We start from the raw sequence: 70,846 nt of genomic DNA on the forward strand, positions 1-70,846 counted from the left end.
AAGACCACAAGATATAGGAGCAGAATTCAGCCATTTAGGCCATCGAGCCCGCTCTGCCATTTCATCATCACTGATCAATTTATCCTCTTACCTCTTATCTTCCCTTCTATCCCTTTATGCCCTGACCACTAAAGAAACTATGAATCTCTGCCTATACCCAGTGACTTGGCCTCTCCTGCTGCCTGTGGCAAAAAATTCCACAGATTCACCACTCTCTGGCTGAAGGAAGTCCTCCTCCTCTCCATTCTGAAAGGATATTTTATTTTGAAGCTGTGTGGTCTGGCTTTAGACACATCCACTCAATCAAGCCCTTCCACTATTTGATAGGTTTCAATTCGGTAACCCTTCTTTCTTCAATGTCACGGGGAAGAGAGGCCCAGAGCTATGAAACGCTTTTCATATGACAAGCCATTTAATCCTGGTAAAATTCACCATTTGTGACGTCATGTCAGCAGAAAAAGTTCTGGATTTCAGAGATTTTTGTATTTTGGAATTATGGACAAATCTGCAAACCTCAATCATTAACCCATGCAATCCCACGCACACAGATGCAAAATAAAAACTGATGTAAATTTAAAGCAGGAAAGTTGAACCTTACGAGGAGGTAAAGCCTGATTACAAGGCCTCAGAACATTGTACTCTCCAAATGGTCAAAATACAGCCAAGTAACAAGGTCTAAAATACACACAACATGCAGAATTACAGTGCCTCTCATTATCTTGGTCCATGGGATAAACACAAGCTGGGTCTGATCAACCCTGGCTCGGTCACCTGGGCAAGAGAGTCTCATGATTAATGACCCGAAACCCCCAATGACCCCAGGTTGCAGTACTGATGATGTGTCCCTTTGCACACCCGGTTCTTTAAGCCAAGTGGGAGTCAGGCCACGTTAATGAAAGGCATCGGCTAGATTAAAGTGGCTCCACTACACTACCCTATCCACCATACTCCCACATATCTCACCATACTAAACTTCACAGCTTTATCTCTTCCAGCCTCACATATACATCCACCAGCCCTACCCTCAAACCCAATCCTAAGAAGGGGCACCCACCCCTTCTAACCCTGGCCACACACCCACAAACCCGAAGCCGAGTGTAAGGAGGAGTAAGATCCAACAAAGACAAGTGTTGGACCTGGTGGATGAAAGCATGGGCCGGATCAATGTGGCAGCGTTGCGTGACACTGAATCGAGAGTGACGAGATGAAGAAGCACAAGAGGGGTGATTCTCCGACTGCCCGCATAATCTCTTTGTTATTTTGATTTTGTTCTGATAGTCCTCTGTCTATTTGAATATGTTGGTATAATTCATGTTTAATTCCAGTGTTTCTTGTCAATGTTGTGTCTGATGAAATGTGTCTGTGATGCTGCTACAAATCCGTTGTTCCTTTCACCTGTGTGCATAAATAAACTCGATTTGAACTTTACTTTGAAATGTCCAAATCTCTCCTTCGCTCTCCTGCTGCCCTGTGTCATGAACTGAACGTCTTCGTGTTTAATTTTACAATATTTCATCTAATTTTATTTTCGTACTGCTTTTAAATTTGCGTTTCCCTTTTCAATTGCAGCCCGCACCCCCGCCTGTCTCTGCCCTCTGTCCTTCCTCCTGTATTAAACGCAGCGCGAACCGTCACACATTGGTGCCGCTTCCCATCCCCCAGCGTTCCGCTTGGTGATTCCTTTCTCCAAGCAGCCAATCGGAATGCTCAGCGTCGCCATTCTAATTAACATACCATTTTGTGCGCTGCCCATTTAGTCCGAGCTCCGAACAGTTTCTGATTATTATTGTGTTTGAAACCGACGGGGAAGTGCCTGATCCACCGAAACCCGCTCCCAAGAAGGGCGCCAAGAAAGCTCTGTCCAAACCGGCGAGCAAGTCTGGCAAGAAGCGCAAGAGGTCGAGGAAGGAGAGTTACAAAGTGATGAAGCAGGTTCACCCCGACACCGGCATCTCCTCCAAGGCCATGAGCATCATGAATTCATTCGTGAACGATATCTTCGAGGGCATCGCGGGTGAGGCTTACCGCCTGGCCCATTACAACAAGCGGTCCACCATCAGCTCCCGGGAGATCCAGACAGCCGTGCGCCTGCTGCTGCCCGGGGAGCTGGCCAAGCACGCCGTTTCCGAAGGGAAAATGGCGATGACCAAGTACACCAGCTCCAACTGAAGACAAGTTTACTGACAAAACAAACGGGAAAATCAAAGGATCTTTTAAGAGCCACTCACGGTTTCATAAAAAGAGTTACAAAATATTGAGACATGGACTTGAGGTAAGTTTGAAAATTGCTTTTTGATGCGCTCATTCAGAATCTTATCTCCGTGACTCAGAAATTGCTGTCCACTATTCAGCAGAATCCCGATTTCTCGGTTGCATTCCTGCGTACTGCACAGGCACGGAATCGTGACGCACCCCTCGGTCATTTCCTCTCGGTCATCAGGTTTCTCTGAAGAAGACACTAATTGTTGCTTCTGTTTTAATTACCGTGGAGAATGCGGTTCTTTGAGTTTTGTCCCATTTTGGTTACTTCTCTTAACCCCATTCCAACACGAGAGCTGAACACTCACGGTTTGTTCACACTGTATTTGTTAAAGCTCCACTTTCTGAAGGGCCATCCGTTGGTAAACTGACTTGAGTTTACACAATGACCGTCCGCTAACATTTATCAATTGAAAGAAATCGGTGAACTAAATCTCCAGACACCGTGGCAATATTAACTACACTTAGTTTAAATCTGTTTCACCAATCATAAACGTCCCGCTACATTTCTCCAGACTGTATATGAAGGGAGAATACGCATATTTCCGGAAGCCAGAATCTTTCACGGTCAGGACTCCATGTTTATTTCTGATTTATCAAATCTATCTGACGTTGTATGTATTCCGGAAACCTGGTTTCCCACATTTAAATTCTTCCTTCCAGGATTATATTGTAATTAGGCGTGATAGATTATTTGGTAGAGAAGGTGCTATTGCAAATTTTATACAGAAAGGGAGAAGGCATACAGTTGTGGATGTGAATGAAATGTATGAGACACTTGTAGAAGTATTTGATTCAACAGGGAGCGACATTAAATAGGTATATTATTATAACCATGGTGGAAAGCTTTCAATTTATGTGTTGGGGAGTATATGTAGCTCCAGCTCACTAAGGGTTGAATGGTTGGGGATTTTAATGCATAGACTTCACTGTGGGCTTGTTCTGAGAATGATAGTGCTGGTTTGATTGCAGAAGAGTTTTAGATATGTCACTGTGTCTAACTGGTGGGAGAGTAATGAGATTTAATGTTCATAGTAGTTCTGAAATTGCTGTAAATTTAACTTTGGTTTCAAACATTCATGCTGCACTGAGTGAGTGGTATGTCATGGGAGATGAAACATTGGGGAGTGATCATTTTCCTCTATTTATAAGCCTGGGTTTAGACCAGGATGCAACTTTGAGGAGGTGGAATTTCGGTAAAGCAAATTGGAGAAGTTTTAATGTTTTATGTGATGAATGGAACATCTGTGTGGATGGAATGGAGAGCATGATGTCGATTTCTGCAAAGAAAAGTTGTCACGTTATTCCTCAAATTTGCTGGAAGAGACTCATATTAAAAAGTGCATTAATAGGAGAAAAGCTGTACCATGGTGGACGGAGGAGTGTGCAGAGGCAATTATTGAGAAAAATGTGGCATTTTGGAAAGTTAAGAAGTATCACTGTCCGCGTGATCTTATTAAGTGTAACAGGTCACAGGCCGTGGTGAGGAAAGTAATGAAGGTTGTGAAAAATATTTACTAGAGGTCATATTGTGCTAGAATTGGAAGGACTATTAAACTTGGAGGTGTTAGGGGAATGATTAAGAAAATGGGGGTGAGGGATTCATAGGGTTCCCAGTATTGATTAAAGAAGGTGATACAATTGTGACTGAAACAGAGAGGGTTTAGTTACTGGCTTGGTCATTTGCTGTAACTCATAATCAAAATAATGAAGAGACTAAACAATGTAGGGATAAGCTGTTAAGTGAATACCCAGAAGTGTTGGAAACCTGCTGTAGCAATGACAGTGATGTAGAGTTTTCTTTGTGTGAATTTAGGAAAACTATTATTAATTCAGGGCTGACGGCTCCAGGAAAGGATGATATATGTTATTGCATGTTTAAACGTATGGCCACAGCTCTCTTGAGATAATATTACATTTTTGAATCCTAATTGGCATTCAGGCCATCTTCCCTCCTCATGGAAAATTGCAATTGTAGTGTCTATTCAGGATCCTGGTAAACCACTGTTGGATCCTCCAAGTTATAGATCAATATTCCTGATGTCCCATTTGTGTAAACATATGGGATATATGGTATTAGAGTGGGTGAATTATATTTTGGAAAAGGGAGGGGACATGTTGTTGTTAATATACTGGATTAGTTTGAGGGGACAAGTGCTGGTTCAACAGCACATGTCCCAAAAGCAGTCAATGTTTTTATGCAGAAATCTCAGCATCTACTTCAACACAGCAAGCTTCCAGAAACAATATAGTCAGTGGAAATGTCAATCCATCGCCTCCTATACTGTCGCGATGAGGCCACACTCAGGTAGGAGGAACAACACCTTGTATTCTTGCTGGTCAGCCTCCAATCTGATGGCATGAACATCGATTTCTTGATCTTCCGGTCATGCCTCCCCTCCTTCATCATTCCCCATCCACTTTTCCCTCTTGTTGCCTGCCCATCACCTCCCTCGGGTGTTTCTCCCCCCACTTTTCTTTCTTCCACGGCCTTCTGTTCTCTCCTATCAGACTCGCCCTTCTCCAGCCCTGTAGCTCTTTCACCAATCAACTTCCCAGCTCCTTACTTCATCTCTCCCTCTCCCAGTTCCAGTTATCACGTTGTGTTTCTCTCTCCCCTCCCCCACCTTTAAATGTACTCCTCATTGTTTGTTCCCCAGTCCTACTGAAGAATCTTGGCCCAAAATGTAAACTGTTCTTTATCCACAGACGCTGCCTGGCCTGCAGAGTTTCTCTAGCATTTTGTGTGTTCTCCTTGGATTTCAATAACTGCAGATTTTCTCCTCTTTATTACTAAAATGTCAACAGGCATTCTGTATGACAACTGTCAAAGTCCCACTGCAGATATGAAACTCGAGGTTCGGCAGATGCTGAGAATAAACTGCAAAGTAACACACAAAGTACTGCAGGAGCTCAGCAAGTCGGGCAGCATCTCAGCAGAGAAATAAACAGTCTCGGTAGGATGAACTGTTTGGGCCCATAATATTCACGGTTTATTCCTCTGCATAGATGCTGCTGGGGCTACTGAGACCCGCCAGCATTTTGCAAACATAAACCTCTTTTTTTCAGTCAATCAGTTTCCAGATGTTGCTGAACTTTCATTTGTAGCCTCATCCTCCTGCTCTGGTTCCCTCTTTCTACTCCCCATCAACTCGAGCCTCCATCACATCTAGAGCCTCCTTTTTGCTGACCCCACTTGTTTCTGCTCCATCGAATATTTACCCATTATTCTGCTCATACCTTAGAGGAGAGCATTGTATTGCAACAGTCTGACTGTGCGAGGCACGGCCCTTCAAAATTAGTGAAAATCACCCAAAACAGTGAATGGAGAAGGGCAGAGCCTATATTACCAGCAATATCGAGGAGCATATAGGGAAACAGATTCCGGAAAGGTGTAAGAATAACAGAGTTGTCATGATGGGAAATTTTAATTTGCCAAGTATAGATTAGCATCTCTCTAGAGCAAGGGTTTTTATGTGGTGGAGTTGGTTTATGAGGTGTGTTCAGGAAGTCTTCTTCACACAATACGTAGTTAAGCCTACAAGAGGAGAGGCTGCACTTGATTTGGTATTGGGAAATGAACTTGATCTCTCAGTAGGAGAGCATTTTGGAGATAGTGAATATAATCCTATCTCCTTTACAATATCATTGGAGAGATATTCGGAGCAGACAAGTTAGAAAAGAATTTAATTGGAATAAGGGGAATTATGAGGCTATCAGGCAGGAATTTGGAAACAAATGCTCTCAAGGAAAAGTACGGTAGTGTGGCAAATGTTCAGGGAGTACTTGAGTGAAGTTCTGCAATAGTTACGTTCCCATGAGACACGGAAGTGATGGTAGTGTGCAGAAACTCTGGTGTACAAAGGCTGGTCAAGAAGAAAAGAAAACATTACTTCTTACTTCTCCTGACAGTAAGAGTGTTCACTTTGATTTGTAAATATGTGGATTTCATTTCCAGGCACAGTGAGGATATAAAATCCCCATTTGAATACACTCAGATATGAACTGATTGTTCATAGTCACAGTGCATTGATTACTCTTCACAAACATGTCTATCCAAATAGAAACTATTTGCGCCATTGCAAAATACTCCACTTGAGGTTCCTACCCTCCCTGAATCACAATATATAGGGGACAACCACCTAAATCTGATACAGCAGCTCAAAGAAAGCAACTTCCATTTCTTTGTTACAGGTACATCTGATTTTTCTGAGTCTTTCTGAAATAATTATTGTCAAGCATTAAATGTAGATGGCTTCATTGGTAAATTGGAAGATGAAGAAACAATTTGATGGAGCTGTGGATAGTGTGGAGGCAATAAATACAGCAAAATGTAGATCAATTGCAGATATAGGCTGGGGAATGGCGAATGGAATTTGACCCAGATAAATGTGACGAATTGCACCTCAGTAAGGCAAATGCAAGACAGAACACTGTTATGGGCAAGGTCCTTTGGTGTTGCTGAGCAGAGAGATCACGGCATCCTAGTTCATTGCTAGTTGTAAGTAGCTACACAAGTTGGTATGTTGTTTAGAAATAGGCTTACAACATGCTTGCATTTATTATTCAAAGCATTTAGCTCAATAGTCATGTTCCTAATTTGTAAGATTCTCGTTGGGCCACATCTGGATGACTGCATACAGTACTGGTCGCCCCACACTTAGAAGGATGTGGAGGCTTTGGAGAGGGCGAAGAATATGTTTACCAGGATGCTGCTTCATTTAGAGGGTGTGTGCTATCACAGGAGGCGTAATAAAATGTTGTTTCCACTGGAGCTCCAAAGGCTGAGGGGTGATCTGATAGAGGATTGCAGGAAGATGGAGGGTATGGACATGGTATAGGCAGGAAGGATTAGTGTTTGGGTGTTTTTGATTTGCTTTATAGCTAGTTCATCACAACATTGTGGCCCTAATGGCCTGCTGTTGTGCTGTACTCTTCATTGTTCTATGTTCTCCTTAGTTCTCAAAGCATTTTCATAGCAATCTGACCCATTTGACAGTTACCTTGTAGCTGTTGGTTAAATCCTTTGCGATTTACAATTTGCTATTTCTAAACTCAAGGTAAAGATTCCATTTAGTATTTTAAATCTCTCACAATATCATTAGACATTTTGGCTCTTAAACCACACAAGCAGCAATGACGTTAAATTAGTTTCGTCATTCCCTGTTCATGAGATGTTCTTCTGCACACCATTGATTTAACATGTGGTAATTTAATAGCACCTTTCTGTCAGCTTAAACAGTCTGACATATCACAGAAACAAACGTTTTCACCGATAGAACTGCCAATGATCAAATGACTTATCTTTAAACGCTTTAAACTCTTGTAGATGAAAGTCGCTGAAGGCTCTGATATTCTCAATCCACCTTGCCTGGTACAAATGATCAATCCATGGTCAAAGTCACTAAGATCTCATTTCTCTCCTATGGTGATGTTTGGTCTCAACAACAAATGAATCTCTTGACCATTCTTGCATGCTTTTATGCATTAAGTTTCATCGACAATATTGGATGATGAGATATCGGCACTAACAAGTGTAATGGGATGTACGGGTGTTCCTAATAAAGTGGCCACTGAATGTACTATGCTCTGCTTGGGCTGTCCTGAACCATTTCTCTGTCATTGAGGTATTTTAGAAGTAGAGTTTCTGATAAATTGGAAACACAGCAACCAACCTCACACATGCAGCAATGTTATGCCCTGATAGAATGGAAAATGACTCAAAACCAGGGAGATCTTGCCCATCTTTTCCAAGGTATATGGAAATCACTCAAGAGGCTTTAACATCTCTGCCTGGATTCCTTCAGGATGGCATTGAAATAGCATCCTAGAATTTGAACTGTTCACTCGATTGGACCTCAAACCCACGCTATAGCCTCAAGGAAATAATCACACCACCTGGTCACACTTGACACTGTTAAGAACTCAGCATAGAAACAACTTTAGGGAAATGGAAGACAATCAGCTCAGCAAAGGCAGCAGTACAGGAACTTGCAGCTCATACTGAATGGAATCTAAATTCATACTCTCTGTGATTAAAGAAGAGATTAGTAATTTTAATATTATTCTATCTACAATTGAAAGGTGTCCTAAAGTTGTCTTCAAGGCTACCAGATTCTGTACTTCTGCAGATAATCTATTACCTTCAGTGACAGTGTCTGATTGTACAAGACGATATGTGGGAACTGAATTCAGCACAGATATACTATAGCCCATTGTTGAATACACACAACTTAAACTAGAAAAATACAGTATTGCCTTTAAAACTGATCTGATTTACTGTCCCAGCTATCCAAAGATAAGTCATTCTTGTCATATAGTAGTATGTCTGTATTCATTTTACCTGTATTCTCAGTTTTCTGAAATATCCTCCCTCTCAATTTGTAGTTTCCAAAAGTCATTGGAGCAGAATTAGGCCATTTAGAACCAACGGGTCTGCCCACCATTCCATTTTGGATGATTTATTATCCCTCACAACCCCATTTGCTTCCCCTGCTCCGGAACCTATCACAAACATATTAATGAATAATCTGTCAACCTCCGCTTTACCCATCCCCAATTACATAGCTTCACAGCTGTCTGTGGCAAGCAATTCCACAGATTCACCACCTTCTGGCTCGCGAAATTCCTCCTCATCCCTGTTGTAAAGGGACATACTTCTACTCCAAGGCTGTACCGTCTGGTCCCAAACTCCCCCACTTCAAAATACATCCTCTCTACTTCAACTCTATCTAGGTCTTCCAATATCCATAAGCTTTCAATGTCCTTCTTTTCTCTTTAGCAGAGCTATCAAAAGTGAGATTTCTTCCTCCAGATAATTGCCTTCCAAAAAACTCTTGTCGTCCTGGTGTTTCTACTGCTGCTTGTTAACACTGAGTTTTCCTAAGCCCGAGGGGTCAGACGACTTGATATCAGATTCAACAGTAATGCAGAGGGAATTTCTTCACAGGTAGGATTGTCTTAGCTCCACTTCCTTAACATTGTTTATTGTTGAAATTGCCTGCAATCCCAAAAAATGAACAGGTTCAGGAACTCAAGTTCAAATTCAATTTTCTTTACAGATATAACACCAAACGAAACAACATTCCTCTGCAACTTGCTCCAACCACAGATCATTGATCGCACAAAGCACATAAAACTAAATATTGTCAAAAATAAGTGAATAAAATATAATTCACAATGCATGCAGTGTGCAGCACATTAAAAAAACAACTAACAGTAAAGAGCTCACTGTCTTGTGATGAGAGGTCGGGAGTGGCAGGGCATTCATTGGTTTTGAAACCTAATGGAAGAAACTATTACCCAGTCTAGCAGTCGTAGACTTCAAGCTGCAATGCCTCCTTCCCGATGATTATAGGTCAAAGAGATTGGGAGATATGTGCCAGGGATCCTCAATGATGCTTTGGGCTTTGACTAAATCAAATGTGTCAGATCATTAATATTCCAAACAACATTTTATTTAAAGTCAAACATCTATTTTTTGATATAATGAACATACTGAAATGCAATATAAAACATTAATTTTTCCAAGTCAAATTGAGTTTATTCTTATTATCATAAGTTCAGTGAGGTACGGATTCAGTACCAAGGAAAATTTGCATGCAGCAACATCACAAAGATGAAGGGACAGACAGCACACAGAATATAGATTATGCATTAGCTCTTCCTTAAGTCATGCCATATGCAATAAAGTCGATTTGCCATCATGAGTATATATTTTCAGAAGTTAATTGGCTGGAATAGTAATGAATGGGAGATTGGTTTGACTAGACAAAATAGATGAATGTCACTTGAGGCAGGCATCCCCAAGAGTGCTGAAAACATTGTCAATTACAATTTCCCACGAGACGTTACTCACGGATAGTTATACAAAATCGTGTTGGTCTTGCAATGGAAATGTTCCCATGATACTTCAGGGTTTATTCATCGAGAAGATACTTTGATTGATGCACCAGTTGGGTGGGAGGTGGTCGGGGTAATATTTTGGTAATATTTTCTGAGGAGCTGACTGGTCAAACTAAATAGTGAGAACTGGTGCCGAATACTTCCCTGTGTTCAATGGTGGGTGAGGTTCACCAATGACGGACTTGGCCATATTTAGTACTTATTACAGGCTTTTCCGTACAATGGCATTGATGCTTCCATATCAGGCCAAGATGAAACTAGTCAATAAACTCTCTAACAGACACCTGTAGAAATTAATCAACGTTTCAGATAATAATTCAAATTTTGTCAAGCTTCCAAGAAAGCATAGCGTTTTTGGTGACATTCCAAATCTCCTCAAATTCCTATTGAAATATAGCCACCGTCACACCTTCTTTACAGCTGTATCAATATTTTGGGTCCAGGTTAGTTCCTCGGACATACTGGCACCCAGGATCTTAAAATAGCTCCCTCACTGCATTTCTGATCCCTCCATGAGGATCAGTGTGTGTCATTCACTCAACTATTATGTGTCATCTGTCCTCATACCCGAACTCCGGAAAACACGTTGAGGAATTCTTCCATGGGCAACAAAGTCAATGGTCTGAGATAACTGAGCAGCAAGTTGACTTCACAATTCTTTGTTAATTGTCAATTCAAATATGAGCGAAAGTCTGAGAATCAGATTCCCACGACACAATAGGTGACTTTGTGGTTTGTTAGAAGTAAAGGTCTGTTAAGATCTATTAAGAACTGTGCATTCCAGTGATCCACTACTCTCTGAATAAATAAAACCCTACCCATCAAATGCCCTTTGAACACACGCCTTCTCACTTTAAATGCCTGCCCTTTGGTATTTGACATTTCAACCCCGGGAATCAGATACTCCCTGTCTACTCTATCTATGCCTCTTATAAACCTTCATCGGAATTCCCCTCAGGCTCTGGTGCTCCAGAGGAAACAACTCACCGTCCTTTCCAATTGTATGCAGTCTCAATTGTAAGCCAGACTGACGCTGTGGAAATACAGCTCCAGAAATATGATTTTTATTTCTGCAAGGAGCATGTGTGTGTGTGTGGCAAATATCCGTCGACATTTCCTGGTACATGCTTCAGAGCATCAACTGATGATAAGAGGATGCTCACCATGACACTGGAGTAAACTCCAGATGTCTCCTTCTCATGTGTAGTAAAGGACATCAATTTGCTGCATCCTACTACAGGTTCTGAGTTATCATAATTCGAAAATGAGCAATGCTAAAAGTTCAGGTGCAACTGTTCTATTTAAATTTTCTGCCCATTACACTACTGGTGTTTTGGCAGCAATAAAGGTCTTCCTTCTTTGGCTGTGTTCAGGGCTTCCTTCATCATGTCAGTGTTACGCCTGTGACAATAGACAATAGGTGCAGAAGTAGACCATTCAGCCCTTCGAGCCTGCACCGCCATTTTGAGATCATGCCTGATCAATTACTATCAATACCCTGTTCCTGCCTTGTCCCCTAATCCCTTGATTCCCCTATCCATAAGATACCTATTTAGCTCCTTGAAAGCATCCAGAGAATTGGCCTCCACTACCTTCCGAGGCAGTGCATTCCAGACCCCCACAACTCTCTTGGAGAAGAAGTTTTTCCATAACTCTGTACTAAATGACCTTATTTAATGATCCTCTTTTTAAAACGTTTTTTATTGCGTTTTCAAATAATTACAGAAAGAAAAACAAATTTCCCCTTAGCCCCTCCCCTCTAACAATCCTACAGAAAAAAAGAAAATGAAAAAAAAAGAAAGAAAGCGAGAGTGCCTGTATATCTGAAGATCCCCACATGCTCCACGGAGTTCGTAATAACTTTATTATATATACTTATTTCTTTCCCCAAATAACCAATTATTTTATCTTCGGAGCAGTCATTTGAGATCTTAAGCTGTGTTGCCTTTAAGGCATTTGTTTAGTTTATTAAACTTTTGCTTTAGTAATTTGTTTGTTATCATTTTCTAGTTAAAGTTAAGGTTGTTTAAAGTAAATTCGTTTTCTGTGATATATAGCGGCATGCGATGACGTCACTCCCGTTTCGCCGTGTGTTGTGGGAGAATACCAGTTTGGAGAAACAGGAAGGAGGGGGCTTATGTGTACAGTATCAGCGCGAGAAAAGTTTTCTTTCTACGCACGAGAAACATTAGTGAATCAACGCCCTAAGTTCATGAGATAATCGATATGTTGAATTAAAAATGTTAACGCTGATTCTGTTAAAAGTAATGATGATTGATAAAGTTTATGTTTTTCGTTATTTAAAGAGTTGCGGATAGTTTGTTTTGAAGTGTATTTAAAGCCAGTCGATGGCGTGGGTAGATTCTGACTGTATGTTGCACTTTAATGTAAGATTGTTGTTGTCGTTTTACTTTTGCAAGTGTTTATGATGTAAATGTGATGTCAAGAAGGAAACAAATACAGTATATTTTTTGTATTGTTTTATCAACAGTTTTCACCATACCTTAATGTGGAAGAGTGAACAGTAAATGGTTAATCTTACTGGGACCGCCTCATTGATTGGTTTATGCTTGGTGTTTATTTCAGAGTTATTTTACAGCTGTGCGTGAACACTACATAAGCATTTACGAGAATGACACCATCTGATTTCAAATCCCAGAAAATCCTGCAGTCTCGTTCCTGCAGTTCTTCCATTGGAGTGAAAATCATATAGTTATTGGAGATGATGTATGTTGCCGTATGTCGATTACCATAATGACATTTGTGCTGTTCATTTTTTTTCAGACAGCTGCACCATAGACCCTGAAAGTGACATCAGGAATATCTTCTCCGCAAGTTACAGTGAGTATCTGGGTTAAATCTGATCAACAGCACAAGGTCAGAAACTTAGTGTCACTACCAAAAGTTCCAGCCAATAGAAGTTCAACACTGTATAATGTGTGTTAAAGAAATGTGAAATAGTGCAACACTTGTAATAATAATTAACAATCAATGAAACATACAAACAATGTGTTCTTCATTAGCATTTATTGTAAGACTGGAAGTGGTTACTACTGATATTGGCAACATTTATTCACCGTACCTAATATCTGTGCTCTTGAGATTGTCCCCATTAAACACAAAATTATTATAAATAATTAATTTTAGACGTACTTGTTTAAGACCATATGACATAAGAGCAGAATGAGATAATCTGGCCCATTGAATCAGCTCTGCCATTCAATCACTGATGATCCTTTGTTTTATCTCCTCCTCAACCCCATGAGAAAGTAAGGATACATGGGATCCAAGGAGACATTGCTTTGTGGATCCTGAACTGACTTACCCCCAGAATGCAAAATGTGCTTGGAGACGGGTCATATTCTGCATGGAGGCCAGAGTCCAGTGTTGTGCCTCAGGGATCTATTCTGGGACTCCAACTCTTCGTGATTTTTATAAATTACTGAGATGAGGTAATTTAATGAGATGAGGCATTAATAAGATGCAAAACTGTGCTGAGAAATGGTAGATGAAGTTCAACCCAGATAAGTGTGGCCTGGTTCATTTTGGTAGGTCAAATATGATGGCAGAATGTTATTCAATAGAATAAGTTCACTCTTATCCTGAATACTGACTAAAACAGGAGACAAAAGAATGTACGATAGCTAATAAAGTCTCAACATTAGGAATATAAAGCAAAAGGTCATCGGCATAATGCAAAATTTCTAAGGTAAGGACATGTTCGGCACAGCTTTGTAGGCTGGAGGGCCTGTATTGTGCAGTAGTTCCGTGTTTCTATGTTTCTATCATATCTGTTTCCTCAACATTTCATGTCCCTCCACCAATATTCCTAATATCTGCAAACCTGGCAGGAAAGCCATCTATTCCTTCATCTAAGTCATTATATACAGCATAAAAATAAGTGGCCCCATAGGAACCCTGCGGATCACCACCAGCCACTGGCAGCCAACCAGAACAGGATCCATTTATTCCCACTCGCTGCCTCCTACCAATCAGCCAATGTACTACCCATGTTAGTAACATTCTTGTAATACCATGGGCTCTTAATTAAATGCACAGCCTTCTGTGTGGCACTTGTGTCAAAGGACTTCTTAACGCCCAGATATACAAAATACACTGCATCCCCTTTATCTATCCTACTGGCATTCTCATCAAATTATTGCAAAAGGTACATATTTTTAGCCAGATGGTGGTGGAATTATGGAATTCGATGCCACATACAGTGTGGAGGCCCAATCATTTAAGGTGCTTAAGGAGGAGATTGATAGGTATCTAATTAGTCAGTGTATCAAGGGATATGGGGAAAAAGTCGGAAATTGGATCTAGATGGGAGAATAGATCAGCTCATGGTGGAGTGGCAGAGCAGACTCAATGGGTCGAATGGCCTCCTTCTGCACCTTTACCTTGCTTGAAATGTAATATGAATTATTAATAGAGTAAACGAATAGACTATAACAGAGACAGTACTTAGCTCATGACGAATTAATGTTGTCACAAATAAAGTGACTATGAATCACTGATTATTTCTACTTGGCATAATTTATAATTATTTAATTATTTCTGGTTAAATATTGCTATATTTCTACACAATTCCTGTTTAGTATGAATGTAACGAGACCCAATTTCCTTCGGGATCAATAAAGTATGTCGTTCAGTCTGTCTGTCTGACTGAAGTTTCTGGCAGACTGAATTCCTTCCGATGGATCATTGCTGGGAGTGCTCGTTCCTTTTGGGCAGCTCGCCATCTACAACGCAAGTTCAGAAATATTCATTTGTTACTGAAAGCATAGTACCTTAAAACCTGGAATACAACAAATGATTAATATTGAATAGGATAAAAAAAACCTGACACATAAAGGTTTGGAACAAGAGGAAGTGGATTATGATGAATGTTATATTGTGCCAATGCTTGAAATAAGGGATGGCAATAAATAAAGGGCTGCAAGAAGACCACAGACATGTCATCAGGTTTGAAGGACAATGTGCCTCAATGACACTGAGTTCTATGTTGTCTGGAGTCAGGGCCTTCTGCTTTAGCTCTTGGTAGTATCAGCCATACCTAACAGGTCAATAAGTAGAGGCCAGGTGAAGAGATGTCCATGGGTCCTGCCCGTTCAGGGTTTCAGTTCAGCAACAAAAATTCAGACTAGTAAATCAAAACTGGTCTGGAAATGCAATAAAGAATAATTCTACATCTGAGTGTAACTGTATTCCTGAGTCTCCACATGAAATGCATACTAGACAGTAGAGAAAACTAAGTGGAAGTACTGACATGATGAAGGAAGCCCTGGACACAACCAGAGAGGAAGACCTTTATTGCTGCCAAAAACACCGGTAGTGTAATGGGCAGAAAATATAAATAGAACAGTTGCATTTGACTTTCAGCATTGTTCGTTTTCGAATTATGATAACTCAGAACTTGTAGTAGGATGCAGAAAATTTAATTCCTTTACTGCACAGAAGAAAGAGACATCTGGAGTTTACTCCAATGTCGTGGTGAACATCCTCTTATCATCAGTCGTGTGCTCTGAATCATGCACCAGGAAATGCTGCTTGATATTTGCCACACACACATACTCCTTGCAGAAATAAAAATCTTATTTCTGGAGCTGTATTTCCTCAGTGTCAGCTTGGCTTACAATTGAGACTAGATACAACTATTGTATTATACAATATTAATTAAAGTTCATAATGTGCTCCTTTGTTGCCTTTACATAGATCTAGTTTTATCAAGAGAACAGAAACATTCCCCGATATGTGACACAGCAGACTCTGCTTAGCTAATATTATAGACTGATTACTTTTGTTGAAAGTTATCAATATACGTTATCAAATGACAAATTTAATTAAATTACAAAGCACTTCAAATCACTTCAACAGGACTAACGATTTGGTATTCACTTAATGAGTGACATGTCAACAGAAACATTGAGAAAGTTTGTAGTATGATACCAAAGCAAAACGGATTATTGTGTAATGTGGGCATTGATTGCAAATTGATTGGAACTCATTGTCCTGTAATTCTGTTTGAGGCATCATGGTCGTGGAATTATGGAATTCGTTGCCACATGCAGTGTGGAGGCCCAATAATTGAGGGTGTTTAAGGAGGAGATTGATGGGAATCTAATTAGTCAGGGTATCAAGGAATATGGGGAAAAAGTCGGAAATTGGAGATGGGAGAATACTTAAGCTCATGGTGAAGTGGCGGAGCAGACTCAAGGGGCCGAATGGCCTACTTCAGCTCCTTTACCTTGTCTTGTCTTGACATGTGAATTATTAATATAGTAAATGAATAGACTAAACTCAGAAACAGTGCTTAGCTGATAACGAATTAATGTTGTCACGAATAAAATGACTATGAATCACTGATTACTTCCACTTGGCATAATTTATTATTATTTAATTATTTATGGTTTTATATTTCTATATTTCTACGTGGGCTTTTCCGCCGGCTTTCACTATTACGTTGTTACAGGAGTTCTAGCCTTTCTTCTGGTGCGTCTCAAGGAGCTGTTCCCCAGACCCTCTTTTATCCCCACTCATAGGGTCTCAGATGTCACTCAGGGTGGAATGATGCCATCCCCTAACCTGCCCACGTTGCCTGAGGGCATCCACGAAGCATAGTATTCAATACACAATTCCGCCTCCAAGAAACAATGACCTTTTCCGTGGCTTTGTATCGTTGGGGGCCAGGACATTCCAAACTTCTCTCTCTCATTTCCTGGGTCTCCTACCCTGACTTAATAGCGATCTTGCAATTCTCAAAAAGGAAGAGGGAGAAAACAGAGAACTATCGGCCTGTCAGCCTGACATCGGTGGTGGGAAAGATGCTGGAGTCCATTATTAAGGATGAAATTGTGGCATATCTAGATAGCAGTGACAGGATTGGGCCAAGCCAGCATGGATTTACCAAGGGTGAATCATGCTTGACTAATCTGTTGGAGTTTTTCGAGGAAGTAACCAGGAAGTTAGACGGGGGAGATGCAGTGGATGTAGTGTACCTTGATTTTCAGAAGGCATTTGATAAGATCCCACATAGAAGATTGGTGGGTAAAATCAAAGCTCATGGCATCGGGGGGAAGGCATTGACATGGATAGAAGACTGGTTGGCAGATAGAAAGCAAAGGGTAGGTGTGAATGTGTGTTTCTCGGAATGGCAGGTGGTGACTAGTGGGGTGCCACAGGGCTCGGTATTGGGACCACAGCTGTTTACCACTTACGTTAATGATTTGGATGAAGGCATAAAAAATAACATCAGCAAATTTGCTGATGATACTAAGCTGGATGGCAGTACGACATGTGATGAGGATGCTGGGAGAATTCAGGGAGACTTAGATAGGCTGGGTGAGTGGGCAGATACTAGGCAGATGGCGTTTAAAGTGAATAAGTGTGAGGTTATCCACTTTGGGAGTAAGAACAGGAAGGTAGATTATTATCTGAATGGTTTAGAGTTGGGTAAGGGAGCAATACAAAGAGATCTCGGAGTCCTTGTTCATCAGTCACTGAAGGTCAATGAGCAAGTACAGCAGGCAGTGAAGAAGGCTAATGGAATGTTGGCCTTTATTGCAAAGGGAATTGAGTACAAGAGCAAGGAAATCCTCCTGCATTTGTACAGAGCCCTGATGAGACCTCACCTGGAGTATTGTGTATAGTTTTGGTCTTCAGGGTTAAGGAAGGTCATCCTGGCTGTAGAGGAAGTGCAGCGTAGATTCACGAGGTTAATTCCTGGGGTGTCTGGATTGTCTTATGCAGAGAGGTTAGAGAGACTGGGCTTGTACACGCTGGAATTAAGGAGATTGAGAGGGGATCTGATTGAAGCATGTAAGATTATTAAGAGATTGGACTAGATAGAGGCAGGAAATATGTTCCAGATGCTGGGAGAGTCCAGAACCAGAGGGCATGGTTTGAGAATAAGGGGTAGGTCATTTAGGACAGAGTTAAGGAAAAGCTTCTTCTCCCAGAGAGTTGTGGGGGTCTGGAATGCACTGCCTTGGAAGATAGTGGAGGCCAATTCTCTGGATGCTTTCAAGAAGGAGCTAGATAGGTATCATGGATAAGGGAATCAAGAGATATGGGGACAAAGCAGGAACAGGGTATTGATAGTAATTGATCAGCCATGATTTCAAAATGGCGGTGCAGGCTTGTAGGGCCGAATGGTCTACTGCACCTATTGTCTCTTGTCACTGGCGTAACACTGACATGATGAAGGAAGCACTGAACACAGCCAGAGAAGGAAGACCTTTATTGCTGCCAAAAACACCAGTAGTGTAATGGGCAGAAAATATAAATACAACCGTTGCACATGAACTTTTAGCATTGCTCATTTTTTGAATTATGATAACTCAGAACTTGTAGTAGGATGCAGCAAATTGAAGTCCTTTACTACACAGGAGAATGAGACATCTAGAGTTTACTCCAGTGTCATGGTGAACATCCTCTTATCATCAGTCGATGCTCTGAAGCATGTACCAGGAAATGTCGATGGATATTTGTCACATGCAGAAATAAAAATCATATTACTGGAGCTGTATTTCCTCAACGAAAGCTTAGCTTACAATTGAGACTGGATACAATTGGAAAGGACGGTGAGTTGTTTCCTCTGGAGCACCAGAGCCAGTGTGGAATTCCGATGAAGGTTTATAAGTTTAAAAGAGGCATAGATAGAGTAGACAGGGAGTATCTGATTCCCGGGGTTGAAATGTCAAATACCAAAGGGCAGGCATTTAAAGTGAGAAGGCGTGTGTTCAAAGGGCATGTGAGGCGTAGGGTTTTTTTTTTTTATTCAGAGAGTGGTGGATCACTGGAATGCACAGTTCTTAATAGATCTTAACAGACCTTTACTTCTAACAAACCACAAAGTCACCTGTTCAGTGGTGGGAATCTGCTTCTCAGACTTTCGCCCATATTTCCCTGTGAATTGACAAGAAACAAAGAATTGTGAATTCAACTTGCAGCTCAGTTATCTCAGACCATTGACTTTCTTGCCCATGGAAGAATTCCTCACCGTGTTTTCCGGAGGTCGGTTTTGAGAATATAGAGTTCGGGTATGAGGACAGATGACACATTATAGTTGAGTGAATGACACACACCAATCCTCATGGAGGGATCAGAAATGCAGTGAGGGAGCCATTTAATGTTCCTGGGGGCCAGTGTGTCCGAGGAGCTAACCTGGACCCAACATATTGATACAGCTGTAAAGAAGGTGTGACGGCGGCTATATTTCAATAGGAATTTGTGGAGATTTGGAATGTCACCAAAAATACTATGCTTTCTTGGAAGCTTGACAAAATTTAAATTATTATCTGAAACATTGACAAATTTCTACGGATGTCTGTTAGAGAGTATATTGACTGGTTTCATCTTGGCCTGATAAGGAAGCATCAATGCCATTGTACGGAAAAGCCTGTAATATATACTAAATATGGCCCAGCCCGTCATTGGTGAACCTCACCCACCATTGAACACAGGAAAGTATTCGGCACCAGTTCTCACTATTTAGTTTGACCAGCTCCTCAGAAAGTATTTCCAAAATATTACCCCGTCCACCTCCCACCCCACTTGTGCATCAATCAAAGTATCTTCTCGATGAATAAACCCTGAAGTATCATGGGAACATTTTCATTGCAAGACCAACACGATTTTCTATAATTGTCCCTGAGTAACTTCTAGTGGGAAATTGTAATTGACATTGTTTTCAGCACTCTTGGGGATGCCTGCCTCAAGTGACATTCATCTATTTTGTCTTGTCAAACCAATCTCCCATTCATTACTATTCCAGCCAATTAACTTCTGAAAATATATACTCATGATGGCAAATCGACTTTATTGCATATGGCATGACTTAAGGTAGACCTAATGCATAATCTATATTCTGTGTGCTGTCTGCCCCTTCATCTTTGTGATGTTGCTGCATGCAAATTTTCCTACTGAATCCGTACCTCACTGAACCTATGATAATAAGAATAAACTCAATTTGACTTGGAAAAATTAATGTTTTTTATTGCATTTCAGTATGTTCATTATATCAAAAAATAGATGTTTGACTTTAAATAAAATGTTGTTTGGAATATTAATGATCTGACACATTTGATTTAGTCAAAGCCCAAAGCATCATTGAGGATCCCTGGCACATATCACCCAATCTCTTTGACCTATAATCATCGGGAAGGAGGCACTGGAGTTTGAGAACTATGACTGCTAGACTGGGTAATAGCTTCTTCCATCAGGTTACAAAACCAAAGAATGCCCTGCCACTCCCGACCTCTCATCACAAGACAGTGAGCTCTTTACTATTAGTTGTTTTTTTAATGTGCTGCACACTGCATGCACTGTGAATTATATTTTATTCACTTATTTTTGACAATATTTAGTTTTATGTGCTTTGTGCGATCGATGTTCTGTGGTTGGAGCACGTTGTAGAGGAATGTTGTTTCGTTTGGTTGTATATCTGTAAAGAAAATTGAATTTGAACTTGAGTTCCTGAACCTGTTCATTTTTTGGGATTGCAGGCAATTTCAACAATGAACAATGTTAAAGAAGTGGAGGTAAGACAATCCTACCTGTGAAGAAATTCCCTCTGCATTACTGTTGAATCTGATATCAAGACGTCTGGACATTTGGGCTTTGGAAAACTCAGTGTTAACAATCAGCAGGAGAAACACCAGGACGACAAGTGTTTTTTGGAAGGCCATTATCTGGAGGAAGGTATCTCACTTTTGATAGCTCTGGTAAAGAGAAAAGAAGGACATTGAAAGCTGATGGATATTGAAAGACCTAGATAGAGTTGAAGTAGAGAGGATGTATTTTGTGGTGGAGGAGTTTGCGACCAGACGGTACAGCCTTGGAATAGAAGTATGTCCCTTTACAACAGCGATGAGGAGGGATTTCTCTAGCCAGAAGGTGGTGAATCTGTGGAATTGCTTGCCACAGGCAGCTGTGAAGCTAAGTAATTGGGGATGTGTAAAGTGGAGATTGATAGATTATTCATTAATATGTTTGTGAAAGGTTCCTGACCAGGGGAAGCAAATGGGGTTGAGAGGGATAATAAATCATCCAAAATGGAATGATGGGCAGACCCGTTGGTTCTAAATGGCCTAATTCTGCTCCTATGACTTTTGGAAACTACAAATTGAGAGGTAGAATATTTTAGAAAACTGAGAATACAGGTAAAATGAATACAGACATACTACTATATGACAAGAATGTCTTATCTTTGGATAGCTGGAACAGTAAATCAGATCAGTTTTAAAGGCAGTACTGTATTTTTCTAGTTTAATTTGTGTGTGTTCAACAATAGGCTATAGTATATCTGTGCTGAATTCAGTTCCCACATATTGTCTTGTACAATCAGATACCTGTCACTGAAGGTAATAGATTATCTGCAGAAGTACAGACTCTAGTAGCCTTGAAGACTACTTTAGAACACCCTTCAATTGCAGATAGAATAATATTAAAATTACTAATCTCTTCTTTAATCACAGAGAGTATGAATTTAGATTCCATTATTATGAGCTGCAAGTTCCTGTACTACTGCCTTTGCTGAGCTGATTGTTTTCCATTTCCCTAAAGTTGTTTTTATGCTGAGTTCGTATCAGTGTCAAGTGTGACCAGGTGGTGTGATTCTTCCCTTGAGGCTATAGAATGGGTTCAAGGTCCAATCTTGTGAACAGTTCAAATTCTAGAATGCTATTTCAATGCAGCTCTGAAGCAATCCAGGCAGAGATGTTAAAGCCTCTTGAGTGATTTCCATGTACCTTGGAAAAGATGGGCAAGTTCTCCCTGGTGTTCAGTCCTTGTCCTTTCTATCAGTGTCATTATCAAACACATTGTCGTAACATTGCTGCATGAGTGAGATTGGATGCTGTTTTTTCAATTTATCAGAAACTCTACTTCTAAAATACCTCAATGACAGAGAAAGGGTTCAGGACAGCCCAATCAGAGCATAATACATTCAGTGGCCACTTTATTATGGACACCCGTACATCCCACTACACTTGTTAGTGCCGATATCTCATCATCCAAAATTTTCGATGTAACTTAATGCATAAAAGCATGCAGGAATGGTCAAGAGATTCATTTGCTGTTGAGACCAAACATCAGCATAGAAGAGAAATGAGATCTTAGTGACCTTGACCATGGATTGATCACATGTACCAGGCAGGGTGGTTTGAGAATCTCAGAACCTTCAGCGACTTTCATGTCAGACTGTTTAAGGTGACAGAAAGGTGCTATTAACTCAAATTACGACATGTTAAATCAATGGTGTGCAGAAGAACATCTCTTGAACATGGAATGTCGAAACTAATTTAATGTCATTGCTGCTTGTGTAGTTTAGGAGCCAACATGTTTAATGATATTGTGAGAGATTTAAAATTCTAATTGGAATCTTTACCTTGAGTTTAGAAATAGCAAGTTGTAAATTGCAAAGGATTTAACCAACAGCTACAAAGTAACAGTCAAACATGTCAGTTTGCTATGAAAATGCTTTGTGAACATAGAACAATGACGAGTACAGCACAGCACCAGGCCATTTGGGCCACAATGTTGTGATGAACTAGCTATAAAGCAAATCATAAACACCCAAACACTAATCCTTCCTGTCTATACCATGTCCATACCCTCCATCTTCCTGCAATCCTCTATCAGTTTACCCCTCAGCTTTTGGAGCTCCAGTGGAAACAACATTTTATTACGCCTCCTGTGATAGCACACACCCTCTAAATGAAGCAGCATCCTGGTAAACATATTCTTCACCCTCTCCAAAGACTCCACATCCTTCCAAGTGTGGGGCGACCAGAACTGTATGCAGTCATCCAGATGTGGCCCAACGAGAGTCTTACAAAGTAGGAACATGACTATTGAGCTAAATTATTTGAATAATAAATGCAAGCATGTTGTAAGCCTATTTCTAAACAACATACCAACTTGTGTAGCTACTTAGAACTAGCAATGAACTAGGATGCCATGATCTCTCTGCTCAGCAACACTAAAGGACCTTGCCCATAACAGTGTTCTGTCTTGCATTTGCCTTACTGAGGTGCAATTCGTCACATTTATCTGGGTCAATTTCCATTTGCCATTTCCCAGCCTATATCTGCAATTGATCTACATTTTGCTAAATTTATTGCCAGTTCTCCACACTATCCACAGCTCCATCAATTGTTTCATCATCTGCCAATTTACCAATGAAGTCATCTCCATTTAATGCTTGACAATAATAATTTCCGAAAGACTCAGACAAATCAGATTTACCTGTAACGAAGAAATCGAAGTTGCTTTCGTTGACCTGCTGTATCAGATTTCGGTGGTTGTCCCCTATATATTGTGATTCAGGGAGGGGAACAACCTCAAATGGAGTATTTTGCAATGGCGCAAATATTTGGATAAGCATGTTTGTGAAGAGTAATCAATGCACTGTGACTATGAACAAACAGTTTATATCTTAGTGTATTCAAATGGGGATCTTATATACTCACTGTGCCTGGAGATGAAATCCACATATTTACAAAATCAAAGTGAACACTCTTACTGTTAGGAGAAGTAAGAACCAAGATGCACTTATACCTCATCCGTAGCATGGACTCTCAAATTGCACCGTCCACTGCAATCTTGGTCAGCAACCAATAATTTCCTATCTTTTTCCTTCCTGTGTTCCTCAGGAGTATAGTGACATTTGTGATTTCCCGGTCACGGGGAGCAATTCCTGACTAATTATTCTTGCACTATGAATGCCTTCACAATCGCTTCAGCCTCTTTTTGCGAATCCGTGGTGTCTTGTCCATCCACCGTCAGGATTTACAACTCTCCAAGCAATATCTCCTTATTAAAAGTGATGATACTCAATGCCGCCCAGGCTTCAATTTCTGGCATCTCTTCATGTCGGAAAACATTGGAGACTGACACAAAGTACGTGTACAGTTCTCTGCCGTTTCAGTGTATCTGACAACTTCTCCAGTGTCATTTCCCAAAGGTCCAATATCCATTCTACACTCTCTTTTACTGTTTATGCATCTGTAAAAGTACTCTTTGTATCCTCTTTAATATTCACAAAAAGAATTAGGTTTAATATCACTGCTATATGTCTTGAAATTTGTTATGCTCGAGAAGTACATCGTAATACATTATAATAAAACCAGTAAATCACAGTTAGATTTCTATAAAAATAGTATAAAAAAGTTAAATAAGTAAGAAATCCGATGTCAGATGGGAAGAGGCTGTCGCTGAACCATTGAGTGTGTGCCTTCAGGCTCCTGTACCTCCTCCATGATGGTAGAAATGGGAAGAAGGCATGTCCTGGGTGGTGGTGGTCCTTCATGATGGATGCTGCCTTTTTGAGGCAGCGCTCGTCAGTGATGTCATGGATGCTATTATTTCATCCATACTTTTCCTTAATTCTATTGTAATTATTCTGCACATTATTCTACACCTTCTGCATTATTAATGTTTTACCTTATCCTACCTCATTACACTGTGTAACGATATGATTTGATTTGTCTCAAGGGTACACATGCAAAAACATTCACTATTGCGGTACCTATGGCAATAATAAAAACATTCCAATTCCAATCTGTTGAACCCACTTCCCAGCTATTTAGTGAAATACTGTCCACAGCCCTAGTGATTTGTCAGGACTTCAGACCTAGCATGTTTCAGCTGGAACCTGTCCAATCAAATCATCTCCATCCTTCCCCAATAGTGGAAGCAAAGTACCATGAATCTAAGCACTCTTCTCTTCCTCCAGCCAGCCCTCCTGTCACCCGGAGCCATTGAATCGTCTTGACTTAAGGAGGGACAGCTGTCGCCTATTAGGGGGCAAGTGTTTATAAGGGACTCGGGGACTGAGCCTGGGTGTGGGTTGTCCTACTCCGAAGCCGGTTTTACCCGATCTGTACCTGGGCTGCCGGCTCTGAATTCGGCTCTTTCCCTGGTTGCCGGCCTGCTCGGAATCCTGTTTTGCCCTGTTGCCGGCCTCTTCTGCATCTGTTCTGTCGGTTGGTCTTGTTCCACTGCTTCTCTCGTGTGCGCTGGTCCCGCTGTTCCGCCTTAGTCGCCTTGCCTGCGCTGTCACGCTGTCGGTTGCCCTTCCCAATAAACCGGTGTATCACGGTAGCCCTACTGCTCTCCCTGGACCCAGCTTTCTTCAGATTCCTTGCCTCCCTCAGGCAGGCCTGGCTGGACTGCCGCTGCCCGGTGGGGATTCTGCCCTTTCCACCCATTGCTCACTAAGGGTTGTGCCCCGCACCTGCCCATGTGTCCGCTCCTTGCAGATGCCTCCGTGTTTTTAGCCTGGGAGGTGGTCCTGCCCGGGATCCATGCGGCCCGCCACGAGCTCTGGGATCCTCCTGCCCTATCACGAAATCGGGGATCCAGCCCCGCCTGCATAAGCCCCTGCATGCCATGGCATCCCCATCCTGTCCTACCCCTAGTACTTCAGTGCCTGCGTTCTGCATTCGGGTCCAATCCTGTCCCCGTCCTGACAAGCTCCTGGAGACTTGATACTATCAAAAGGCTTGTCAGGAGGCAGATAAGAGTCAGGAGTCTAGATGTAGGGATGAGAGTGATGAACAACCAGAATGGGTAAGGATAGGATTTCTCTATTAGGTCTCCAGATAGAGTTTGAATAACCAACAGACTTATGATCTGTTATGGCTTCTGTCACATGAAGTGGATGCTTTTCACTGGGTACTGTAAAACAAATGGAAAGTTAAAAACAGTATATTCCACGAATGGATGGTTACGTACTCGTGACATGACAGTGGTACCCTTGTCACTTGACAGGGGTTGAAGCTGTACTGGACTTGAGGTAATTGTCTTGTGATGGTGAAATGACGTCATTTTCCCGCCAGTAGAGATCATGTGACATTTTTCTTTTACTGGTTATAAAAGGAAGACCCCACCCTCTGAGGAGGGGCAGCTCGTGGCTGGATTTGTCAAGTTGATTTCATGCCACTGCGTGATTTAATGGGATGACGCAGTTTAGCTGAAGGGTGAAGTTTTATCAAATGCCAAAAGTTTAAAAGATCATTGCCAGCAGGTTCTTGAAATACTGCTAGTTCCGAAATCAGTGGAGAATGAAGATCGAAGATCGAGGAGGATCTATTTCGACGGTGAAACGGGTTCGACCATATTTAATCCTTATTCGAAAGGATTTCGTGGACTGTTCACGTGTTAATCTCTGCGGTAAAACAGGAGATTGAGGACAGTGTGATAAAGGAAAGGTCAGTGCCTTTAAGCCGTTCCGTTTTGTAAATTCGTCGTGGGAGGAGTTCGACATCGGGTATCGAAGTGAAGCGCCGTGAAAGAAAATTTAAATAGTCTTATAAAGTCTCTCCTTTTAGCTGAACTGAGAGCATATCGAACTTTTGGCAATACTACTTTAAAGAACTGTTTTTGCAATATCGCTTTAAGGGCTGTTTGAGCTGCCGCACAGCAGCTGTTTCCGGTTACGTTAGTGTTTGGTTACTGTTGGGGGGTTTGTTTTCTGTGTTTAATAAACGTGTTATTTGTTATACAGAACCCCTTGCCGAACTCATATATTCATTGTTGCCGGAATACGTAACAGGATGACGTCAGCTTTTCTGTCAATGCAGAAGCATCTCACCCACTTCCACGTAGCAAATCAGTGGTCAGCACTTTACACCACTTAATATCTTTGAATCCAAACCCCAGCTCCTGAAGGGAAAAAGGTAGGTCATCAGGCATCGTGAATAAATTATTGAGATTTATTTCTCGTCAGCTGAGGAATACTATGTTACCCTGCAGACTTTGTATGAATTGAACGAGCTGGTCTTTGTGCAATAGATGTCAAGTCTGATCTCTAATTGCGACTAATACGTATCTGTGGAGGGAAATCCCCATAACTGGACAACTGTAAATCCTGCATTGGACTCAACAGACGGCCCCTGTGCTCCACCATGGACTTTCCATAGAGTGCAAAAAGAGAGAGTGACATTCCACAGATCTTCCCAGTTCACAAGCTGGGAAATCCCCTGGCTAAATTCATCTCAGATTTACTAAGTACAAACTAAGTTAATAGACATGTTTTTACCATTTAGAAGACATTTGGACATGTGCATTGATTAGAAAGGTTTAGAGGGTCATTGAGGGCAAATAAGAAGCTCATTCAGGTAACTTGCTCAGCGTGGATGTGTTTGGCCGACGTGCCTGTTTTCTGTGCAGTATATTTCTCCAAATCTATTTTATTAAGTAGTTCAGATTATTTTCTTTTTGTAATAGTGGACATGTGTTTTCAGCCGATGAATCTTTAACACTGAGTTTGTGGAAAAAGCTCCTCATTGATTGCCGATGTCAGCAGAGCAGCAGCTCGCTCTGGAACTGGCCCTGTGCTCTTCGAGTCCAGCTGATGTGCAGTCAGCTGGCAAACCAGTGCAGAGGATCAATTGTCAAACTGATCTACTGTCACTGGTGCTTCCAGCTCCCCTGTGAGCTGACTCCGTTATCGAGTGTGACTTTATATATAGTAAGCAGCACTCAGCTTTCGGGCTTAATACTGAATTAACCCCATGGACTGGCGTTATGAAGTGTCTGTGGGCCAAGATGGGAACATACCCAGATTAATTGTCCTAGGCCATTCTGAGCAGGTTCTCCAGAGAACAATTGTAGTAAGAGGACAGCTTGCATAATGTAGATTTTGAGAGAATGATGAGTGATAATCTCAAACACTTTAGAATCTCAGTGTTTCCTGTGGGACTACTAAACCTGTTCCACTATCCAGCAGAGATCAGAGTCTGGTCACTGTCTGAACTTGATAGATTCATGGTGTTCTTTGCCTTACATCCACATCAGGTTTAAAAATGTTACTGGTGTTTATCTGCTGCACCTATATTTCCAGTACGCTCATCGCTACCCTTTCAGTGACAGATCTGAATGCCACTCGTATTGACCCAGACATTTACATTCGGACCTAAAATATCCTCTTCTACACCTCACCAATTGTTCACTTACATCGAAACTGTGCATCGTATTCCAATATATTTTCTGTGCAGTCATAAAAAGTACAAATTGATCAATGTATATTTCACCCTTTGTGTGTTCTACTGGTGCCTGTCGACCATGTGGCCTTGCTTATCTTGTTGCTGCTCAGTTCTGTTATTCAGCTGATGGAAGACTGACGTATCATAGAGGGAGAAAGATGAACTTAGAGAAATGGAGACTGCAAGAACTGCTTCTGTTCTCAGCCATTCTCCATGACAACAAGAATTCTGGACTGGCTGGTTGTCAGGACACGCTCAAGGAACAAAGACAGAATGAATGTTAACAACGTTTGAGGGCAGCATTAGTGAAATAACAAAGTTGAATTTGTTCAGGTCTCGTACCACACATCCGCCAATCTCTTTGACACCCACAATCTTTAGGAATTAAATGCTGGAGCATCAGGTCTACGACTGCCAGACTGGGTAACAGCTTCTTCCCTCAGGCTGAGAACCTAATAAATATCCTCGCACCACCAAGGTCTCATCACGAGCAATGTGAGCTGTTTATTGTTTACTGTTTACTCTTTACAATTCACCCGTGCTGCCCACTGCATGTATTGTGAATTTTATTTTAGCCATTTATTTGTGATAATGGTGTGTTTTATGTGCTGTGCTTTGTGGGTATATGTTTTCTGAGTGCACCATGGTTTGGAGGAACATTTCTTTATTTGGTTGTCTGTACAGAGGAACAGAGGGTCCAAGTCCATAAGACACTCAAAGCTGCTGTTCAGTTTGACTGTGGTTGATGAGACATACGGTGCATTGGCCTTCACCAACTGTGGGATTGAGATCAAGAGCCGAGAGGTTAATATTGCAGCTATATAGTACGCCTGTCAGACCCCACTTGGAATACTGTGTCCAGTTCTGGTCGCTGCACAAAAGGAAGAATGTGGAGACTACAGAGAGAGTGCAGAGGAGATTTACGAGGATGGTCCCGGTAGTGAGGAGCATGCCCATTGAGAATAGATTGAATGATCTTGTCCTTTTCTTCTCAGAGCAACGAAGGATGAGTGGTGACATAATAGAGGTGTATAAGATGATCAGGGGCTTTGTTTGTGCAGATAGTCAGAGGTCTTATCCCAGGGCTGAAAAGGCTAATGTGTGAGGGCACATTTTGAAGGTGTTTGGAAGTAGATACAGAGGAGATGTCAGGGGTAAGTATTTTAAGCAGTGAGTGATGAGTTTGTGGAATGGTGCAGGTGGATACAATAGGGTATTTGAAGCGACTCCTGGGATGGAACATGGAGTTTAGAAAAAATAGAGGGCTATGTGTAATCCGGGGTAAATTATAAATTCAAAAAAATGTTCTGTAAACCATTGTGGGCCAAAGGACCTGCATTGTGCTGGAAGTTTTCCATGTTCTATGTTCTAAATGCTCTTCATATTACAAGACATTCAATCCTCGGTTTTATATTCTGATTCTCTTGAAATAAAATTTTACACGGCATTTACCTTCCTGACCACAGAATCAACCTACAAATTAAGTTTTCAAATGCTGCACAGGAATCCCAAATGCTTTTGCACTTCAGATTTTTATGTTTTATTTCCATTTAGAAAGCAGTAAAACTTTCATTTCTTCTAACAAAGTTTACAACCATAAACCTCTCAACATTGGATTCATCTGCCACTTATTTGACCATTCCCTTAATGTATCGAATTCTTCTGTATCTTCCCTATTCTTTCAAATCTACCGGTCGATTCACTTATGTTTGTATCGTCTGCAAACTTTGCAACAAGGCCATCAATTCCATCAGGTCCATCAATCCCATCACTCAAATCATTCTCATATAATAATAAAAAAAAATTGGTCACAACACAAACCCATGAGGAACACCAATAGTCAGGGTAATGAATCAGAAAAGGATCCCTTTCTCCCCGCTCTTTTCCTCCTGCCAATCAGCACTTCTTGAATCCGTGCTGGTATATTTTCTATAATACCATGGGTTTATAGTTTGTTATAGTGTTATAGTGTTACAGTGTGGCAGCTTGTGAAAAGCCTTCTGAAAATCTATGTCCACAACATCAACGTATCTACATCGACACAACATCAACATATTTGCGTATCTTATTTTTTTTTCTTTCTTCAAAGAATTCCAACAGATTAGTCAGGCAAGGTTTTCTCAAGGAAACCATGCCTCTGACAAGCTATTCGTGCCTTCCAGAATCTCTAAACCACATCCTTTACAATCAACTCCAACATCGTCCCTACCACTAAAGTCTGATTACCTAGCCCCTTGTTTCCTATCTTCTGCCTTTCACATTTCTCAAAGAGTGGGGCGACTGGGACGTTCCGGAGTTTGGAGAACAATTCCAGTCCCATCATGCTCGGAGTCTCTTTACATCCACTGAGTGGAAAGCTTGGGATATTCCCGACTGATCGAGTTTCTTTTCACGGTTCAAAGACCGATAGGCTTGGGAATTGATCATTACAAATTGTCCTGTGATTACACAGCTTGTACCTTGGTTTACTAGGTGGCGCAGCTTGAGGGGATGGAAGTCCTTGTTCCATCTTGCATCTCAATAAATAAGTAACTAATAGATTTGGGGCATCACATCTGAACTGCGGAGGAATTTGGGGTGGGAGAAAAAAAATGATCAGTGGTCCTGGTCCAGGTGAGTCCAGCAAATAGGATAACCACTGAAAAGTGACTGCTAAGCAGCTAAGAAATAAATATAGGAATCAGAATCAAAAGGTTAATATACTCTGCATTGTTATGTAAAGTGCGTGCGCTTGTTACAGGATCAATTAGATTAGGGAGTTAAAAGTGTGCCTCAAAGACTGGAGGAAGATTGCTGATATTCATGATACTTTGGTCCCACTTTTGGGGAGGAATGGAGATGATTTGATTGGACAGGGTACAGCTGAATCATGCTCGGACTGAGGTCCTGACAAGTCACATAACTACGGCTATAGACAGTCTTTCACTAAATTGCAGGGAAATGGGTTCAACAGATTGGAAATGTTATGGATGATGTTTAAGTGTATCTTGTTTCTCACTTCTTCTGGCAGCAATAGTGTTAACTTTGATGTCTAAATATGTGGATTTGATCCCAGGGACAGTGTGGACATACGACCCCCAACTGACGACACTGAGTCAGGACCTGTTTGTTCATGGTCACCTTCAATTGATTATTTTTGGCAAACTTGTTTATCCAAATAGAAGCTATTTACATAGAGCTTGATAAGGGTAGGCAGTGCATGTATCTACATTGATTTTACTCAGGCGCTGGGCAAAGTCTTTTTGGATGGTAATCCGGAAAATTCAGATGCATGTGGTTGGCAGGGAATTGGCTGTTTGGAGTCAGTACTGGCTTTCGCATAAGAGACAGGAGGAGTGGTTGAAGGAAAACATTGGAGCTGGAGGTCTTCGATTAGTGGAGTTTCACAGCGATCTATTATGGGACCTCTGCTATTTGTAATGTCTCTAGATGTCCTGGATTAAAATGTAGATGGATTCATTAGTAAATTAGCAGATGATACCAGGATTGACGGAGCTGTGGATAGTACAAGGGAGTGGCAATAAATACAACAAAATATAGATCAATTGCAGATATAGGCTGAGAAATGGCAGATGGAATTTGACCCAGAGAAATGTGAGGAACTGCAACTCTGCAGGGCAAATGCAAAGAGACAGAACTCTGTTATGGACAAGGTCTTTTAGAGTGTTGCTGAGCAGAGATCATGGCATCCCCATTCATTGCTAGTTGAAAGTAGCTACACAGGTTGATATGTTGCTTCAGAGAAGCTTACAGAATGCTTTCATTTATTTGTCGAAGTACTGAGTTCAAAATTCATGTTCCAACTTGGTAAAACTCTCGTTGGGCCACGTCAGGATCACTGCATAAAGTTCTGGTGGCCCCACACTTGGAAGGATGTGGAGGCTCTGTAGAGGGTGCAGAGTATGTTTACCAGGATGCTGCCTCAGTTAAAGGGTGTGTACTATCACAAGAGGGGTAATAAAATAGTTGTTTTTACTGCAACTCCAGAGACTGAGAGGTGATCTGATGCAGGAAGATGGAGGGATTTGGACATGGTGTAGGTAGGAGGGATTAGTGGGTTTGGTTTACCAATGACGGACTGGGCCATATTTACTACTACTGACAGGCTTTTCCGTACAATGGCATTGATGCTTCCATATCAGGCCACGAGAAAACCAGTCAATATACTCTCTAACATACAACTGTGGAAATTTGTAAATGTTTCAGCTAACATGTCAAATTTTGTCAAGCTTCCAAGAAAGTATAGCGTTTTTGGTGACATTCAAAATCTACTCAAATTTCTATTGAAATATAGCCGCCGAAATACCTTCTTTACAACAGCATAAATATGTTGGGTCCAGGTTAGGTCCTCGGATATTTTCACACCCAGGAACTTAGCTCCCTCATTTAATTTCTGATCCCTCCATGAGGATTGGCGTGTGTTATTCTCTCAACTATTTTCTGTCACCTGTCCTCATACCTGAACCCTTTTCAGTGCAACAGCACTCCAGAAAGCATGCTGTGGAATTCTTCCATGGGCAACAAAGTCAATAGTCTGAGATAACGGAGCTGCAAGCTGAATTCTCTGTTCTTTGTTTCTTGTCAATTCACAGGAAAATATGTGCGAAAGTCTGAGATGCATATTCCCACATAGCTGTCCAGAACACAGCAGGTAACCGTTTGGTAAGTAAAGATCTGTTAAGAGCTCGTAAGAACAATGCATTCCAGTCATCCACAACTCTCTGAGTCAAAAGCCTACCTCTCATGTGCCACTTGAACCCATGCCTTCTCACGCTAGATGCCTGCCCTTTGGTATTTGAGATTTCAACCACGGGAAACAGATACTCCCTGTCTAATCTATCTGTGCCTCTTTTAATCTTATAAACTTTTATCTGATCCCGCCTCAGTCTCTGGTGTTCCAGAGAAAACATTTCAGCTTCCTTTCCAATTGTATCCAGTCTCAATTGTAAGCCAAGCTGCTGCTAAGGAAATACACCTCCAGAAATATGATTTTGATTTCTGCAATGAGTATGTGTGTGTATGGCAAATATCCATCAGCATTTCCTGGTGAATGATTCAGAGCACACGACTAATGATAAGAGGATGTTCATCATGACATTGGAGTTGTTTCCTTCAGTGTAATAAAGTACTTCAATTTGCTGCATCCGACTACCACTTCTGAGCTGTTATAATTTGAGAATGAAAAATGCTAAAAGTCCAAGTGCAACTATTTTATTTATATTTTCTGCCAATTACACTACTGACAGTTAGGGCAGAAATAAATGTCTTCCTTCTCTGGCCGTGGTCAGGGCTTTCTTCACCATGTCAGTAGATTCCTCTTGGGTTTCAGTGCAGTCCAGTACACATCCCACGTGGAGACTGAGGAGAAGCATTACACTCAGATCTAGAATAATTCTTCATTGCTGTTTCTGGAGCAGTTTGGTCTTACCAGTCAGAGTTGTTATTCCTTGGCCGAACGCCCAGACCCGTGGACCTCTCTTAGCCTGGCCTCTACTTATTGACCTATTTGGTACGGCTGATACTGCCGAGAGCCAAAGCGGAAGCCCCTGTCTCCAGACAACATAGAACTCGGGGTTATTGAGGCACAATGGCCTCCAAACCTAAAGCTTGTGGTCCTCTTTCAGGCCTTTATTTTTTGCTATCCCTTATTTTAAGCATTGGCACAATTTAACATTCATCATAAACCACTTCCTCCTGTATCCAAACCTTTATGAATCAGGTTTTCTATCCGATTCAATGTTAAATGTTTATTTTATAACATTTTTATGGCTCCAAGCTTTCAGTAACAAATGAATATTGCTGACCTTGTATTGTAGATTGGGAATTGCACAGAGGGTTAGGATCACCTAAAGTCTGGATGGTGACAATCTTCAATCTTCCACGACTCTTCAGTCAGTGATAAATGGATGCCTTAGTTGTGTCAAAATAATTCGTCATCGGCTAAGCACCATCTCTGAGCTTAGTCTATTTATTTACTCTTTGAATAATTCACGTCTTCCTGTTGGAATTCTTTGAGGAGAATACAAGCAGGATAGATAAATGGGATGCAGCGGATTTTGTTTATCTGGACGTTAGGAAGGCCTTTGACAAGTTACCACACAGATGGCTGATTACCAAAGTAAGAGCCCAGGATATTACTAGAATGTTATTAACATTGTTAGGTCATTGGCTGATTGGTAAGAGGCAGCAATTGGGAATAAAATGCTCCTTTTCCAGTTACCTGCCAGTGGCCAGTGGTGTTCCACAGTGGTCGGTGTTGGGATCACTTCTTTTTTTTGCTGTATATAATGACTTATATGATAGAATAGATGGTTGTGTTGCCAAGTTTCATATGTTAGAAAGATTCGTGGAAGGGCATGTAGTGTTGAGGAAACAGGTAGAATAGGAACATACAGAACATAGAATTGCAACAGCACAATACAGGCTCCTTGGTCCACAAAGCTGTGTCAAATATGCCCTTTCTTTAGAACTTTTGCATTATGCCGATGACCTTTTGCTTTATATTTTTAATGTTAAGACCTCATTACCTTTCGTACTTCCTTCATTCTCCTGTTTTTGCCAGTTTTCAGGACATAAAATAAATTTTCATAAGAATGAACATTTTCCTTTGAATAATTTGGTATCAATTAATAGCAACCTTACTTTTAAAATTGTAAGAAATCAATGTAAACACAAGGAAATCTGCAGATGCTGCTAATTCGAGAAACACACACAAAATGAAGGTGGAACGCAGCAGGCCAGGCAGCATGTATAGAAAGAAGCATTGTCGATGTTTCGGGCCGAGACCATTCGTCAGGACTAACTGAAAGAAAAGATAGAGATTTGAAAATAGGAGGTGGAGGGGGAAATGCAAAAATATAAGAAAAGACCAGAGCGCGTGGGTTGAAGCAAAAAGCTAGAGAGTTGATTGGCAAAAGGGATACAGGGCTGGAGAAGGGAAAGGAACATGGGACGGGAGGCCTAGGGAGAAAGAAAGGTGGAGAGGAACACCAGAGTGAGATGGAGAACAGGCAGCATGATGGACAGAGAGAGAACAGAAAGTGGCGGGGGGGGAATAACTAAATCAGGGCTAGGGTAAGAAGGCGAGGGGCATTAACGAAAGTTAGAGAAGTCAATGTTCATGCCATCAAGTTGGATGCTGCCCAGACGGTATATAGAAAAAGGAAGACATCTCCTTCGTCCTGGAATGAAAAGCCTCATCCCGAGAGCAGATGCGGCGGAGACGCAGGAATTGCGAAGAGGGGATGACATTTTTGCAAGAGACATGGTGGGAATACAAATAGTCCAGGTAGCTGTGAGATTCAGTCGGCTTATAGAAGATATTTGTAGATAAGCCGTCTCCAGTGATGGAGACAGGAAGATCAAGAAAGGGGAGGGAGGTGTCGGAAATGGACCAGGTAAATTTGAGAACAGGATGGAAGTTGGAGGGAAAGTTAATGAAATCAACGTGTTCAGCATGCGTGCAGAAAGCAGCACCAATGCAGTCTTCGATGTAGCGAAGGAAAAGAGGGGGGCAGATACTCGTATAGGCTTGGAACATGGACTGCTCCACAAAGCCAACAGAAAGGCTGACGTAGATGGGACCCATGCGGGTGCCCCTGCCTGCACCTTTGGTATGGAGGAAGTGGGAGGAGCCAAAGGACAAATTATTGAGAGTGAGAACGAATTCCTCTGGACGGAGGTGAGTGGTGATAGACGGGAATTGGTTTGGTCTGGAATCCAAAAATAATTGGAGAGCTTTAAGACCTTCTTGGTGGGGGATGGAGGTATATCGGGACTGCACGTCTATGGCGAAAATAATGCAGTGGGGGGCAATAGAACTAAAAATCACTGAAAAAATTCAGAACATGAGAAGTGTCACGAACATAGGTGGGAAGGGATTGAACAAGGTTGGATAAAACAGTGTCAGGATACACAGAAATGAGTCCGGTCGGGCAGAAGCAAGCTGAGACAATAGGTCTACCTGGACAGGCAGGTTTGTGGATCTTGTGCAGGAGGCTGAGACGGGAAGTACGGGGTGTGGGAACTATGAGATTGGTGGCAGGGGATGGGAGCTCCCCTGAGCTGACAAGGTTGGTGATGGTGTGGGAGACAGTGGCCTGGTGCTCCTTAGTAGGGTCATGATCGAGGTGTAAGTAAGAGGAGGTATCAGTGAGTTGTCGCTGTGCCTCGGCCATGTAGAGGTCAGTACACTAGGCCACAACAGCGCCCCCTTATCAGCGGGCTTGATACTGAGTTTGGGGTTGGTGCGGAGGGAGTGGAGAGCAGAGCGTTCGGAAGAAGTGAAGTTGGAAGTGGAACAAGGTGCGGTGAAGACCAGATGGTTGATGTTCCGTCAGCAGCTAGCAATAAAGAGATCCAGAGCAGGCAGAAGACCAGAGCGGGGTGTCCATGAAGAGGAGTTTGGTTGAAGACGGGTCATGGGTGGGGGTGGGAGAGTCCTTGCCGAAGAATTAGGCTCGTAGACGGAGCCGGCGGAAGAAAAGTTCAGCATCATGGCGTACGTCGAACTCGCTGAGGTGTGGGCGAAGGAGCACAAAGATGAGGTCTTTACTGAGGACAGAGCACTCTGCCTCGGAGAGTTGAATGTCGGAGGGATGGTAAATACCCGGCACGGGTGAGAGATGGGATCACGGGGAGAGGCTGGTGAAGTCGGTGGAGAGGGGAGGATTAGGGTGAGAGGAAGGTGGAGCCTCTGAGGGTCCAGGAGCTGACGATGGGATTGAGGGAGAGGAGAATGCAGAGTGGTGCTTGGGGAAGGTCAGACAGGAGTCACAACCGCTGCACGTGAAGACCCGGCCTGGTGTTCAAGGCTGGAGTCGCAGTTGGGGTCTGCGCAATCGCGTTGAAGGTGTCCATGGTTGTTGGAACTGGCATTGATGATGCTGGAGTCCGGATTTTGAATATGCCCTGGGTTGCTGTGGCAGCCGAGATCGACGGCGGGGCCATTCCATGGTCTTTGGAACCAGCATTGATGGTGCTGGAGTCCGGGTATGAGAGAGTGTGAGATGTTTGAGAGAGCCATGGTTTTCAAGGGACATTGGAAGATTATTTTGAAAAAGAGAAAGGTCTATAATAAATATAGGCAGCATGGTGTAAATGACGTGTTTGAGGAATATAAAGAATATAAATAAATCTTAAGGACGAAAATAGAAATGCTAAAAGAAGATACGAGGTTGCTTTGGCAAGTATGGTGAAAATAAATCCTAAAGGTTTCTACAGTTATATCAATAGCAAAAGGATAGTAAGGGAGAAAATTGGTCCCTTAGAGAATCAGAATGGACAGCTATATGTGGAGCCAAAAGAGATGGGGTCGATTTTGAACAATTTATTTTCTTCGGAATTCAATAAGGAGAAGGATATTGTATCGTGTAAGATAAGGGAAACAAGTATAGTAGTTGTGGAAACTATGCTGACTAAAAAAGAGGAAGTACTGGCGCTTTTAACGAATATAAAATGGCAAAAGCCTTCGGGTCCTGACAGGATTTCCCCTAGGACCTTGAGCGAAGTTAGTGTAGATACAGCTAGGGCTGTGACAGAAATATTTCAAATGTCATTAGAGACGGTCATCCCTACTTCGAGGCACACCGCTAATTCTGAGACACCTCTGGTGCCTGACTGCATCGGTCTTGACCATTGGTCTGGAATCATCAGCTGCGTGGAGAGCATTCACCCCTGCATGGGCAACAGCTTGCTTTATGTATCGTACTACCCTGACTTGCATATTGACTTTCATCCGCGAAGGTACAATATCCATGGTCGAACCTGACCAGCGGAGGGCCGTGTCTGACTATGGCCTCCTCTCCTGCTGCGATGAGGCCAAGTATAGGTTGAATGAGCAACGCCTCATATTCCGATTGTGTAGCCTCCAATCTCGACGGCATGAACATTGATTTCTTCAAATTCAAGAAATGAATATCCTGTGCTTCTTCCGCCCACTCCACCTCAACGTTCCTTCGGATCCCCCCGCCCCATTCTGGTGGCTTTTTACTCCTTCACTTCCCCTCACGCACCGCCATGTCCTCCTCATCAATACTGTCTGGCTCTCCATCTCTTTTGTGTAATCCCGTGGTCCTGCGTCTCTCCTGTTAGATTCCTTTCTCTTCATCTCTTTGCCTTTTCTGCCTGTCACTCAGCTCTTCACATAATCGTTCCTCCAGAAACCAGACCCCTGCCGCACTCACTTGTCCTTCTACTCCTCCCCCATCACCTAATTCTGGCTTTTGTCTCTTTCTCTTTAATCAGAATGAAGGTTCCCAGCCCGAGCTGTCGACTGGTTGCTGAGTTCCTCCAACATTCTCTGTGTGTTTGCTTCAGTTTGTTTATTGATTAAAATAATCAGACTGGTACAGTGGAAGAGGAATTTGTGGAATGGTCAGAGACAGTTTCATACAGTGGTTTATTTACCCAGGAACATGCCATTTCAGTTGTAATCTGTGTAAAGAGGTGGTATTACAGAGAGTTCTTGCGGTGAAGGATCCTGAATATGAGCAGTGGCAGATTTTTAAGGAGAAGGTTCGTTAAAGCCGAAATTTATCCCGATCAGACAGAGGAATCACAGAGAGCAAACAACAGTCTGTGGTTAAAAGAGTTCAAGGTAAATATTAACTCAGAGAACAAACAAAGAGGCAACGACAAGGTGGACAAAACAGTCGGGATTTTTCCAGTAACTCATGATGCGACAAAAGATAAAAATATCAAGGAAAAACAGATTAGTTAACTCAATAATTTCCATTAGTGTTTTCAGTGTGGACACAACAAACATCCTACAGACATCTAACGGTGACATTTCAATGCTGTGCCATAATGTGTAGCAATCACCATCAGGGGTGCTAAACTAATGGGACTAAAAGCAAAAATATCCATTTCCCAACGACCTGCACCAGACGGTTTCACAGGAAGGCTGGAGAGAAAGTAGAGACATTGGAATCTGTCAAAAATCACTGTTACAGAAAGGTCCCAGTGGAGCTGAAAACCATTGCTGAAGGGTGGAAGAGAAAGGAAAACAAAGTAGGTAACTGTACTGGAGTCTATAATCTGTGAAGAAATGACAAGTCATTTAGAAAAGTTTAATGTCATTGAACTAAACCAAGAGGGTTTACAGTCAGATTCAGACAGCACAGAAACAAGTCTTCAGCTCAAATGGTCCACACTGACCAAAATTCCCATCTGAGCTTCTGGTCTGTAACCGCCTCACCACGATATTATGAACAATGTTATCCTCCGTCCTTGTCCCATTTCCCACCTTTTGACCCATATCCTTCAAAACCTTTCCTTCCCATTAGCCTGTCCGAGTACTGCTTCGATGTACCTGATTCAACCACTCCCCCAGTAGCTCATTCCATTTGCTGACCAGCCTGTGCTTGGAAATGTTGCCCTTCAGGTTCCTATTAGATCTCCTCTTACACCAATGCCTTCCGGTTCCTGATTCCCCAACACTGGCAGAAAGACTGTTTTATTCGACCCACAGTGCAATACACCTCTGCAATACCAGCACTCATTCTCTGACATTCCGGGGAAAATTGTCCAAAACACCTTTCACAATTCAGACTTTTGAGATCCAGTCACATCCCAGTAAATCTCCTCTGCACTCTTTCCAGCTGATTGGTGTCTGTCATACAGCAGGGCGACCTGAACTAAACACTATTTGCAAAATACGGCGAAACCAACGTGGTGTACATCTGCACCATTTCTTCCCAGCTTCTATATTCGGTGCCCTGACTGAAGGACAGTGTTCCAAACCCCTCTTCACCACCCTGTCCATCTGGAACCTGGTCTTGGACCCTGTAACCTGGGTTACTGAATATTAAAACAACACACAGAAAATGCCGGTGGAACACAGCAGGCCAGGCAGCATCTATTAGGAGAAGCACTGTCGACGTTTCGGGCCGAGACTCTTCACCCCACACTCAGGTTGGAGGAATAACACCTTATATACCAGCTGGTTAGCCTCCAACCTGATGGCATGAACATTGACTTCTCTAACTTCCGTTAATGCACCTTCTTACCCCATCCCTGACATATTTAGTTTTTTTCCCCTTTTTCCCTTTATTTTTTCTTTCTCTCTCTGCGCATCACCCTGCCTGTTCTCCATCTCCCTCTGGTGCTCCCCTCCCCTTTTCTTTCTCACTCGGCATCCCGTCCCATGATCCTTTCCCTTCTCGAGCTCTGTAACCCTTTTACCAATCACCTCTCTGGCTCTCAGCTTCACCCCACCCCCTCCGGTCTTCTCCTGACATTTTGCATTCCCCCCCACTTTCAAATCTCTTACTATCTTTCCGTTCAGTTAGTCCTGACGAAGGGTCTCGGCCCGAAACTTCGACAGCCCTTCTCCCTATAGATGCTGCCTCGCCTGTTGCGTTCCACCAGCATTCTGTGTGATACCAGAGTTTTGAGACTTTATAGGGGAAGTTGGAGAAGTGTGTCTTTGTACTTTCTGGAGCATTTACCACATGTAAGGCAAGTGCACAAGACAAGAGCTCTGTGCTGGGATGGAAGTGTGTTAATATTGATTGAAGTCAGGTTATCATACTGAGACAGAATAACGTGTAAGGAGGATATAATTGGTGGAGTTTTCCAGGGACCAGTTCTGGATCATCAGTGACTTATTGATATTAATGACCCGATGGAAGGGCAGAATGTGCGGAATCCACGGTGTCAATGATGGGGAACGTGATGAGGGGACGTGTTGTGATTGAACATTTGGTCTCTCCAACAAGACAGGGGGAAGCTGGTGAGAAGAATACTTGGTAAATGAAGCTTAATGTGGTAAAGTGTGATGGCATGCAGAGAAGCAGGAGGAAACAAAAGTCAGACAATTATTTATGTAGAGATAAATTGTCAATGAGAGAAATAGAGAGGCGGCAATGTGTTCTCCTGCACAACAAAGTAGAGATGAGTGTAGTGAGTGGTTCATAAAAACATATATGACCAAGGTTCAGAGGTGAATGGTTCATTGATATTTATTGCTGAAGATATTTATAGAGAGGTTTTTTTACAGTGTCAGACAAATGCACAATGATGGATTTTGGAAAGTTAAAGCAGGTTATGACACAGACAGAGAAAAATAGGTTCCTGAGGATTGTTGACGAAAAGAAAGACTTGGGGTACAGGTACATAATTTCATGAAGGTGCCAACACAGGTAGACAAGGTTGTGAAGAAGGTGCACGTCATGCTTGCCTTCATCGGCAAAAGGCTTTGGGAGGAGCTGGGACATCATAATACAGTTGTACAAATCAATAATGAAACCACACCAGGAGTACCCTGTGCAGTTCTGGTCACCACGAGAGGAAGGATGTGGTTAAGCTGAAACGATGCAAAAACGATTCACAGGAATGTTACATGGACCGCGGGATTCAGTTACAAGGAAAAATCATACTGACTTGGACTGTTTTCCACGAAGTGAAGGAGGCTGACAGGTGAAATGGTAGAAGTTTATAAAACTAAGTGAGGAGTAGACAAGCAGAATAACTTACCCAGAGTGCAAGTATCAAATATGACAAGGTGCAGCTTTAAAATGCCAGGGTGAGTACTTAAAAGTGGGCATTAGTGGAGGTAAGATTAGTGTCTCCGTAAAAAGGGAGGGTGGGGAATAAATCAATCAGGGATGGGCTAAGAAAGGGAGGAAGGTTATTAGCGGGTTAGAAAAATCAATGTTCATTCCATCAGGTTGGAGGCTACCCAGACGGAATATGCTGTGTTGTTCCTCTAACCTGAGTGTGGCTTCATCGTGATAGTAGAGGAGTCGTGGATAGACATATCAGAATGGGAATGGGACGCGGAATTAAAATATGGGGCCACTAGGAGGTGCTACTTTCTCTGGCTTTTCATGTCTATCCACGGTCCCAGAACAGGAACACTGCAATCCAGTAACGTTGCTCAGTCTCCTTCATCCTTCAACGCTGGCAGATGGTATCTATTTGGTACTACATATGCCGAATTGTAATAACCCCTTGACAGCGTTTGTTCAGCCTGCCAGCCGACTCTGTAACTGCCATCAGCAGAAGTTGTGATATTACTGGTGGCATAGGTATTGTCCGTACAGTTAGCTAAATCTGATCCCATTACCCCGTAGTTGCAATAACAGACTTCACGCTCATTCTCGTGAAGTAGTTTCAGAGATTAGGATTCGTGCAGTCCATTATAAGAAATTTAATGTCAGCGTTCAAAACAGTTCCATTGGCAAGTGTAATTTCTCTGGGCAGTTCAGACCAGTGCTCCCTTCACAGATCTAACATTGCTACTAAAGTAAAACACAGACTCAATCTTGCCCAAACCTCAGCACCTGCAACTGGCTTTCGCACGGCGCTGACATCGATCGAAGCTTGTGTCTTCCTTGCTCTCAGCAAAGGATCGGCTATCTCGCCTCGGTTCAGCCACATCGAATTGTCTTCAATTCCAAAAGGAAGTTACAGACTATAACGTACGATGGTCTACACACACAAATTGCTTGAAGAACTCAGCAGGCCAGACAGCATTAACAGGAGAAGTACTTTTTTTTCCAAAGATGCTGCCTGACCTGCGAAGCTCCTCCAGCATTTTGAGTTTGTTGCTCGAATTTCCAGCAGCTGTAGATTTCCTCTTGTTTGCCAATTGCGATGATCGTTTGTCAGAAAACGTGTGGTGAAAAAACAGCGCAGAACCTCAGGATACTGACCACCACCCCTTTCTAGTGAAGATGGAAACCATCCCTTTGGTATCGATCACCCCTGCACAGATGAAGTCCCAGTGATTGGGTGAATGCAAGTCGGCTTTTTCCATGGGGGTTGGGAGGTACTACAACCAGAGGGCATGAGTTAAGGATGATGGGTGAAAGTTTAAGGAGAACAGGAAAGGAAAGTTCTTCACTCAGACGGTTGTGAGGGTGTTGGAACGAGCTGCCAGAATGAGTGTTGCATGCAAGTTTGATTTCAATATTTAAGAGAAGTTCGGATAGATGCGTGCGAACGATCCCTGCGAAAAGAAGAGAGGGGTAGAGAGGGAACGATGTCCTTAGTGGTGGGCTCCTGTTGAAGGTGGCGGAAGTTGCGTAGGATAATATGCTGGTTCCGGAGGCTGGTGTGGTGGTCTGGTGGGGTCAGCAACCCATTGTGCTTTCCCTTTAGATTCCTTCTTCTCCTCTCCTGCCTAACCCCGCCCTGCTTCCCCTCCCCACCCTTGATCTTTCCTCTGATTGGTTTTCCGCCATCTTCTTCATAGGGCCCCTGCCCCCTGCTTCTTTAGACCTGACGAAGGTTCTCGACCAGAAACATTGACTGCTTTTTTCAACTGATGCTGCCGGCCCTGCTGAGCTCATCCAGCTTTTTTGTACGTCCGGTAAATGGTTGACTCGTGCATTAGTCTTTACATTAATTCTTACTCATAGACTCAACTCACATCGGTAAAGGCATATTTTTTTGAGGTTTGCAAAATGGCTTTGTGTGGGTGAGATTATAGTTTACAAACTTGATCACATCGTTTATGAAAAATGGTTGATTGATGAAGCCCGGGGTGGATATTGTATTAGTCGAATTTGAAAAGCTTTCAACAAGGCCTCTCATGGTGGTTCGGAGGGATATTCACTCTGTGTCTGACCCCGGGAGTGTGTGATGGGACGGTGTGGAGGGAGATTCAATCTGTGTCTCACACCGGGAGTGTGCGATGGGACGGTGTGGAGGGAGATTCAGTCTGTGTCTGAACGCGGGAGTATGTGATGGGACGGTGTGGAGGGAGATTCAGTCTGTGTCTGACCCCGGGAGTGTGTGATGGGACGGTGTGGAGGGAGATTCACTCTGTGTCTGACCCCGGGAGTGTGTGATGGGACGGTGTGGCGGGAAATTCACTTTGTGTCTGAAACCGGTAGTGTGTGATGGGACGGTGTGGAGGGAGATTTATTCCGTGACTGACCACGAGAGTGTGTGATGGAACGGGGTGGAGGGAGATTCACTCAGCGTCTGACCCCGGGAGTGTGTGATGTGACGGTGTGGAGCGAAATTCACTCCGTGTCTGACCCCTGGAGTGTGTGATGGGACGGTGTGGAGGGAGATTCACTTTGTGTCTGACCCCGGGCGTGTGTGATGAGACGGTGTGGAGGGAACTTCACTCTGTTTCTGAACCCGGGAGTGTGTGATGGGACGGTGTGAAGGGAGATTCACTCTGTGTCTGACCCCGGGAGTGTGTGATGGGACGGTGTGGAGGGAAATTCACTTTGTGTCTGACACCGGTAGTGTGTGATGGGACGGGGTGGAGGGAGATTCATTCTGTGTCTGACCACGGGAGTGTATAATGGAACGCTGTGGCGGGAGATTCACTCTGTGTCTGATCCCGGGAGTGGGTGAAGGGACGGTGTGGAGGGAGATTCACTCTGTGTCTGACCCCGGGAGTGTGTGAAGGGACGGTGTGGTGGGAGATTCACTCTGTGACTGACGCCGGGAGTGTGTGATGGGACGGTGTGGAGGGAGATTCACTCTGTGTCTGACACTGGGAGTGTGTGATGGGACGGTGTGGAGGGAAATTCACTCTGTGTCTGACCCCGGGAGTGTATAATGGAACGCTGTGGCGGGAGATTCACTCTGTGTCTGATCCCGGGAGTGGGTGAAGGGACGGTGTGGAGGGAGATTCACTCTGTGTCTGACCCCGGGAGTGTGTGAAGGGACGGTGTGGAGGGAGATTCACTCTGTGACTGACGCCGGGAGTGTGTGATGGGACGGTGTGGAGGGAGATTCACTCTGTGTCTGACACTGGGAGTGTGTGATGGGACGGTGTGGAGGGAAATTCACTCTGTGTCTGACCCCGGGAGTGTGTGATGGGACGGTGTGGAGGGAGATTCAATCTGTGTCTCACACCGGGAGTGTGCGATGGGACGGTGTGGAGGGAGATTCAGTCTGTGTCTGAACCCGGGAGTATGTGATGGGACGGTGTGGCGGGAAATTCACTTTGTGTCTGAAACCGGTAGTGTGTGATGGGACGGTGTGGAGGGAGATTTATTCCGTGACTGACCACGAGAGTGTGTGATGGAACGGGGTGGAGGGAGATTCACTCAGCGTCTGACCCCGGGAGTGTGTGATGTGACGGTGTGGAGCGAAATTCACTCCGTGTCTGACCCCTGGAGTGTGTGATGGGACGGTGTGGAGGGAGATTCACTTTGTGTCTGACCCCGGGCGTGTGTGATGAGACGGTGTGGAGGGAGATTCACTCTGTGTCTGACCCCGGGAGTGTGTGATGGGACGGTGTGGAGGGAAATTCACTTTGTGTCTTACACCGGTAGTGTGTGATGGGACGGGGTGGAGGGAGATTCATTCTGTGTCTGACCACGGGAGTGTGTGATGGAACGGTGTGGAGGGAGATTCACTCTGCGTCTGACACCGGGAGTGTGTGATGGGACGGTGTGGAGGGAGATTCACTCTGTGTCTGACCCCGGGATTGTGTGATGGGACGGTGTGGAGGGAAGTTCACTTTGCGTCTGACACCGGTTGTGTGTGATGGGACGGTGTGGAGTGAGATTCCCTCTGCGTCTGACACCGGGATTGTGTGATGGGACGGTGTGGTGGGAGATTCACTCTGTGTCTGGCCCCGCAAGTGTGTGATGGGACGGTGTGGAGGGGTTAACGATTCAATGACTGACTCCCAGACGGGCAGAGGGAGAATCACTGTTCCTTGTTCCTGAATTCCAGAGCATGCTTGTTCCAAGGACTGGATCAGAAATGAAGACCGGGGAGGAGGGGGGGAAGTCACGTGATGACGTAGGCTCGGTACGCTGGAACCCAGCCCTCCCGTAAAAAAGTTAATAAATTAATGTTTAAGTGAAGAAATGTTAATTAATACTTTTTTAAGGTTACTTATAAATTACTTTGGATTGTTTTAAGCTATGCCTCATAAACAGAGGATGAAGAAAACTGCTACCGCGAAGACCGCTCAAGTTGGAACAGAATCAAGGCCTACTTCTACTGAAGAACCGCGGACTCAGTTACAACACAACACCGGTGAAACAGAAAAGGTGACTGCGGCAGCATCGGCCATTTCTAAAGGAAAAGATCAACGAGAACTGCGCAACCGTAAAGGAACGAGCATGCGCAAAAGTGAGCAACAAGAACTACAAAACCCAGCAACGACTGAAATCGACAGTGAATCGAGTCTGAGAGAGAGGCGGACTCTCTGGAAAAATCAGGCGAAGATGGAGCAGAGGAAGAAGATGAAAGTTCCTCTGAAAATACAAAAAAGATTTTGAGGCAAATAATGCATAAATTAAATGCATTAAAAGTTACCAAAAAGTAATTAAAGAAAACAATAACAAATATGGAGGCTATGTTTGATAAAATGACAAAGAAACAGGAAAAAATGGAAAAGAAAATTACAGATTTGGACGTCAAAATGGAAGAAATGGATGGAAGAATGAAGAAGATGGAAGATGATAATGATGCCTGGACATCAGAAAGAAAACAACTCGTGGGAAAAATTGATAAGCTTGAAAATTTTAGTAGACGCAACAATATTAAAATTGTTGGACTTAAAGAAGGTACCGAAGGAGAAGACCCAATAATTTTTTTCCAAAAATGGATTCCTGAGAAATTGGAAATGGGAGAAGAAACTTTAATTGAGATTGAAAGGGTGCACAGAGCCTTAAGACCAAGATCTCAAGATGATCAAAATCCGCGATCAATTTTGATAAGATGTTTAAGATACCAGGATAAAGAAAAGATTTTGAGGGCGGCTGCCCAGGGTGCTAAAAGTAGAAAAGGTCCGTTGATGATAGCAGGGAAACCAGTTCTTTTTTATCCTGATATAAGTTATAACCTTTTGAAGAGAAAGAAAGAATTTAATCCAGCTAAAAATGTTTTATGGGACAAAGGTTATAAGTTTTTAATGCGTCACCCAGCAACACTGATAAATTTTTTGGAGGAAGGAAAAAGATTTTTTTCTGATTATCCAGATGCGGAGGTGTTTGCACAAAACCTTCCATCTCTTCGTTAATTAAACGTAGCGATTTCTAAATGTAATGGTTAAAGACGAAGACAGAGAAAGCAAATGGAACTGATGGACATTTAAGGACGATATAAGGGAGAAAAGTAAAATTTTAGAAATATTAATTGAGAATAGTATGTTTTTTAATATATACTTTTTATGTTGCGGGGGGCTGCGGAGCTTTGAATCGGTTACTACGGGATTCACGTGTGTAATCATGGCGATTGCCATGACCCGTACAATAGAGGGGGGTAATGTTGTGTTTTTTTTCTATCACAACATTAGTAAGGGGGTATTTTGTTTTTTTCTTTATTTTCTATTTTTCTTCTATTGTTTTGCCTGGATGATTGGTGGGGACACACATAGCAACATGGTGACTTCTAAAAAGATTTCCCAGGATGCAATGAAAGTTGAAAGATTAGGTATTATTATAGATTGGAGTGACATAAATAAAAATAATGACTAATTTATTGATTTTTTTTAAGTTTTAATGTTAGTGGGCTTAATGGACCAATAAAAAGAAAAAGAATTTTAACATATAATAAAAAAAATGAAAATAGATATAGCTTTATTACAAGAAACTCATTTAACGGATATAGAACATCAGAAATTAAAAAGAGACTGGGTTGGAAATGTTATTGCAGTTTCACTTAACTCAAAGGCAAGAGGAGTTGCAATTTTGGTTAATAAAAATTTACCAATTAAAATACAAAATATATTAATTGATTCGGCCGGAAGATATTTAATTATACATTGTCAATTTTTTTCAGAACTATGGACTCTTATGAATATTTATGCACCAAATGAAAATGATGTAAAATTTATATAGGAGGTCTTTTTGAATTTGGCTAAAGCACATGATAAAATATTAATAGGTGGAGATTTTAATATTTTGTTTAGATCCAGTTTTAGATAGATCAACAAAGGCTATTACAAAATCAAAAGTAGCAAAATTAACTCTATCATTGATGAAAGATTTAAATTTGATTGATATATGGAGAAGAATCAATCCAAAAGAAAGGGATTATTCATTTTATTCAAATAGATATAAAACATATTCAAGGATAGATTTTTTCCTATTATCAACAAATACTCAAGATAGAGTGAAAAATGTGGAATATAAAGCAAGAATATTGTCTGATCACTCTCCTTTAATAATGACAATGATAATGATAGATAAAGAGGAATCAATTTATAGATGGAGATTTAATTCAATTCTACTAAAACGTCAAGATTTTTGTGATTTTATGAAAAAGCAGATTCAGTTCTTTTTAGATACAAATTTACATTCAGTTGATGATAAATTTATATTGTGGGAAGCAATGATAGCATATTTGAGAGGCCAGATAATGTTATACTTCTAAAATTAAGAAGGAATATATGATAGAAATAGATCAATTGGAAAAAGAGATTATAAAATTAGAAAAACAATCTCAAAGAAATATGACAGAAGAAAAACAAAGGTAACTTATTAATAAGAAGTTAAAACATAATACACTCCAGACATATTGAACAGAAAAAGCAATTATGAGAACTAAACAGAGATATTATGAACTAGGTGAATTTCTTGCATGGCAGTTAAAAACAGATCAGATTTCTAAAACAATAAATGCAATTCGAACAAAAGTGAATGAAATTACTTATAAACCTCCAGAAATTAATGAGGCTTTTAAGAATTTTTATTCTGAGTTGTATGAATCAGAATCAAAGAATGATGACGTTAAGATAGAAGAATTTTTATCACAAATAACTCTTCCAAAATTAAATACAGAAGAACAGAAGGGATTATGTATGCCTTTTACATTGAAGGAAGTTGAAGAAGCTTTGGGATCACTTCAGAGTAATAAATCTCCAGGAGAAGATGGTTTTCCACCTGAATTTTATAAAAAAGTTTAAAGATTTATTAATTCCTCCTTTTATGGAGTTAATATATCAAGCGGAAAGAACGCATAAACTTCCAGAATCTTTTTCAACAGCTATTTTAATAGTGTTGCCAAAAAAAGATAGAGACCTTTTAAAACCAACATCATATAGACCTATTTATTTATTAAACACCGATTATAAAATAACAGCAAAAATCTTATCTAATAGATCATCTAAATGCTTACCAAAATTAGTGCATATGGATCAAACAGGATTTATGAAAAATAGACAATCGGCAGATAATGTAACTCGGTTATTTAGTATAATCCATCTAGCACAAAAGAGGGAGGAAATGAGTGTGGCAGTTGCTTTAGATGTAGAAAAAGCATTTGATAGATTGGAATGGGATTTTTTATTTAGGGTACTGGAAAAATATGGACTAGGAACATCATTTATAAAATGGATTAAAACCTTAAATACTAATCCCAAAGCTAAAGTAGTGATCAACAAGGCAAGGTTGCCCACTATCACCTGCTTTACTTGTGTTGGCAATAGAACCACCAGCTGAATTAATTAGAATGGACCCAGATATTAAGGGTTTCAGAGTTAATCAGGAAGAATACAAGATTAACTTATTTGCTGATGATGTTCTACTTTATTTAACAGATCCATTACATTCACTACGCAAATTATCTTATAGACTAGAAGAATATGGGAAAATATCGGGTTATAAAATAAATTGGGATAAAAGTGAAATTTTACCTCTTACTAAAGGAGATTATAATCAATGTCGATTAATAACTCAATTTAGATGGCCAGCAAATGGTATAAAATATTTAGGTATAAGAGTTGATAATGATATAAAAATCTTACACAAATTAAATTATTTACCACTTTTGAAAAAAATTCAGGAAGATCTTGAAAAATGGATGGCATTACCAATAACATTAGTAGGTAGAGTAAATACTATAAAAATTAATATATTCCCTAGATTACAATATTTATTTCAATCATTACCAATAAATTACCCCAGAAGTTTTTTCAAGAGTTAAACAAATATGTGAGGAAATTCCTCTGGAAAGGTAAGATATCAAGAATATCGTTGGAAAAATTGACATGGAAATTTGATCCAGGAGGATTACAACTTTCAAATTTTAGGAATTATTATAAAGCAAATCAACTTAGATTTATTGCATCTTTTTTCGAGAAAGATAAACCGACATGGATTAGAATAGAATTAGATAAAATAGGAGAAGACGTACCAGAAGATTTTATATACAAATGGGAATCTAAATGGATACGGGAACAGAAAGAATCTCCTATATTAAAACATTTGATTGATTTATGGAATAAGATAAATGTTGATGATGAGACAAAAAAATCTTTATTAGCAAAGAGATCTTTAATTCAAAATAGACTTATTCCTTTCACAATGGACAATCAACTTTTATATAATTGGATTCAAAATGTGATTAGATATATAGGGAATTGTTTTGAAGGAGGTATATTAATGTCATTTGATCAATTAAAGAATAAATATAAAATATCAAATAACACTTTATTTTGTTACTTTCAATTAAGGGCTTATTTAAGAGAAAAATTAGGTCAAACAATGTTATTGCCGAAATCTAATGAAATAGAAATTTTAATTCAAAAAGGAAATAATAAAAAAATTATATATTGTATGTATAATTTGATTCAAAGACAGGTATTTAAACAAGGAGTCCATAAGTCAAGACAAAAATGGGAAAGTGATTTGAATATTAAAATTGAAGAAACAAATTGGTCAAGACTGTGTCTTGATAGTATGACATATACAATAAATGTTCGGTTAAGATTAGCGCAGTATAATTTTCTACATCAATTATATATTACACCACAAAAAAATAAAAAAAAAATAAATCCAAATTTATCGGATCAGTGTTTCCGATGTAACCAGGAAACTGGTACCTTTTTACATTCGACATGGTCTTGCTCTAAAATTCAACCTTTTTGGACAAATTTAAGACTTTTACTGGAACAAATTACAGGAACACAATTTCCTCATAATCCAATATTATTTTTACTAGGTGATATTGAAGGGATAAAACCGAAACTCAAACTAAATAAGTATCAGAAAGAATTTATAAAAATTGCACTGGCAGTAGCCAAAAAAGCTATTGCAGTTACTTGGAAATCGGATACACATTTAAGTATAGACTCTTGGAAGAAAGAAATCTATGGTTGTATTCCATTAGAAAAAAATACTTATAATTTAAGAGATAAATATGAAACATTTCTGAAATTTTGGAGCCCTTATTTACAAAAGACAGGAATAAATATATAGATGCTCTGAAGATGAAACAATTGCTTATTAGGGGAAAGAAATAAATATACATATTAAAGTTATTACGAATTCCATGGAGCATGTGGAGTTCTTCCAACAACCAGGCATTCTTTCTTTCTTTCTTTTTTTTTCTTTCATTCTCTTTTTTTTCTATAGGGCAGTTAGGGGGAGGGGTTAAGGGGAGGGGGTAAGGGTTACATACATTGTTTTTTCATACTTTACTTTGTAAACATTTAAAAATGCAATAAAATAAGTTTTTAAAAAAAGAAATGAAGACCGGCTTTATTACATATCCACGTTTGAAAGATCCTACACTGAGGCCGATCTGCATTGCTGCAACTCTAAATCGAATCTACTTGAAATCAGTTCAAGCCAGGAAGAGGTATTTGTCAGATGAACTGAAGAGCAGTATATATATATATATAGATAGATAGATAGATAGATAGATAGATAGATAGATAGATAGATAGAGAGAGAGAGACAGAGCTCCCTCCATACGGTCTCGTCACACACTCCGGGGCTCAGAGTCAGAGTTAGGCTCCAGCATCACCGTCCCAACTCACACTCCCTTGATCAGACACAAAGTGAAGCTCACTCCACACCGTCGCATCACACACTCCCCGGTTCAGACGCAGAGTGAGTCTCCCTCCAGTACGTCCCATCACACACTCCCATGGTCAGACACAGAGTGATCTCCCTTCCATACCGTCTCATCACACACTCCCGGTGTCAGACACAGAGTGATCTCCCACCACACCGTCGCATTACACACTCCCCGGTTCCGACACAGAGTGAGGCTCCCTGCATCTTGCCATCACATTCTACTGGTGTGAGATACAGAGTTCCTTCCACACCATCCCTTCGCGCTCTCCCTTTGTCAGACGTAACGTGACGCTCCTTAAATTCAAACTTTAATGATAGTAATTTATTTTCACAGAATTTTGTTGAGAAATCTGTCCGCGACCAAGGCAGTTCATACTGGATTGGAAAATGCAACTATGGGTGAGATTTGGGGTATTGCAAGTTTCTGAGAAAAGAGTGAGTCGGGGATCGGTGCAGGCTGAGTGAAGGGAGTGGGCAATGTGTTTAGTTTGGGGACTGACACAGACTGCGAGAGGGGAGTGGGCAGTGAGATTAGTTTGGGGACTGACGCTGTTTGCAAGAAGGAGTGGGCATTGATATTAGTTTGCGGACTGATAAGGGCTGTATGGAGAGCGTGTGCAATTGGCTTTGTTTGGGGATTGACAAAGTCTGTTGGTAGAGTGTGTGCAGTTGAATTAATGTGGGAACTGACATGGGCTGTGGGAAGAGAGTGCGAAGTGGGAGTGTTTTGGTGGTTGACACAGATCTTTAGGGAGAAGGCTAGGTATTGGGTTTATCGTGGGGACTCGCGCGGGGTCTTGGAGTGAAAGTGGGATGTACACGTATTTTGGGGACTAACACGGGTCTGTGGGGAGAGACTGGAGCTGCAGAGCTCTTTTGGGAACTGACCCAGGTTGTGGGAGAGAGTGAGGCAGTGGGAACACTTTGGGGCCTAGCACATGTCTGTGGTGAGGGAATGAGGGAGGGGTGTACATAGGGGACACACACAGATCTGTGGGGAGAGAATAGTTCAGTGGGAGTACTCTGGGGACTGAGACACGTCCGTGGGGAGAGCATGGGAAGCGGGAGGTGTTTTGGTGATTGACACAGGTCTCTAAGAAGAGGGTTGAGCAGTGGGATTATTTTGGGTTCCGGCAAGGGGCTGTGGGGAGAGAGTCAGGCAGTGTAGTTTGGACTGACACTGATCTGTGTGGTGGGAGTGGTGAGTCTGAGTACTTAGGCAGAAAACACAGGCCTGTGGGGAGACATTGAAGATGTGGCAGCATTTTGAGGACTGACATGGGGCCTTGGGAGAGACTGACGCTGTGGGAATATTTTGGGGACTGACAAAGGGCTGCAGGGAGAAAGTGGACCATTGTAAAAATTCTGGATACTGACACAGGGCTGTGCTGGGAAAGTGGGATTGTGGGAAATTTTGGGGTGCCGCAGGTCGTTGGCGAGAGTGGGCGTCAGTGATTTTGGGGACTAACACACGGCTGCCTGCTGAAGGTACGCTGATATTGCTTACCCCTTCTTGATAGGAGAGTGGCCTCGAATATCGTGTTCCAAATGAAGGCTGGAGTCTTCGAATGCATTGAATGTGGATGGTACCCTCACTTTGAACATTGCAGTGAGGATAAGCGTTGCTTCATCTGCGAGAAGTCGGCGCTTCTGTGCTCAGATCTTTCTGAAAAGATCCAGGATCTCTGTCAACAGTCAATAGGGTCGACTTAAACAAGTGGCAAAACCGTCTTTATCTCACCGACTCACATTACATCATCAGCTCTGCCGCTCACCCTTGCCTTATTATCTTTCCCTCTATCGCAATCTTACCCACCATCTCGCCCAATCTTCACCTTCGTTCCTCTAAACACTCTCTCTCATCCCTCTCCTCTCCCGCCTCTTCCATTTCATCCGCATTTTCTCCCTCTCGCATCTCGCCTCCCTTTCCCCGAACTCTTCCTCTTCTATCCCTGTCTGTCTCTCGATTCTCTATTCCCCCTCTACACACTCCCCCAATCCCTCTCTTTCCCTTTTATGGAACTCAACTCGCTCTCCCGCTTCAGTCTTCAGCTACTCTCACCTCAATCATGCGCGTCAATGTTCTCGATACCCCAGTCCTGTGGAATAAGAGTGCATGTATTCGCCTTATCCGTGCCCCTTGTAGTTTTGTACAGCTCTACATGGTCACAAAATAAAGCCTGAAAATTTCCGACTGCACCATAACTCAGCTCCTAAATTCCTGGCAGAAACTTCGGAATTCTCCCTCTGTAATCTTTCCAGTTCGTTGAGATTTTTCACAGAGCAAGGCAAGCAGAACGGAACTCCATACTCCATGTGCGGCCCGACCGACGTCATTTGCAACTGCAACGTGACCTCCGACTCCCGTACTCAGTGTCCTGACTGATGAAGGCCAGCGTGTCAAATACCCTGTCCACCAGTATCGCATCTTCTCTACCGGATTCACGGTCTGTTTTATTATCTGTGACGTAGTCCACCTGAGATTTGTTCTTTTGAAGGATCAGTGGGGCCCTAATATGCAAAATTACCGTCAAATGCAACAAGCTAATAAATGCCGCAAAAAATGTGGAGGTGGTGCTCATACGTTCAAGAAAATGCTAGCGGAAGGGAAGAAGGTGTTTCTGGTTCATTGAGATTTCGGCCTCCAGTTCCTCGTCAACCCTCCTTCCCAGACGACCATCCTTGTCACCGTCCGCCAAGACTTCCTCTGCAGCCCTCTCCGACTCTAGCAACCCTCCGTTCACTGCGCTGCGTGCCGTCTTCGTCATCTCCTTCTCCAACACCTCTCCAGGTCTCCCTGATCTGCTTGATCCCCTGCAGGTCCACCGCGCTTCCATTAACCGTCTTCCTCCTTTACACGTCTCCCTCTCACCGTTTATATAGAAGTATGGCGAGGAAGGGGGAGAGGTGACGTCTAGTGTTACACCAACCAGCTGCCTTCAAACGGATATTGATCTCTCGGTTCTGAGCCTTTGCTCTATTCTGTGTGAACAGGCCGATCGTTTGTATGGACAAAACTTCATCCCGAGTGGTGTGGTGGGCGGATGGGGTGAGGGTAGATGTGCGGAAGAGATGCGTTAGACCACTTTAGACCAGAGCCAGTGCAGAGACCCCTTGCGGCCAATCCGCTCAATAACAGGTAGACCAGTTTGGATGCTTCTGGATGGGAGGAGAGGGGTGCAAATTACCAAGCAGGGGAAAGTCTCACCGGTCAGGTCTCTGACAGAGACTATGGCTCTGTGGCTCAGAAAGGAAAGGAGTGAAATTTGGCGAGCTTTATCCTGAGGGTAGTCTTTGTTAGGTGAGCAGAAAAGAGGGACTGAGGACGAGAACGAGATTTCTCAATGGTATGCGGTCGATATACTAACCAGTATATAGGCAGGAAAATGGAGCCGGTTCTGCAAACGTTGAAAGAACATTCAGTTTAAACTGTGACTGAAATGTTAGGATTTGGAACGAAGTCTTGAGATATCTGTATCACTGGGCGCTCCTGCTCGGAAGCTGCGACCTCTGCAAACGGAGCGGTTTATTTCATTTCAATTCAATTCATTTCAAGTTTATTTGCAATTCCATCACATATGACCGCCAGGGCCAAGCTTCAAAACGCAATACCAACTGTCACACGATACACCAAGCTCACGTAATATGTATAAAATAGCAAGTTAGCAAGCATATGTAGGGTATCAGTGAGATATATTCACGCTTTATGTACAGGCGCACACACGCACGCGCGCGCACGAGCACATGTATATATAATCAGCTTGAGGTCCTAGGCAGTGTAAAAGCCACCGAAATCTAGAAACTACAACAACTGCTCTTGTGTTCTGCCGAATGAACACTGGGAGACAGCACAGACTCCTGCCTGGAGATCGCGCCACACCGCCCCTCGTTGTGCAGCTCCTTCACTTTCTCCGCCATCTGGCAACTCTCTCAGTTTACACCTGAACCGGAGTGGAACTAATATCCCAGCGGGAAGGTTTGCCATTAAGAAAGGGGTCGATGTGTTGCTTAAGCTAGAGTTGCAGGGGGATGATAACCAGAATGATTGAACAGAAAGTTGAGTCATTGTTGGGACAGATGTTGTTAAGACCTCAGATAAAGTCAGCGAGCAAAACGTTGAACTTGCTGGATCTCATGTTCTGAGCTACGTCCATTTCAAAGCAATAAGTATTATACGAAGAGCAGATGAGCTCAGGGTCGGAGCCAACGATTGAAAAGGTCTGGCAGTTCTGGTGGTGGAGGTAAATCCATACAGACTTTTAACTGGCTCTTCTATAGGTACGTGGGTGTGCAAGGAATGGACGGAGACAGATGTCGGGAGAACAAATTCAGAATTGAGAATTCAGAATTCAATTCTTGAACCAAAGGGTCTGTTCTGTTGTGTGATTTACCTTCTCTGCTCTGTAGAAAGAGCAGAGTGATCTGACCTCATCCGGTGGAAAGTGCAGGGAGTTAGTTTGTGAAAAGGAACTTGACGATTTATCGATAACAAGAGGGAACGACCAATTCACAGAAGGCATACGGCAAAAAAAAAAGACGCACAGAGACACCATCTTCAAAGGGACACTGAAAAACCCCTTACAATGCTTTTGTATCACAGACACAACCCTCGTCGTAATACGAACACGTCCCTCATTATGACAGCCACACACTGATAGACCCGGTACTGCAACAAGGAAACTTCCTCGCTGTGTGCATAGGGGTGATAGAGATATATAGAGATGTATTTAGACCGAAAGTGCAGGATACAGGAACCCGGGTGACAGACAGTGCAGATCCAGAGACGTGCAGAGACCCCTTGTGACCAACCCGCTCAATAGCAGGTAGACCCTTTGGATACTTCTGGATGGGAGGACAGAGGTGCAAATGCTGAAGCTGGGGAAGTCTCAACGGTCAGGTCTCTGGTACTGACTGTGGTTCTGTGGCTCAGCAGGTAATGGGTTGAGATGTGGCGAGCTGTATCGATAGAGTGTTCCTTGTTAGTGGAACAGAAAAGAGATACTGTGGATGAGAACGAGATTTTTCAATGGTATGTGGTCCCCAAAGTACAAGGATATAGCTACGATTGGGGAGAATGCCTTATGAGGTTTAGTGAAATCGACCTTTTCTCCTTGCAGCGACCGAGGAAGAGAGATGAATAGGTCGACGTGTATACGATAATGAGAGGCATTTATCAGTGGATAGTGTTACGAAGGATGAATAACTCTGGTGGGCAGAAGGGTGCAAGGTTGTCAATGTCCCCCTCCCCTGGGAGAATCACAAACTGTTGTTGTTACCACGCTGCTAACGAGAGAGTAGGAGAGACAAAAGAAAACATGCCAGGACATCTGTTACCGATAACAGCCTGAGAGAGAGTTATGTTTATCCACCATATTATGACTCCCGAAAGACGTATGGCTGCGGAGTGGGCTGTTTACTTGGTACTATTCTGTTCATTAAAATTCCTCAGTGGGCAGCCGGTGTGGGCTGGTTTGATGGGCTAAGCCATTCAAAACTGTTTGACACCTGAGACCCCGTGAGTGGGGATAAAAGTGAGGTCTGGGGTCTCACCCGCTCAGACGCAGCAGGAGACACACTAGTGAGGATCAGAAACCCACGAGAAAGTGTGGGGCATCGGGGACCGAACGGATCGGTCAATTTCACACACAGCGGTTATAGCAAGGCCGGTGGGGGCTTGTGTGTGTGTCCACCTTTGCCGGAGTGACGAGTCCACCACGGAAGAACGGTCTAGCTAAAGAACAGAGGGGTCATACTTGAATGGCCGCAACAACACATCGACGAATCAAGATCGTAAAGGAAGGTTTGCAAGACAATAGCTGTCACTGTTTGATCGTCCTCTCTCTCTCTCTCTCTCTCTCTCGCTCTCTCTTTCTCCAACAATTACAACACATCGACCAGCAACTACCTGAGCCTACATGAATTGAACTGAACTTTATACTTTCTCATGATAATTCATTATCCCCTAGACAACGATAGAGCTTGTTTATCATTGATTGTTATTTTAGGTTTAGTATTGCTAACGTGTATTATCTGTAAATTTGCCTTGATATTGACTTGTATATTTTACTAATAAACACTGCTGAAAATAGTACCACCAGACTTTAACGGATACTTCTATATTTGCTGGTAAGACACCCAGGTACGGGGTACGTAACAATAGTCGGACACTTTTTCCCCTGGGCTGTGATGGCTAGCACAAAAGGGTACTGTTTTATAGTGCTTGGAAGTAGGAACAGAGGTGATTTCAGGGTAAGTTTATTTGCACAGAGAGTTGTGACGGCGTGGAATGGCTGCCGGCGGCGGCGGTGGAGGCGGAAATGATAGGGTCTTTTGAGAGACTCGTGGATGACTAAGTAGAGCTTAGAAAAATAGAGGTCTAATGATAAAGCCTAGATAGTTCTAAGGCAAGGACATGTTCGGCAAAATTTGTGGGTCAAAGGATCTCTGTTGTGCCGTAGATTTTCTATGTTTCTATGTTGTCTACGCTTCAGACGCCAATATATAGGAAACAAAGGGGGAGTAGGTTCTGCAAATTTATGTACGTTCATTTGTGGTCAAATTTAGAAAGAAAATTCAGTTTAGCATTATGGTTGGAATGAGAACTTCAGGTATGTGTATCCCCGGATTCTCTTCCACAGAAGGTGAGAACTCCTCAGACCAGACGGTTTCATTTCATTTCAATTAAATTCGATTTAAGTTCAATTGTAATTCCATCACACGGGAATGCCCATGAAAACAGCCAGGATCTGGCTGTTAATTGGATTACCAACAGTCCAACATGGCACAACACACACATAAAATGTATACAATAGAAACGTAGCAAGCATATGGAGGATATCAATAAAACACCTTCACGCATTATGTACACAGACACACACACACACACACACACACACACACACACACACACACACACACACACACACACACACACACACACACACACACACACAGAGTTATGCAACTTGAGGCCACTGGGCACTTTGAATGCTACGGTAATCTACAATTGTTCACCACAGAGATTGTTTTCTGCCACGTGAACACTGGGGGGCAGCAGAGGCTCCTGCTTTGAGGCAGCGGCCACCGCCATCACCTTGCTCAGCGGCATCATGTCGTATCCCATGAACAACTCCCTCATTTTTACACCTCAACTGGATTGGAACTATTATCCCATCGGTGAGGTTTACCATTAAAACAGGGTAGTGCTGGTATGAACGAATGTTGTAAGAACTCTCTAAAACTTTATGAAAATAAGAATGCCATTGCAGATAGTTGAGTGGTTGTTAGGACAGATGTTGTTAAGACCTCTGACAAAGTCAGGAAGCAAAAAGTTGAGCCTACGTCACTCAGTCTCTGGTGCACCACTCCCGTCTCCGGCACTCATCCCTCGCCTATAGGCAGCTTCTTCTCCGTGACCCATGCCCTCTCCTGCACACATCGCCTTCTTCATCCTCCCATACGTTGCCATACGCCCCTCCCCGTCTCCGTGATACACTCCACTCGCTAAACGCTCCTCATCTACGTCGTCGTCTTTCCTCCCGTTCTGTGACACAGGCAATTGTTGCGTGTATGAGGGAGAGTTACACCTCCCTCATTCCACTGGATATCCATAAACATGATCTGATCCTCTCTACGGCTCCGTATGCACATGCCGTTCGAGTAGCTCCACACAAGATGCATCAGTGATTGCAATCTCTACACCTTTGCCCTGGCCTCCTCTCTTCTCCCCTTCCTTCCAATTCTGGCAGCACACAATCCGCTCACACCCACATACACACACACACACACACACACACACACACACACACACACACAGACACACACACACACACACACACACACACACACACACACACACACACACACACACACACACACACACACACAGTTCGTAGGCAGTCATCATAACATGACTGAGTTCACTGTGAAATTTGAGAAAGTGAAGAGGTTGAGTCGGTGGTGAAGAAGGCGAATGCAATGTTGGCATTCATTTCTAGAACAATATAGGTGCAGGGATGTGATGTTGAGGCTGTGAGCAGCATTGGGACCCTTATTTAAGAAAGGATGTGCTGACGTTGGAGAGGGTTCAGAGGAGATGCACTAGAATGATTCCTGGAAAGGGAGGGTTAACATATGGAAAACGTCTGACCACTCTTGGAGTGTGCTCACTTGAGTTTGGAAGAATCCGGAGGGGGGGGGGGAACTCATAGACACAATTTGAAATTTGAAAGACATGGAGAGAGTGGATGTGAAAAAGTAGTTTCTCACGGTGGGCGAGTCTAGTACGAGCGGACATGACTTGAGAATTGAATGGCGCCCATTCAGAACAAAGATGCAAAGATTTTTTTTTAGCCAGAGGGTGCAATTTTAGCAATTTGTTGCCACGGGCGGCAGTGAAGGCCAAGTCATTGGGTGTATTTAATTCAGAGATTGATAGGTATCTGTGTAGTAAGGAATCAACGTTTATGGTGAGAAGGCGGAATGGAACTAAATGGGACAATGGATCAACTCATGAAAATAAAATGAGTCGATGGGCCTAATGGCCGACCTCTGCTCCTTTGCCATACGGTCTTAAACGCATCCAGCTGCAGCTTCTAACACGCCGCGTTAAGCAGTTGGAAAATGAACTGGATGAACTCAGGGCCATTCGGAAAGGCGAGGGTGTGATAGCGAGGACACAGTGGGAGTAACTGAGCCTGCTCTGTAACTCGAAAACACTCGAAAACATTCCTCCCCGCATGCATAACATCCTCCCTCTCCAAAGCCCCTTCCCGAATCCGTCAAACTCTCTCTCTCCTCCACTATTCCCCGTCACTGTCACTCCGTCTCCAGTACACCACTCCCGTTTCCGTCACCCATCCCTCGCACTCAAACTATCGCGTCTCCCTGACCCACAACCTATCCTGCGCACTTCGGCTTCTCCATAATCCCATACATACCCAGGTGCCCCTCCCCCGTCTCCGTGATACACTCCACCCGCGAAACGCTCCGCATCTACGCCGTCCCTCCACTCTCCTTCCACTCTGTGTCACAGGCAATAGTGGAGAGTATGGGGGAGCGATGACGTCTGGTATTTCTACTCCCCCGTTCCATTGGGTATCTATCACCAGGATCTGAGCTTCACCACAGCTCTGCAGACACAGTCCGGTCGTGTGGTTCCACATCACTTGCATCAGGAACTGCAATCTCACCACCCTTTCCCTGGCCTCCTCTCTCCTCCCCTTCCTTCCTCTTTCGGCAGCACACAGTCCACTCTCACACACAAACAATCTCCGAGAGACACACACAATTCGTACTACTGGGAAACTGAAATACTGGGTACTGGTGAGTGGGGTGACCGGAGAAGGGAGAGGGTTTGGTACATTTTCTGATTCTAGTAGAGTGTGCTGCGATGGTGCGGGAGGTGCCTCAGATGTCTGACTCCGGGAGAGTAATGGTTTAATATTTCGGCAGCTTCGCTGGTTGTGTGACCCTGGAAGTGTGTGATCGCGAGGTGTGGACAGAACTTCACTCTGTGCCTGGCCCCGGACTGTGTGTGATGGATCGTAGCTGAGGGAGCGTTACTCATTGCATGTTTCCTGGTGCGTGTGATGAGATTGTATGGAGGGATTCTCGCTCTGTCTGTGACTCCTAGTCACGGGTCAGTGGATTTCGGCGTTTAAGCTGACTCGAAATAGAGATGGGTGCCTCAAAATGGCAACTCACACGTTCTGCTCCAACGGCTGCAGTCTGAACACCCTTTCTATAGCCTCCAATCTCCTCCCCTTCCTTCCTCTATTCTCCCAACACCATTCCTTCTATATGTTCCTGAAGTGGGTGAGTGAACAATAGTATGTCCTGGTCCATATCGGTACCAGCGACATGGGAAGGTGGTTTTGCAAAGTGAAGTCAGGGATTTATCTGTTAAATTAAAGGACAGGATAACTACCCGTCCCAGCTGAGGGCATGGATGAACACATTCGATTATGATATTGTGACCATTATTGAGAATTGGTTGTAGGAGGAACAAGCAGGACAGCACGATATTTCGGGGTTCCCTATTTTTAGTCCTCAGAAAGCGGAAGAATTTCAGAAAGATTGGTGACATTACAGGACTGAGAAAATCTCACCGCAGAGCGCAGGCAGAACATACAAGGCAGCTCGTCTAAGTGAGACTTTATCGGTGGAAATGAGGAATAAGAAATGCGTGGTCATGTTATGGGGCTACATTATAGACCAGCAAACAGTCTGCTGGATTAGGAGGAAGAAACCTGCAGAAAGATCGCAGACTGTTGCAGTAAATATAAAATTGTTATAGCAGGTGATTTCGGCTTTCCACGTATTGACTGAGTCGCCTACTGCTAAAGGACCAGTGGGATAGAGTTTAACAAAAATATTCAGGGATGATTCCTTGATCAGTCCCAGTGAGAGAAAACACTACTTTATCATCTACTGCGGAATGAGACGGCAGGTGTCAGCGCTTTGTGCAGGAGCAGACTTTGTATCGAGTGATCATAAAGTCATTTGGCTTCAGGTGATTATAGAAAAGTATAGGGCAGTCGTTGGGTTGAGATTCGGAAATGGAGCAAGTCCATATTTGTTGGGTACAGAAAGGATCTGGAATGTGTGGATTTGGACAACATGTTTTCTGGAGCTTTAATTACCTTGGCAGCTTTACGTCACAAGATGCTGGATGTAGAGTAGAAATAAAAATAAGAATTGCCATTGCCAAAACCAACTTCCAAAAAATGAAACCCATTTTACCTACTGACAGATTTCTATGACAACAAGGCTTAGGCTACTGAAATACTACTTCCGGTCAATCTTGCTGTGTGCTTCCGAAACGTGGACTGTAAGACCAGAACTCAAAAGAAACTTAGAAGCAACAGGAAGGTGGTTTCTTAGAAGAATGCTGAAAATATCACATAGAGATGGGGTACTAATGAGACAATACTCCATCGTCCCCATATAGCAAGATCTTTAGTGAGAACATTAAATGAGAGGAAACTAAAATTCCTGGGCAATGTCATCAGGAAGGAAGAAATGCAATGTTTTGTATTATATATAACCATCTAAAAATTACAGCACAGAAACAGGCCATTTCGGCCTTTGTAGACCGTGCTTAACGCTTACTCTCACCTAATTCCACTGTCCTGCGATCATCCCATAACCCTTCATTCCTTTCCTGTCCATATACCTATCCAAGTTTAAGTTTAATAACAATATCGAGCCTGCCTCTAACACTTATACTGGAAGCTCGTTACACACAGCCAGCACTCTCTGAGTAAAGACATTCCCCTTTGTGTTACCTCTGAAATTTTGCCCCCTCTCCCTCAACTCGTGTTGTCTTGTTTGAATCGCCCGTCATCTCAATGAAAAAAGCCAATGCACGTCAACTCCATCTTCCCCCTCATAATTTGAAATACCTCCATCAAGTCCCCCCTCAACCTTCTACGTTCTAAAGAATAAAGACCTAACTTTTTCAAACTTCTCTAACTTCCTTTAATGCCCCTCCTCCTCTCTTACCCCATCGCTGATTTATTTATTTTCTCCCTTCCCCTTTTAGTTCTCTCTCTGCCCATCACTGCCTGTTCTCCATCTCCCTCTGGTGCTCCCCTCTCCTTTTCAATCTCCCTAGGACTTCAGCGCCTTGTTCCTTTCCCTTCCCCAGTTCTGTATCTTTTTTTTAGCCAATCACCTTTCCAACTCCTTGCTTCACGCAACCCCTTCCGGACTTCTCCTATGTTTTCGCGTCCCTCTCCCCTCCGATTTTGAAATCTCTTACTATCTTTTCTTTCAGTTAGTCCGGACAAGGGGTCTCAGCCCGAATAGACGACAGTGCTTCTTCCTATTGATTCTGCCAGGCCGGCTGTGTTCCACCAGCCTTTTGTGTCTGTTGCCTGAGTTTGCAGCAACTGTAGATTTCCTCGTGTTTCCTATACACAATACTTGGATTTATAAAGGGAAGCATACCAAAAGCTTTCATCACCACCCTATCCACATGAGATTCCACCTTCAGGGAACAATGTACTATTCTCCCTCGATCACTCTGTTCTACTGCATTCTTCAATGCCCTACCATTTACCATGTATGTCCTATTTTGATTATTCCTACCAAAATGTAGCAGCTCATACTTATCAGCATTAAACTCCATCTGCCATCTTTCAGCCCACTCTTCTATCTGGCCTAAATCTCTCTGCAAGCTTTGAAAAACTACTTCATTATCTACAACGCCACCTATCTTCGTATCATCTTCGGATTTACTAATCTAATTTACCACCCCATCGTACAGATCATCAATGTATATGACAAACAACATTGGACTCAGTATAGACCCCTGAGGCACACCACTAGTCACCGGCCACCAACCTGACAATCAGTTATCCACCACTACTCTCTGGCACCTCCCATCCAGTCACTGTTGAATCCATTTTTCGACTTCAAAATTAATACCAAACGATTGAAACTTCCTCACTAACCTTCCGTGCGGAACTTTGTCAACGATGATACTGGTGTTCTGAGCTGTGTATATTTCAATGCTGTAAGTTTTTTTTAAAGGCGGGTGAGCTCAGGGCATGAACTAACACATTTTGATGATATTGTAGACATTATTAAGTCCTTGCAGGAGGAACAAGTCGGACAGACCAATATTTCTGGGATCCCTAGTTTCAGCCGTCTACATACGGAAGGAATTAAAGGAGGTGGGGTGACATTACTCGGGAGGGAAAATGTCACCGAATGCCAAACAGAAAACCTACGGTCACGCAGGGCGCAAAGCACAGAGGGAATGTACAAGACAGAAAGATAACTATCAGATGCATAATATAACAAGCAGACGGATAACAAGACAGAGATAGACCAGGCAACCGGTAGCTTTCTCATCCATCCCCGGAGAGAAATGACTAATAGCGCGGTGGAAGTGGAGAGGGAGTATCCTTTCAGGAGAGGTGAACGGCAATGTTTCGTTTGCCCAGAGAGTGCGATGAGTGGAATGTGCTTTCCGGGTTGGAGGTGGAGGTGGAGGCAAATCGACATAGGCGTTAAATTGGCTCTTTGGTAGGCACGTGTATGTGCAGGGATTGCATGGAGATGAGCAACTAAGTCGTAAAACCGGCTTAGATAGAAGGTATAATTGTTATAGCCGAGTTTCGGGCCGAAGGGTCTGCTCCGTTCTGTGATTTCTGGTCACTGCTCGGCATGAGTGATTTGAACGCAGAGGGTGGGAACAGCAGGGATCAAGGACTATGACGATGGATTGGCAAAGACAAGGAATGATTTTTCAGCAGACGGAATGGGCAGTGATCGATCCACTAGGAGTGACAGATCAGACCCAAGCATATGGCTAATCTGCGTTTTAACAGCGACCCTCATTATAACGGGTATCTGCTGGAGGATTCATGGTGAGTTTCACACCGGTCGGAACGACAAAACCGCAGAGAATAAAAATGGCCACTGTAACAGCGACACATTCCCATCATTTCCCAGAAAACCCCTTTACGGTGATATCGACACACCCCTCACTGTGGTACTGACGGGTCTCTCAGCATGACCACGACTCACCCCTCACCGTCACACCACACAACCCCCACCAAAACATCCCTCAACATGATACCAACATATCTCTCAACGTAATACCAATGTAATACCGAGTCACTGTAACGTTGACACGTCCCGCACTGTGACGTAGAAACATCCCTAACTGTGACACAGACATGTCCATCACTTTTAAGACGACTTATCTCTTATTATGACAGTAACTGCCACTTCACCGAAACACCGACGTAACACTCACAATGACACCTTCCTCACCGTGACACCGACAAGCCCTCAGAGCGTCACCCACTCAGTCCGCACCGTGTCAATAACACTACACTTACCGTGACACCGACACATCCACCGTGACAACAACAGGTCCTTCCTCGTGAGACAGACACGCCCCTCACCGTGACATCGGCATTTTGTCCACTGTCACACCAATACACCGGACATTATGACACCGACGAGTCTCTCTTTGCAACACCGTCACACCTCGCACTGTGACTCCGACATATCTCTCACCGTGACATAGAGAAACACCGCGATATGACCCGGTGCATTTCTCACATTGAACCAGAAACACCTATCACAATGACAGCTAGACGTCTCTCACTGAAACACCGACTCGGTGTGACACGGAATCAACTATCACCGCGATACTGACGCAGCTCCCATCGTGTCACCAACAAAAACCTCGCTGGTAACATAATATACCCCTCAGCATGTCCCAGACACGTATCGCACTGTGGCGCCGACGCCCCTCACTGTGCCAACAGCACACACCTCACTGTTACACCCTCAGCGTGACACTGACACACTATAAACGCCAAACATCCTTCACCATCTCAGATCTCTCCTGAACGAAACTACAAACTCCTTTGGGCAGAAAATCAGGAGATCAACAGGAACCAACGCCAATGTCGAATACCAGTCCAAGAGTTAAACTCAACCTTCGAATGTAAGATATGTGAGATTTCCCACCCGTATGACCCCAGAGAACCTGTCACAAGGAGACTCCGAAACACACCTCACAGTAACACCGACACGCCCGTCACTGTGACACTGAGACACCACTGACACCTACAGGCTCCTCAACGTGACCCGTCCAGCTCCGCACCGTGACAAAGACTTACACGTCACTGTAACACCCCTCACCCCGAAGCAAATACCCACACCTAACCCTGACACAGACAAAACCCTTACTGTCATACCGACATCTAAATTCACAACGGCGCCGACAAAGTTTTATCCATCATACCGACACACACCTCAGCGTGGCAACCGAACACACACCGTGGCCATGACATGCCTCCCACGGTGACACAGACACCATTCTCAATGAGAGCAGCATCCACACGTTACACAGATACTCCACCCACCGTGACACGAACAGACTCCTCACTTTGACATTTCCCTCTCCGTGATGTCGAGAGACAGCCCCATCACAGCAACACGAGCATGCCCCGCGCTGAGACTGTGAATTGATCATCACCACGATACCGACACAGACCACATTGTAACAACAACAAAACCTTCACCAGGGCATTGATAACCCCTCAGAGATACACAGACACGCCCCTCATGTTTCCGATGACGCCTCTCACTGTGACACCGGCACATCCTTCACTGTGACACGCTTCACCGTGACACTGACTCAACACTCTCTGTGACCCGTTCGGTAGCGTGACTCCCGTTTCTCTGTAAACGCTAAACATCCTTCACCATCTCTCTCAGTATCACAGATTCGTCCGACTTTTAAACGAATGCATAGCGATCTCCGTCAGCAGTTCACTGAGATGGAAACGAAGTACAGATCTGTCAACGAAACCAAGGCTCAAATCTGTGAATTGTTGACCAGCAGAAGAGGTGAGGCATCATCCCCCTCTTTCACCCTCTCCTCATCACAGGGCAGGCTTGGAGAGACGATGCGTCACTCTGTGTTTGACCCAGTGATGTGTGATGGGGCTGCGTGGAAGAAGTTGCATCTTCACTACTGTGTGGATCCAGCTTCACTCTATGTCTGACAGCGGGATTGTGTGATGGGACAGTGCACAGAGATATTCACCACATGTCTGACCCCTGAAGTGTGTCATGGCACCTTGGAAAGAGAGTTTCAATCTGAATCCCGGAGTGTGTGATGGGTTCGTGGAGAGACAGCTTCAGTCTGTGTCTGATATCGGGAGTGTGTGATGGGACGTTATTGAGAGACGTTTATTCTGTGTGACAATGGATTGTGTGATTCGATGTTGTGGAGTGCGCCATTGGAGAATGTGGACGGAACTTCGCCTTGTGTGTGAACACTGTGGGGTGTGATTGAACGGTTCAGAGGAAGCTTCACTCTCTGACACGCCAAGAATTGTGTGATAAGATGGGAGGAAGAAGATTCACGCTGTGTTAGACTAGGGTGTGTGCGATGGGACCATTTGGTGGCAGCTTCTCCTTCTGTCTGTCCGGTGGAGTGTGTGATGGGGCCATGGAGAGAGAGATTCATTCTTCGTCTGATTGTGAGTGTGTGATCGGACGGTGTGCAGGGAGTTTAAGTCTCACCCCTCACCCCGCGTTTGTGATGGGACTCTGTGTTTGACAGTGCGTGCGTGTGATGGGAAGGTCTGTCTGGGCGGTGGGGGGTGAGTGCTTTTGGGATGGGATATGCCGTGGTTATGATTGTGTCTTACACCAGTAACGGTGACGCGTGCCTGGACGGTATGCCGCCCCATATCTGAAACCAGCGTTGTTTGATTGGACGGTTCGGAGGGAGCTTCCCTCGTTCTCCGACCCCTGTACTGTGTGACGTCACTGGCTAGAAGGCACATTATACTCTGACTGACCACGGGAGTATGCGGCGGGATGGTGCAGAGACTGTCTCATTTCCTATCTGATCACGGGTGGGTGTATAGAGGTAGTGTAGAGGGTGGTTCACTCTGTGTTTGTCCGCAGTACTGTGTGATGGGAGAGTGTGCAGGGAGCTTCACTCCATGATTGACCAAAGGAGGGTGTGATAGTGCGGTGGAGTGAAAGCTTCAGACCGAGGTTGACCCCAGAGCTATGGGACAGTGTGGAAGGAGGTTCACTCTGTGTCTGACCCAGAGAATGTGCGATGGGACAGTTTGGAGAAAGCTTCACTCTGTACCTCACCTCGGCAGTGTGTGCCGGGACGGTGGGGAGGTAGCCTCAATCTCTGTCTAACCACGGCACTGTGAGGTCTGACGGTGCAGTGGGAGATTTATTCCTTCTCTGACACCAGGATCGTGTTTTCGGATGCTGTACAATGAACTTTTCTCTGTGTCTGACCCCGGGAGTGTGCGATGGGACAGGGAGGAGGAAGATTCACTCTGTGTCTGACCCCGGGAGAGTGTGATGGGACAGGGAGGAGGAAGATTCACTCTGTGTTTGACCACAGGAGTGCGTGATGGGACAGGGAGGAGGGAGATTCACTCTGTGTCTGACCACAGGAGTGCGTGATGGGACCGTGTGGATGGAGGATCACTACGTTTCTGACCCCTGGAGTGTGAGATTGGACGGTGTGGAGGAAACTGCATTCTGAACCTGATCGCGGGAGCGTATGATGGGGCTGCGTGGAGGAAGATTCACCCTGTGTCTGACCCCGGGTGTCTGTGATGGGACGAGGTGGAGGGAGATTCACTCTGTGTCTGACCTCGGGAGTGTGTGATGTGACGGTGTGGAGGAAACTTCATTCTGTACCTGATCGCGGGAGCGTATGATGGGGTTGCGTGGAGGGAAATTCACTCTGTGTCTGACTCCGGGAGTGCGTGATGGGACGGTGCGGCGGGAGATTCACTCTGTGTCTGACCCTGGGAGAGTGTGATGGGTCCACGCGGAGACAGATTCACTCTGTGTCTGACCCCGGGAGTGTGTGATGGGTAAGTGAGGAGGGATACCGATTCAATGCCTGACTCCGGGACGGACGGAGGGAGAATCACTGTTGCTTGTTTCTGAATTCCAGACCATGCTTGTTCCAAGGACTGGATCAGAAATGAAGACCGGCTTTATTTTCTATCCCCGTTTGCAATTCTCTACGGTGAGGCGAAGCAGCATTGTTGTAACTCAAAATCAATTCTTCTTGAAATAAATTCAACAGAGGAAGAGGTATGTTTCTGATCGACGGAAGGTATATATATATGTGTGTGTGTGTGTGTGTGTGTGTGTGTGTGATTGTGTGTGTATGTATATGTTTATATACACCAGAGTGAATCTCGTTTCACAGTCTCCCATCACACACCACTCCCGGGATCATGCACAGAGTGAAGCTCCCTCCACACCGTCCCATCACACACTCCCGGGGTCAGGCACAGAGTGAATCTCCCTCCTCACTGTCCCATCACACACTCCCGTGGTCAGACACAGAATGAATCTCCCTCCATACAGTCCCATCACACACTCCCGGGGTCAGACACAGAGTGAAGCTCCCTCCACACCGTCCCATCACAGACACCCGGGGTCAGACACAGGGTGAATCTTCCTCCACACCGTCCCATCACATGTTCTCGGGGTCAGACACTGAGTCAGGCTTCATGCATCTTGCCATCTCATTCTCCTGGAGTGAGATACAGAGATAACTCCTTCTGCACTAGCCCTTCACACTCTCCCTGGGTCAGACATAACGTGACACACCTGAAATTCAATCATTCATGATACTACTTTAATTTCACAGAATTTTGTTAACAAATTTGTCCAGGACCAAGGCAGTGCATTCTGGATTGGAAAATGCAAAGATGGGTGAGATTTGGGGTCTTGCATGTTCCTGAGAATAAAATGAGTCGTGAGATTGATACAGGTTGCGAGAGTCGAGTGGGCGGTAGGTTTAGTTTGCGGTCTGGCACAGGCTGCGGGAACGTTTGGGGACTATGGTGCTCTTTTGGGAACTGACCAACGTTGTTTGAGAGTGTGAAGGAGTGGCAGTATGTTGGGGTCTGTCACATGTCCGTGGGGAGAGATGAGGGAGGGGTGTACTTTGGGTTCAGACACAGATCTGTGGGGAGAGAATGGTTCAGTGGGAGTACTCTGGACACAAAGTCACGTCCGTGGAGTGCATGGGACGTGGGAGATGTTTTGATGATTGGCCCAGGTCTCTAAGAAGAGGGTTGAGCAGTGGGATTATTTCGGGGACTTCGGGTGCTGTGGGGAGAGAGTCAGCCAGTGGGTGTACCTTGGACTGACACTGATCGGTGGGGTGGAAGTGGTGAGTGTGAGTACTTAGACAGATAACCAGTTCTGTGGGGAGACATTAAAGACGTGGGAACATTTTGAGGACTGACATTGGGTTTTGGGGGACACTGGCGCTATAGGAATATTTTGGGGACTGCCACGGAGCTGTGAGGAGAATGTTGGGTACTGTTATTATTCTGGTCTCTGAAACCGATCTGTGGGGAGATAGTGAGGGAAGGGATTACTTTGGGGTCTGACGCAGGGCTGCAGAGTGAG

The 70,846-nt window shown here is 43.4% G+C and overlaps 1 long non-coding RNA gene across 1 annotated transcript; it reads left to right on the top strand.

Annotated features, from left to right (window-relative positions):
- The first annotated feature begins 26,309 nt into the window (after window positions 1–26,309).
- LOC132386725 (uncharacterized) lies at window positions 26,310–38,442 on the top strand. The gene is made up of 4 exons (XR_009509641.1): window positions 26,310–26,381; window positions 26,678–26,849; window positions 32,750–32,819; window positions 38,403–38,442. It is a non-coding gene; the product is annotated as an uncharacterized LOC132386725 (long non-coding RNA).
- The last annotated feature ends 32,404 nt before the right edge of the window (window positions 38,443–70,846 follow it).

Source organism: Hypanus sabinus, unplaced genomic scaffold, assembly GCF_030144855.1.
Source record: "Hypanus sabinus isolate sHypSab1 unplaced genomic scaffold, sHypSab1.hap1 scaffold_1276, whole genome shotgun sequence".
In the NCBI taxonomy this organism is placed as follows: domain Eukaryota; kingdom Metazoa; phylum Chordata; class Chondrichthyes; order Myliobatiformes; family Dasyatidae; genus Hypanus; species Hypanus sabinus.